Source organism: Juglans regia, chromosome 11 (assembly GCF_001411555.2).
Source record: "Juglans regia cultivar Chandler chromosome 11, Walnut 2.0, whole genome shotgun sequence".
Lineage (NCBI taxonomy): Eukaryota > Viridiplantae > Streptophyta > Magnoliopsida > Fagales > Juglandaceae > Juglans > Juglans regia.
Window position 1 is genome coordinate 11,265,237 of NC_049911.1, and position 71,580 is coordinate 11,336,816.

Consider the following 71,580-nt stretch of genomic DNA (forward strand, 5'->3'; position numbering starts at 1 on the left):
TCTTGTGTTTAAGTAAGAAATTAAAACATACCAAGGTGGTGCTTCGGGAATGGAATAAAAGAGTATTTGGTCACACAATAGGGCGTATTGATGCCCTTGAAAAACAGATTGAGGAGATTGAGTTTCAGCTTCAATCAAATTGGGAGGTTAATTTGGAGAGAGAGCTACATGAAGCAGTCTCTAGTCTAGCTAGATGGAGGTATCGGGAAGAGATGAGATTAGCTCAATTGGCTAAGCTTAAATGGAAGTTGGAGGGAGATAGCAATTCTAAATTTTTTCATGCTTGTCTTATTAATAAAAGAAGGAAGAGAGTGCTGGAGATGAGATCGAATGGTATGACTTATGAGAGTCCGGAAAGTATTCATCAAGGGGCAGTGGAATTTTTTCAAGATGCATTTCGTGGAGAACCGCCCATAGAGCAAGCTAGACTGGAAGGCCTTATTGAGACGGTTATACTAGAGGAGGAGAATGATTCTTTGATTAGGCCGCCTACTTTAGAGGAAGTGTTTGAGGCAGTATCATCCATCCCAAATCAAAGCACTCCGGGTCCTGATGGGTTTGGAGCGGGTTTTTATAAAAATTGTTGGGAAGTGGTTAAGGTTGATGTTTGGAAGGCAGTAGTGGAATTCTTTATGACCAAGGATCTTCCAAGATTCTTCACGGCCTCATATTTGGTCCTTATACCAAAGATGGAGTCACCCACAGGTTTTGATAAGTTTCGTCCTATTAGTCTTTGTTCTGTTTTTTATAAAATTTGCTCTAAGATTATTGTTTCTCGTCTATCTGGTATTTTACCTCGCTTGATTTCTTTGGAGCAAGGAGTCTTTATTCCTGTAAGGAGTATTTTTGAGAACATTAGTCTCACTCAGGAGTTGGTGCAGTCTATAAATAAAAAAATTCATGGGGGGAATATCTTGTTAAAAGTTGATATGGCGAAAGCTTATGATCGGGTGGATTGGGGGTTCTTGATAATGGTTTTGCAAAGGTTTGGTTTCTCTTCTCAATTTTGTGAGTTGATTTATTCATGTATTTCTAGCCCTTGGTATTCAGTCATGATGAATGGAACGGTTAAGGGTTTTTTCCCGGGTGGTCGTGGGCTCCGTCAAGGTGATCCTCTATCTCCTTATTTGTTTATTATCCAACAAGAGGTCCTTTCCCGTTTGATTCATAGGAGTGTGCAAGAGAATCAGTTTGGTTTATTCTCTCAGGCCCGAGGTACTCCTATTATATCTCATTTGATGTATGCTGATGATGTTATGGTTTTTTCTAATGGTAGTCAAAGATTGGTGCAGGTTCTTCAAAAAATTTTGATTCAATATGAGAGGTGGTCAGGACAAAATATTAATGTTCAGAAATCTGCTTTGTATTGTTCTAATAAAATTCCAAACCGGCGTAAGCAATGGATTTTAAGGCAGACGGGCTTTATGGAAGGAACCTTTCCTTTCAAATATCTAGGTGTGCCAATAATTCGAGGGCGTTTGAAACAGGCTCATTTAGAGGAAATGGTGAATAAAGTGAGGCAAAAGATTAGTGGATGGAAGATGAGGCTTCTTTCTTCGGGAGGAAAACTTGTTCTTTTGAGGCATGTCTTATCTAGTATGAATATCCATCTACTTGATGTTTTACAGGTACCTCAAGTTGTTATTGCCAAGATCCATAGATTGATGAGTTCTTTCTTTTGGGGAGAAGCTGATGGAAGGAACAAAAAGAAATGGTTGGCTTGGAATAAGATGTGTAAGCCGGTGGAAGAAGGAGGGATTGGGTCACGAAGCCTTGAGGATGTTCAGAAAGCCTTGCATATGCGCTTCGCTTGGAATCTCATTCAAGGAAATTCTTTATGGGCAAATTTTTTCAAAACCAAATATGTTGGAACCCGGCCATGGTATCTTATAGAAAATAATAAATGATCTCGATTTTGGAGAATGGTTGCGAATTGTATTCCGTTGTTGTTAAATAATTCCAAATGGAAAATTAGAGAGGGTGATCTTTTTTTCTGGTATGACAAATGGAGGGATAATGGTCCATTGATAAATGATATGAATATTATGGGTTCTCCTTTTTTGAAAGTTAAAGATTGTAGGTTGTCGGATAGTTGGGATGTGGAGTTATTGGAGGAGTTAGTAGGGCATGATAAGGTGGAGGAGATAATAACGGATTTAGCTGGATTAAAGAATGGAAAGGATGTTCTAGTTTGGACTCCTACGGATACAGGTATTTTCTCTACAAAATCTGCATGGAACTGTGTTCGTATTAGAGGTAATTCTATGGTTTGGCATGCATGGATTTGGCATAAGAATCTTCCTTTAAAAATGTCGATCCATTTTTGGAGGACTTGGTTTATGGCCTTGAGTGTGGATGACAGATTACGCCGTATTGGTATTCCTTTGGTATCTAAATGTAATTGCTGTAATCATGGTCATATTGAGGATATTAATCATGTGTTTTTTGAGGGAGAATTTCCATTCAGAGTGTGGTCTTTTTTTGGAAATCTTATTGGTATACCTTTTGGTAGAACTTGGAAACAGAATGTTGAGATTTGGTTTAGGAGGGCTAGCTCATCCTCACAGGTGGGCTTTATTGTTGGCATTATTCCCATTATTATTACTTGGCGCCTATGGAGAAGAAGGTGTCTTGCTCGAATGGAAGGTATTGTGGAATCGCATAATTCTGTTGTTCATTCTATATGTGTGTGGTTAGGGTCCATCTCACAGGCGGCTAAGCAAAATAATAATCTGTCTCGTCGAGATAGTATGATTCTGGATGCTTTGCGGATAGTTCCGGTGGTTCCGAAAGTTCAAAGTTGTAAAGTGGTGAGGTGGGATAAACCGTCGCTAGGGTGGTTTAAATTGAATACGGATGGTAGTAGTATGGGTAACCCGGGCTCTTGTGGTATTGGTGGGGTTATTCGGGATGCGTCTGGTGGTATGGTTCAGGCTTATGCTTCTTATATTGGGTTTGGTTCTAATAATAAGGCGGAGCTTATGGCTCTCCTTTATGGGTTGAGAAGATGCAAAACGTTGAATATCTCAAATGTGATAGTTGAAATGGATTCTATGGTAGTTATTTCTTGGTGGAGTAAAGGGAGATGTGGAGTTTGGTATCTTGAGGATTTTTGGGAGGAAATTGTTGAGTTAGCTTGCACGGTTCATTGTCGGTTTCAGCATGTTTATCGTGAAGGTAATAGGGTGGCAGATTGGTTAGCAAAGGCAGGGGCCTTAGGATCTGAGTGGGATTTTTCGAGTAGTTATAATTTGCCTCGGGTTCTTAGAGGCTTGATCCGTTTGGATTCTTTGGGTTTTCCTTCTTTGAGATGTTAGTTTGTACAAGTTGGGGTTATTTTGTAAGCCTTGGTTTTTGGGTTATGGTGGGTTTTGTTTTAATAGTGGTCTTTTACTTTTGTTCTAGTTTGTTCTTGTTTTTGGGTCTGTTTTCCTTGGTCCTTTCTTGTAACCACGGTATTCCTCCGCCATAAGTGAGGGCTTTTTTAATAAAATTTGGGAGGGGTCACTATTGGACATGTGACTTCCTGCTCTTCTTTAAAAAAAAAAAAAAAAACTGCACTTCCGCTTTTGAGAATACAAAAAACATTTCATCATCTTGAAACTTTGGATCACGATGTGGTATGTTAATGTTCGGCAGCAGCTAAGGATTTGATCCCACCACATCAGCAAAACGCCTACGTGAGGCTTCCGTTAAATCCTTCCCCTTCGTATTAGTCACCTGCTGCTCTGTTGAACAAATCTGAACTTCCCTTCTCTCCCAAAACCATCAGGCGGAGGCACAGGGCCGGCGCTCAGCGCCATGCATGAAAGCCTTAGGATGCCTCAAAGTTGAGAGAAAAATTTCGCCTTAGCCACGTCACCCCTATCTCTTGATTTGTTTTCATTTCTTTTATCTGTTTGATGAAGAATCTGATCTGACTATAAGAGAAGGATCACCGTAACAACTTTAGTCTCACTAGTGTCTCTCGATGGCTAGATGCACTCTGATACTACTATTTGTATTACTGTTAAGGTTTGTGTTACAAACATATTGTTAATTGTAGTGTTTTGGGATCTGCTTTAGGATGACACATATATTGTTAATTAGGGCTAAAAGCACTACCATGAGCATACAAATAACCGAATTTTCTCCTAAACTTACAAAGTAGAATGATGTTGAGACAAAGTACATCAAAATACATCACAACACCCAATATACATCAAAATACATCACAGTTTTTCAAAATCCATTAAAAATACAAAACAATACCCAAACTACATCAAAATACATCACAGTCTTTCAAAATCCATAAAAATACAAAACAATACCTAAACTACATCAAAATACATCACAATCTTCCAAAACCCATAAAAATACATCACAATCTTCCAAAATCCATAAAAATACAAAACAATACCCAAACTACATCAAAATACATCACATGCTTCCAAAATCCATAAAAATACAAAACAATACCCAAACAACATCAAAATACATCACAGTTTTCCAATCACAATCTTCCAAAATCTATAAAAATACAAAACAATACCCAAACTACATCAAAATACATCACAGTCTTCCAAAATCCATAAAAATACAAAACAATACCCAAACTATATCAAAATACATTACAAGCTTCCAAAATCCATAAAAATGCATCACAATCTTCCTGGAGCACCTACTCATTGCCCGATGGCGTTAGTTGTGTGACAGTACTGCATTGTGTTAGAACCACAAAATCATCATTGACTGCACTGGATATATGCTCCTAATTTCAAGTAAAAACAATCGCCATTAGAAAGTGGTTATGAATGCAGTGGGAAGCAATATAGAATTAATACACATAAAAATTTATTACCTGAACACTTTCTGGAGCTTCTGACACCTCAAAATCTTCGTTCGTATCATCAAATATTTTTCTGCGTGTCTAAATAAATTTCAAATACAAAAATATACATCCATTAGAAAGAAATATGCATGTATTGGGAAGCAATGCACGTAATAAATACTTGTAAAAAATTTATTACCTATTTCTTCTTTCGCTTGGTCGCAGCTTTCTCAACAGGCGGAACCTTCCTTTTTATTGGCTGCCTCCCTTTCCCTCTGACAATGTGTGAGCTTAATATTTTCTTAACATTATCCGTGACCACATTCTCTATTATCTTGGTTGAACCGGACTCAAGTGTTAATCCTTTAGATTGATTCTTAAACTCATCCAAGTGGTGCATGAATGCAGTAACATGGGCATCACTTGACAATACACGGGTATCTAATTTCACACATCATTTCACCACAAACTCATACCTCTGTGAGTTCGCATTTTACTGCAAGTCATTGTAGCTACTTTTTACCACTATGTATCTCCTCTTTAAGTCCTTCCTCCATCGTTCCAAGAAGTACTTCTCTGGTAGCGCATGAATCTTATTCATCTGACAAATGTTCAATGCATGCCTATAGACAATCCCTCTCATCTCAAACAATGCACATGTGCATTTCACATCATTCTCCTCATCGTTAAAGTAAACTGTGTACTTTATGCTCTTGACATGGTCATCATCTGTCGTTATTTCATCCAAAACATCGTAGGTGGAAATGCAACCCTCCTTACTGATAAGTATGCAGTTACATAAAATATTCCCCAGACCTCTCTTTGGACCTCTTTAAGTTTTGCATTCGTATACCTCGTTTGAAATTGCTTTTCAATGCGGAACGCGGATGAACATGACATGGTTTGGTTGGAGGAATTGAAATTAGTTGTTGTCTCGACCTCCACCTTCTTCCCAAGTGTATTGTCAAATTGATCGACGAATTCTTTCAATGTCATACCAGAATACACAAACCCATCGAAGAAAACATTCATGCTTTCAAAATGTTGTGTTGTGCTTATGCCAGCCCAAAAAAATCGCTTAAGGTAAACTGGTACCCAGAATGACCTCTCATTGTACAACCCTTGCAGCCATGCATTTTCACCTAGCTCATACTTCTGAATAAGTTGCCCCCACTTCTCCTCAAACTCATCACATGTCTGTGAATCATATAGGGCACTCTGAATGGCAGTCTTTAACCCTGCGTTGAAGGCAGCATGAGATCCCAATTTCTCTGGCAGTTTTCTCATTATATGCCATAGACAATATCTATGGTGAGAATCTGGGAATACCAACCCAATAGCAGCCTTTATTGCTCGGTCTTGGTCTGTTACGATTGCTTTTGGAGCCCGACCATCCATGCACTCCAACCATGCTTGAAACAACCACACAAAAGTTCTTGTGCCCTCGCTTGAAATCAAACCAGCCCCTAGGAGTGTAATCGGTCCGGTTTTGGACAAAATCTAGGATCGAACCGGTATGTACCGGTTTTGCATTTTCAAAACCGATTACGCCCCAGTTACTCTCCTAAACCGGTACCTTTGGTTTTACCAGTTTCGATCCGGTCCAATTTTTCAATTTTTTTAAAATGTAAAAAACATATAATAAAGTGTTACTTCTTATGATAAAATGTTATTAAATAATTTAATATATATATTATGTTTAAAGCAAATGATCAATTAAATTTTCATCTTTAAGATTAAACTTTTATTTTATAAATTATAATAACATTATTTTATCTATAATTATATTAATAACATATGATTAAACAAATTACAAATGTTCATATTTAAGATTAACATTTTATGTTATAATTTATAAATTATAATATGAAATTATTTCATATATGATATATAATTATATATTATATATAAAAATATTTTGTATAATATATATATTTTCCAACTGGTTTGGTTCGGTCCGGTCTGGAAAACTACAAAATCGAAACCGGATTCGGATCCGGCTGGTTCTCATAATATAGGAACTGGTTTCGGACCAGACCGGTTCAAAACCGGACCAATCGGTCCGGTTAGGTCTGGTCTGAACCGATTTTCCAGTTTAAATTTACACCTCTACTAACCCCTAACAGCATAGATTGCCCATGATGATTTACACCAACAAATGGAGCAAACGGCATACCGTATCTATTTGTTAGGTATGTTGTATCGAAGGTGATAACATCTCCCAAATACTCATATGCTGCTCTACTACATGCGTAAGCCAAAACACATTTCTCAGTCTCAGCTCCACATCCACATCAATCACATAAACAAAATCATCATTTTGCAACCTTATCCTCTTGAAGTACTCAGTGAGTGCTTCGCCACCACCTTTACCCAACCTTAATTGTCGGGCTTTTTTAATAAAATTTCGATAGTCTTTTTCTTGAAACTGCAGATTTTTGAACCGCTCGCATTAACAACAAGTGTCCTGAAATTCTTTTTCATTCGAATACTTGCTCTGTCGTTCAAATCAAGCAACCTCTAACTGTATTCGTCTAAATACTTGTACGATCTAAATAATCTAGACTTTTATGGCTTGACAGTACTATGATTATAGGCAATCTCAACTGTTGTCACCACCCAAGTACCTCCACCAAGTGAGCATTTATCTTTGTCTTACAATCCGTTTTAATAGTTGGATGTGGCCTCGAGATTTTACTATGGCTAGGATGGTACTTGCCACCACGCACACACACAATTGTCAAATACTTCACCCTTCCATTGGCCTTTCTCTTCGTCCTTTATGTTATAATACCAAAACCTTGTTGCTTGGCATATCGCATGTAATAGGCCATAAACTCATGATTAGTGGCAAACTTCATACCAGGTTGGGGCTCCTCCTCAACTCGGTCATGATCAGAATTTTCTTCATTTATCTCCTTGGCTTCCGTCTCTACTTCTAATGAAGTGCCTCTAACATTATTTTCACTTTCAGATATAAATGGCGCAGTCTCCGCAATCTCCAGATTACTTACGGTCTTTTTAAAGCTTGTCAAGTCCTCTCCGGTACTTGACGGAGTGCATGTCATTTGTTGAAGACGGCCTGAACCCTCTGCATTAGTCGACATGAACGTTGTTGGAAAAGTGGCATTGGTGAGTGCTGCAGTCAGGCACGATGTTAGAATGGGTAACAACGTACGCATCCAAAAAAATAAAAGATTAGAAATGAATCTACCTGGTTCGTTTGTTGAACACGACCCGACTCCTCCGCATTAGTCGATAGAGGGTAGATGAACATTGTTGGAAACGGTGGCATTGGTGGGGCCTGTAATCCAACTTGGTGTTAGAACGGGTAACAATAAAGTTAAGGAAAAAAATTGAAAGGTTAGAAATGAATCTACCTAGATCATTTCTTGATGACGAGCCGATTCCTCCGCATTAGTCAACGGAGGGTAGATAAACGTTGTTGGAAAATGTGGCATTGTTATGTGCTGGAATCAGCGGTGTTAGAACAGGTAACAACGCACACATCCAAAAAAAAAAAAAAAAAGATTAGGAAGGAATCAACTTGGTTTATTTGTTGAACATGGCCCGACTCTTCCGCATTAGTTGACGGAGGGTAGATGAACGTTGTTGGAAACGGTGGCATTGGTGGGGCCTGTAATCCGATTCAGTGTTAGAATGGGTAACAATGCACTAAAAGAAAAAAATTTGAAAGGTTAGAAAGGAATCTACCTAGATCGTTTATTGAAGACGACCCAACTCCTCTGCATTAGTTGACGGATGGTAGATGAACGTTGTTGAAAAATGTGGAGGCTACAATCAGGCACGGTGTTAGAACATGTAACAATGCATTCCAAAAATAAAAGGTTAGAAATGAATCTACTTGGTTCGTTTGTTGAACATGGCCAGAGTCCTTCGCATTAGTCAATGGAGAGTATATGAACGTTGTTGAAAAATGTGGCATTGGTGAGGGCTATACTCTGCCACGATGTTAGAACGAGTAATAATGAACTTAAGGAAAAAAATTGAAAGTTTAAATGGAATGTACCTGGCTACTCCATGCGTATGTATATAAATTTGGATATGCATTTGGATGAATCATAAATGACGGGTAGTAAGTATTTTTTAGACAGAGAGAGACTTACAATACACAAATAAAAATACATTAACTAGTTGGAATCAAGGCACTTTCTTTTTATGAACGACCAATGTATCATACCTGAGTCGGTAGAACTAGTGTAGAAGGCCTGGGTGGCCTTCTATCTTCCTCTTTGTCATCACGTTATTTCAATTGAGTTTTTAGATTGACATTACAAGAAAAAAACCATTAGTCAATTATCAAAATATTAAATCGAAATTGCAAGAAAAAAACCATTAGTCCATGATCCATTTTTCTATCTTATTTGAAGTTTCATGTGATGACTGCATTCATATACTCTATTATTTGAAGTTTCTATTTTATTTGAGCAAATCATATACTTTGTTAAAATATATAGTTGTGTGACTGCATTCATTTAAATGTTGACCTCATTTATTTAAAATGTCCTCAATTAGGTGCATGTGATACAAGGATAAAATCATAAAATTATCGATTCTGAGATTTCTTTGGGCAGATCTAAACCCTCATCTTTTTTGTCTTCTCCCGTGTTTTTTTTTTTCTTTGGGGGAACAATATGTTTTTTGTAGGCAAAGATACAACACTTTTAAATACAACATTTTATTCAACAGTTCAAAAATGTTGTTTGGTGCAACCCCATGGATCAGATTCCCTAAGATATAAGACTAAGAAACATCTTAGCAAATCCAACCAAATAGTATATTAAAGAACACATGGGAATCAGGTCAACCAAAGAGGATTAAACAGTAAAATGGATGACCTTGTAGGAACAACACAATGTAGACAACAGAAGGCAGACGACAAACGACATCGTAGAAGGCAGACGACATGCAGACGACGGCAGAAGAGCGGTAGGAACCGAGCAGGAGGGGCGAGGTTACAGGAACTGAGCGGGAGGGGCGAGGTTGGAGGGAGAGAGAAATTCGAATGCACTGTTTTGGAGGAAAATTGAATATGGGTTTTGAGTAAAATGTCTGCGTTTTACTGTAGCAAATTAAAAAAGAAAGCTACATAGGCAGTGTGTGGTGTTAGTTACTGTAACAGCTTAAGTATAGAAGAACTCTTTATATATTGGAAGTATATATAAACTATTTTTTTCCATACGAAGACTTAAGGGATGTTTGGAGAATGAGATAAGATAGAATTTTGAGAATAGTAGTAAGAAGGTTTGTGAATAGTAGTGATATAGTTTAAGTTAAATATTTATTAGATTTTGAAAAAGGAGAGAGAAAAAGTTTAATAAAAAATATAATAAAATTAAAATATTGTTAGAATATAATTTTTTAATATAATTTTTTTTTGTGATTTGAAAAAGTTGAATTTTTTTTTTATTTGAAAGTTTGAAAAAGTGTTAATAATTAATTTGAAAAATTGTAATGATTAGCTTGAAAATGTTTCTATTTAAATGATATTTGAGAATGAAATGAGATGAAATGAAATAAAATAATATGAGATGGGATGGATGAAAAACTTTTTCAAACATATCCTAGATGCGGCTAGAAGGAAACTTTCATATTTTTAAAAGATTTCAAGAAGTTTTCAAATTTTTTGGGGTCAATATTATTTTAATTTTTTTAGAAATCATTATTTGAGTTTGTGTAATATTTATCTGGGTTACGTTTGGTTATCAAACTCACCTCAACTCATTTCAACTTATCATTATAATTTTTTCAAATTTCAACATAAAATATAATAAACAATTCAACTTTTTCAAATTCTAAAATAATAATAATATTAAAAAATAATATTTTAACAATATTTTATTATCTCAATTCAATTCAACTCAGTTTAACATCCAAACACAGCCTTAATTTTTAGTCTCAAACTTTTTGTTTTTATTTGAATTTGAGTAATTTTACATTAGATTGTTGTAAATTGTAATACAAGTTATGTAATGAAGCATGATCATTGTTATATGAATAATTCTATTTATCATATCCATACTATATATTACACTTATTTTTATTTATTTCTTATTTATTTCTCTTATTAAATACGTGGTATATAGATGATAAGTAGAAGAATTTAATTATTTTTAAAAAAATAAAACTAAAAAAAAATAAAAAAAAAGTTTGGCGTATCATGTGTTGGAATGATTGGTAGCAAAACTTTATATTTCACATTTATGATTAGAGTTTTGTTACTCATCATCTCCATACACCATGTACTAAATTTATTTTTTATTTTGTTTTATTCTTCTTAAACTAATTAAAATTTTCTATTCATCATCCATATATCACACATTTAGTAACAGAAAAAAAAATGTGATGTATAATGTGTAAAGATGATGAATATAATTTTTCTTAAGATGATGTTAACAGGCCGCCCAGCACTTATCGTTTGGTGTATCACTAGTACAAATGTGTAGTTTATTTTTATTATTATTATTTTTAAATATTTTTTAAATATTTTTAATCATTAAAAAAAGAGTAATACTAGAAATCAGCTTATGGTAGCTCATTATCCGTTGCACACCGCTTTAATTTATTTTTATTTTTTTTAAGCAAAACGCACGTTTTGCATCGCGGGTTTTACATTTCTGAAGAAGAGCAATGAAGCCATTCGAATTTTGATTCATATCCCGCGCCCACCCTCCCTCCCATTCTTGCGTCCCCCTCCCTCCCTCTCGCGCCCAGCACCTGCGTCGCCCTCCCTCCACCAGCACCACCGCACAACGCACCGCAATTTCGTCGCCCTCCCTCTCGTCGCCCAGCATCCGCAAGCCTTCCGCTGCACCGTTCAAATCCTTCCCCCTATTTTCTTCTCAGCTCATATTTTGGAAGACTTAAAGCAAAACGAAAGTGCTCCTCTCATTATTTTCTGGGTTTTCTTTAGAGTGAGAAATTGCTCCAAATTTGGTCTTCGTAGCGCCAGCTCTCTTCAACTTCTTTCTGGGTTCTTCCTTGCCTGAAATTTGGAGGTTGTGGAGTTGAGGCGCCCGAACAAGAAGCAGCAGCTTGAAAAGAGGAACCTTGCTTGCAGGCTTGCTTTTTTGGAGTCTCAATCGGCTTCTCTTGCTAAGGTTTCTGAGGTATTATCTGCAACTATTCTTTGGAAGCATTTGGTGGCCTAATGCTTTGTCTGTTTGGTTACTGGGAAAATGTTACATAGGGAGCTTCAGTTGTGATTATTATTATTTTTTTTTTTATATTAGGGATCCAGATATTCTAATCATATTATTTGATTTAGTTATGGTATTATCTTCGTTAGGATTAACGGCCAAGAGATAGATTATTTCTATTTCTTTTAGTGCAACTTATCTATGCCTCCTAGTTTATCTGGGTATAATGCTGTTTATCCTTCTTTAGACGAGTGGTTCATTTTTCATAATTTATCGACAACGAGTACAGAAATGTTATGTAAAGCTGTTCTTCTTCAGTTTTGTTGGAAACAATCATGGGCGTTCTTCCTCGATTTCAGACTACCTCTGCTTCAATTCATTTTCCTCCCAAAGTTTAGGCTTTAAATTGGTCAATTTCTTTCCTAACAGTGTGATTTCTAGTTGACTGACAAAGTGACATTGTTGCAAAAATTAAAGCTGAAGCATCTTTGCTTAAGGCACTTGTGAAGTGACTTGATGATGAACTTTGCTTTCTTGTGAGTACATTGCTATCACTTCGAGAATCACCATTTTAATTTTTCAATTAATTTTTTCCAAATATTGTAAAGAACTTCAATCTTTTTGGCCATTTCTCTTCACATATATTTTATGTATGCAAGTTATAAATGTGAATTCGACAACAAAGATAATAAATTTAATGCAACACAAAAGTTTTTATATGATTGATTTACATGAATTGTTAATTTTTTTTTTTTTTATTCTTTGCTGGGTGCACGTTTCTTTGTGAGCAATAAATTTTGAGTAGTAGCGATGATGTGGAGTGTAGTAAAACTTATGTGATTATTCTTTGTTAGTGGTGATTCCTCTGTTTTTATTAGAATACATCTCCAGCAATTTTATACATGGCCTAAATTATCTTATTTCTTTGGTTGAAGTGGTCAAGGGAAATTATGTGTTATCACTTTTTTAAATGGCAAATGCCTTTCTGTTTATATTCTTTTCCAAATTATTTAAAGTTTCCATTCTTTGGCTCGTTTAATATTAAGCATTTCCTTGCTTAAAGGTACTGTCAAGGCCTATTCTAGTCCTTCCAATTGCAACAGCTTTCTCTGATGAAGCAGAGTGTAGCAGTGGAACCTCAGATGATGTCAGTGATTCTCATACACATTCAGAACTAGGTTCGGAGCTGTCCACTGTACAGTCTAATATGGATACAAGGTATATGAGTAATCAAGATGCTTATAAGTTTGAACTTTAATTTTTTACAGAGGCCTTATATATTTTTGGAGAAACCTAAAATTGAATGTTGATCTTAGACATCAGCCAAATTTGGTTGATTTGTATTGCAAAATTCTAATGATGTTTCCTACAGAAATATTTTTGATATGGTAGCTTGAGTGACAACACACTTTATGCATTATTTTTTACTATGAAGTTGTCTTGCTCACATTGAGAATGGTTTATTCCATTGTCAAGTTGAAATCTCTTGCTCTTGGGAAATTAGGATTTCAATTTTGAATTCAGAAAATTTCAAATTGCGATCCAACTGTAATGTATAGGTTAGGTGTGATTGGAATCAAAGATTGAACCTAGAGCAGGCTGACCTGGTTTGGTTTTTAGATACTACCCTAGTTCCAAGCATTTGGTTCAACTTGGTGATACATTACTTGCTATAGGGTAAGACACATGATTCCATAGAAAGATCTGGAGCATTCTTTCTTTTTTCTTTTAAATAAGAAGTATCCAAACATTTCAAATATAGAAAGATTTGGTCGTGAGCATTGTTCTTGTTTTTTGTCAGATCTAGAAACCATACAAAGCTTGCTGATCATTTTGTTATGGGACCTAACAAGGCAATCTGTTTGGGTCATTTATATCTAAATAACCAATTGGTTTTCTTCACTGATCATGTTCAGTGGCATTGGGTATACCTAGTGTTGAATACTTTTGCATGGATTCCATTTTTTATTCATTTTTATTTGTTTACTTGTGAAATTGTGTTAGTGACTACTCGTTTTGGAAGTATTAGTGACCAGTCTGTACATGATGTATATGTACTCTTCATATTTATTTTTCCAAGTTGCTTACTTTTATAGCTTTCAGTGTGATACCCAGGACTTCTGATGATTCTCCTGAAAGCCTGGCTTCTGAAAACTGGTTGATACAACTGCATAACGAGCTGAAAAGTCAAGGGATTTGTTTGCCAGAAAGGTGATTGAATGATTATTATGTATTTACAATTATCAAGTGACGTGCATAATTTATATATATATATATCAAGCAGCTAAGATCCAATTAATATTGTAGATTTTTTTTTTCTCAAAATATGTTACTTTGTAGTTTGTAGCAATCTCCTGTTATGCTACTCTTATATTTATATATATATATATATATATATATATTAGTTTATTAGCCCAACAACTTTTTAACGTCTTGCATGTTAGTGTGGTTGTTCCTTTTTTGTATTTGCTTCTCTTGCATATTAACTTGTTTTGATACTAGTTTTTAGAGTGATGCACACCATATATAAGAGACCATGATGTAATCCATTCAAGAACTTCTTAACATGATCACCCTATGTGTCATTTTTGCTAGCTGATGCACACATGGAGTTTAGTAACGAGATATGTTAAAATTTTCAACATTCTTATGCGGAGGATATGTTTGATACAAAATAAGCTATATGAGTAACTCAGATTTTTTTAAGCATCTTCAAGCATGTTAAAGGTGTTTTTCTGGTTCCCTTATTCTAGTTTGATTTCATATACTGGGAATCTGATGAGGACCTTGTTCAAATGTGCCATGATGAATTCTTTTCGTATACAGGTTAATAATCCTTGCACAAAATGTAATATTTTATGATATTTTCAGGTGGTTTCAATATTTTGTACAGTGGATGAAAAGCCAGATTGGTGCTAAAAGTATGCACACTGAAGGAAACAAGAAAATGAGACTACTTAGATTAGAATCTTGGATTTTGGAATATTGGATTTTAGAATGAATATTATTAGACTATTTAGGTTGTAATAAGCTGCTTTGTAATATTGTATCCAATTGGAATGAATATTATGATTCAATATTTTACTAAATGACTTAATCCAAGGATGATTATTTAATGTCATTGTGAATGTGTCATAATTTTTTCTATTATTTAGATCAATCATGTTCTAATATTGAGAATTGCCGGTGTGGCTGTGTAAATGTCATACTAAGTTTCATATGTGAAAGTGGTATTTAGAGTCGCAGCTTGAATGGACAAAAGTAGGAAGCTACACGAATGTGGGGTTTAACAAAGGCAATATGTGTCACATGATACCAAAATATATCTTGAAGAGTGCATGCATGTGATACAACGGTACTACTACTGCCGTGGCTAGTAAATGCTAAAACTGAATGCACGGCAAATAATTGTCATGCTAAAACTGCATGCACAGCGCCTAATTATTAAGTTTTGGTCAATAAGATTTAATCGATCTTATAAATCTTGCATCTATAAATTTGCTTATAAAGTACTACTTAATAAGTATTTATTGGCTGGGGATACTGTGCATGCATGGCTGGTTCAGGTCTTGTTTATGTTTTCAGTACCCGACTTATCATTACAAATGAAAATTTAATGAACATATGGATATCCCTTTTGTACATCATAACGAAAACATAGGAGGAATACTATTACAGTTGATCCATTAAAAAATGGAGTACAATACAATATGCTATTTACATACAATTTATTCAAACCAAGCCAAAATTATTACAAATATGACAACCCAATGAAAACACAATAATTTACAGTTTTCCTTTTTCAGAGTTCTCTCTCATACTTTATCTTCCTTTTTACGAACTTCATGCTCGCACAGCAATACGTCATCTCACATCTTCCAAACTTTATTATCTCTTATACGAATGTTCTCCTCTAGCAAGTGAAATATATCCACCCAAATGAAAAATTCACAGCTCATCACTTCTCCCTACACACAATACATACATTTAATTAAAATGATAAAGCGCACCGTGCATTTTCATGTCAATATGCTAATTAACATGATAAATTGCTTTATCGTGTTATAGTTTGGGCACGCCAGGTAGTGTGCAACGTCTTTAGTTTGGCTTTCGAACCACATCAACAACTTGGTGTTTCAAATACAAAATTATCAAGTACAAACGATGATGATTGGGTTGATGCTACGTGTAAAACTAACTACAAGTTCAGATTTTTAAAGAGGCTGAGACACTTTTGGGGCACGAAATGAAACACTAAAAGAGTCCCCCCCCTCCCCGGATTAACGACGACATCAATGTGGTCGATCAACAAGAAGATCATAGTTTAAACTTTAAAAATAGAATGCACTTCCTAAACAGCCAACAAGATGCAATTAATGAAACGTATATCAATCCCATTTCTGTGTAAAAGTCTACATTGGGATAATGTCTAACATATACTACTCCTAAAAAATTCAATGAACCTGCTCAAGCACACCAAAAATCATATCAAACCATAAAACTCAATATAAAGTTGACTATGCTACCCTTGTCTGCAATATATTCCTTTGAAATTTAAACTTCACAAAGTTTTCACATGAACACATGAACCAATATTGAAAGTGGTGAGATATGCATCACCCAGAACTAAATTCCATTAATTTACAGAACCAAATCCAAAACCAAAACCCTAGTTAATTTACAACTAATATACCTAAACCCTAGAGATAAAAATAGAGGAGTAAACACAGGAAAAAAAGAAACGTATTACTAAACCCTAACATCGTAGAGAAACAAGGAGTAAGAAGGGATCGGTTTGAACAAGATTACCTCTCTCGCAGACTTTTGGACGCGATTTCATAGTGTCTGGACTCACACCGTCGTGAGACTGAGATAAAATGTTGCGAGATTGAGATGGGGCAGATCACATTGGGGGGCAAATCACAGTTTAAGCGAATAAAGGTAGGAGAAATCATAGAGATGTTGAGGGAGTGAGTGAATCAAAGAGAAGAATAAGAACTGCGTCTTGAAATCGAGAAGAACCGCATCTATAGAAATCGAGGGTTTTCGCTCCAGCGACACTCACAGAGGGGGAAGAAGAAGGGCTGGGTTTTGTGAGGGGACCGAGGGAGACCTTCACAGTGAAGAAGAAGAAAGGCCACGAAGTGAGGGAGATTGAGGGTTTCGACGTGAAGAAGAAGAAGAAAATTCATGGAGTTGTTGAAGAGGATTTCGAATTTGAGAGGGAGGCTTTGGGATGAGGGGGCTGAGGTCAGAACCGGTTCGTTGTTAGTGAACCCGGTCTAACACGTAAGGAGTGCAACAACTGATGTGTGAACAGAGGCTACTCTCCGGATTTACTCTTAATTAATACTACTCTTATCAACGATTTATATCAATGATTTCTATGGCTGTTGGACTTTTTTTATTTTTTATTATTATTATTATTTACTTAATAATTAAGTAAATATTTTTTAATAATATTGTAAATATTTTTATTATTTTAATAATATTTAAATATATAAAAAAATATAAAAAAAATAAAAATCTCAAAATTATTAACGGAGCGGTGGTTCTAGTGCCTTTAATTTTAGATTTAAAAAACCATATGAGTAACATGACACGTACACGTCAAAGACAAAGACAGCCGATTATGACATGCTCTGTACTACAGACACGTGCTCGATATTTTTGTCAAAAATAAAAAAAACCAGACAGTATCGAAATACGAGAGATCTTTACTCATCTTTGTTTCATTAATGTCCCAGAAAAAGAGAAGAAACAAATACAAGGCAAGAAACGCGGACCCTCTCTCTCTCTCTCCTTTGCTGTTGGATCGGAAATTATGCCCCTCGTTACACTGCTGAAAACCCTGAATCCCTCCCGTTTGAAAACCTTCCTCTTGATCATCTCCTTTCTCCTGATCCTCTACCTTCTCTTCCACCGCCACGCTCCTCTCTCGCATCTCCGAAGCGCGTCCCAGTCTCCACTCACGCGCCGCCACCTTCTCTTCGCTATCGCCTCCTCTTCTCGTTCCTGGCCTCGCCGCAAGTCCTACGTCCGACTCTGGTACTCCCCCAACTCCACGCGCGCACTCGCTTTCCTGGATCGCGTCGCCCCCGATGCGGCCAGTGACGACAGCGTCCCTCCGGTCGTCGTCTCCGGAGACACCTCCAAGTTCCCTTACACGTTCCGGGGGGGCCTCCGATCGGCGATACGCGTGGCGCGCTTGGTGAAGGAGGTCGTCGATCGCGACGAGAAGGACGTTCGGTGGTATGTGTTCGGAGACGACGACACGGTCTTCGTCGTGGACAATCTGGTCAAAACCCTGGCGAAGTACGACCACGAGCGGTGGTTTTACGTAGGTAGCAACTCGGAGAGCTACTATCAGAACGTGAAGAACTCCTTTGAGATGGCATTTGGTGGTGGAGGCTTCGCGATAAGCTATTCGCTCGCAAGAGTTTTGGCCAGGGTTCTCGATTCGTGCTTGGTGAGGTACGCGCACTTGTACGGAAGCGATTCTAGGATATTTTCGTGCTTGGCGGAACTCGGCGTCGGTTTAACCCATGAACGTGGGTTTCATCAGGTAATTACCATTTCTAATCTAGTAATTTCGAGTTAGTCTAGAGTTTAATTTTGGTAACATTATGTGTTAGATATACTAGATTGTCCAAATGTGATGATGTAATTTCGAGTTAATCTCGAGTTTAATCTTGGTAACATCATGTGTTGGATATGATAGATTGTCCTAATGTGATGATGCCAATTCACAACGATGATTTTTAAGTCAAAAACTAAGCTTTTTGTTTTTTAAGGCAAACAAAAATATCGCGGGGGAGATGTTGAATGTTCTGACTTAGCAGTCCGCTGGCTTTGGTATCAGGTAATATCTGCCACAACCTTCTAGGTATAATCCAAGTTGAAGAGCGACTGAGCCAGTTCCCTTTTAAGTGGAGATGTTGAACTCATAGGACGAGTTAATAGGCGTAGGAGTAGAAACTTCTTAAACTTATTAGTGAATAAGAGAGGAGAGAAACCTTAGTTGTGATTCTGCTTGTCGATGTGGCAGATCTAGAAATCGATCGATCTTCCCCCCTGGCTTCTTTAACAAGAGTATTTAATATATTTATCATTAATCATAAAGAAAAATGTAGGAAGGAACGTAAAAAGAAAAGTTATTTATAAAAAAGATCAAGGATATAAAAATAAGAAAAAGCTTGAAGGAGTCCCAAAGAAGAGTAGTGAAATTACCCAAATGTTCCTCTATCGTAACATTAAGATCTACCAATTCACTCAACAAATTGGTTAGTCGTCAATCGTGCAATTATATAATAAGAAAATATTAACATAAAATAAATCAATTACATAATACCAAGATTGGTAACCAAGGGAAATCCTTTAAAGGCCAAACCTAGAAAAGTCAATTTTATTATCTGAAAATCAAGTACAAGTAAGTCTCAATTACAAAATCTTTGTCAATTGAATCTCTTACTTGATACGACGAACGATCTGTTTATCTTTACCGTATTAGCAATCAAAACCTCTGACGATCTTCAAACATTGACTTTTCTCCTGGAACTCTAGTGGCTGAATCACGATCACGTTCTCTCAATCTTAGATCAACGATCATACTCTTTGAGAGAAATAAAATGAAAAATTCTCCAAGAAATTTTCTCATATGTATTGGAAAGAGCTCTAAAAAATTCTTCAGAACTGAATCTCTATAGATACTAACTAGTAGGATAGTTTAAATAGATTTCTAGAAGCATTTTCCAAGTTAAACTCTGCTGACGGATTCTGTTGACGGCATGCTGGCTCCTGATACTTATTTTCTCATTATTGACAGTTTCCCATTCGAACTCTTCTCTGGATAAGATCTTTCTCTTGGAACTCGACTTCTACACTTTTGATTTATCTAAAACACTTCCTAACAACTTCTAGATAAGATCAAAATAACTTTAGATGAACTCAAAGTGTTTTACATTCATTCAAATTACAAAACCTAACATAAGATGAATTCTATTATCTTAGTCACCTAGTTATATCCAAACTTGTTATTTTAGTCACTTAGTCCTAGCCAAACTCTTGCATCTACAAATAGAAAAAAGCTTACAAGTTTAATAAATTACTTTTTTACTGTTAAAAACTTTTAGAGCCAACGGAATTTGAAGTATTTATGAAAAAAATTAAATTTTCATAAGATTTGGGACTTCTAAGTTTTTCTTAGAAATAATAAGATTGTTATAATTTCTTGGATGCTTGAGGATTTTTAAAAAATCCTAAAATGGAAAAATAAATTACTTTATGAATTTTTAAAAGATATAAAAAAAATAACTTTTTTTTTTTTCCAAAACCTTTTGGGGGGGTTCGTGGCCCCCGTCAGTCCTCTGGATCTGCCATTGGATGTAATGTTATATGGATTGGACCAGATTGGGATGTTTATTTTGTTACATCACCATTTGTTACAAAAGCTTAAGCTGACGGAAAGATATGAGTTTATAATCATTTTAATTTATATTCTAGCACTTATCTCACGTGTGGGCTACATTTGCTTGAATACAGGGATCCAATGGGCCCAACAAGGGGACCATTTAAGTTGAATTATCATTTATTCCAAAAGCCCAAACAGTGGTTTAGCATTTTTGTTATAATTGGGTTTAAGGACATCTTTTTTAAACATTTTTGAGACAGCCAGAAAAAATAATAGTCTTTCCATGTGGATCATGAATAGAATTGTCCGTCATTTAGTCAAGGAGTATTTCACTTGAATGTGTTAGTTCTCTGTTTCAAGGCAGATTACAAGTGGAGCGTCAGAGCTTTTAAGTTTTTGGACCTTTATTGAATTCCTTTTCAAAAATGTTCTTGATGGTTCCTTTGTTGTGTTTAATGATGGTGGGAAATGATAGAATCTGCCTGATCTACTCTAGTTACGAGCTCTTTTGAATATGCATATGGTTGGGAAACATACACATTCCACTCAAACTACCATCTGTAATGTCTCCCTACCCCGAACTATGAGTTTTGGCAAAAACTGCCAAGTAATTGAAATGCACCTCATTGTCTTTTAAAAAGGAAAAATTAAGCCTTAAAAATCTAAAAAAAAAAAACTTATCAAATTTGAAAAGAAAAAAAAAAAAAAAGTGAAGAGAAACATAAAACGAAATTTTAAATTTTGCATAGATTCTCTTCATAAAAATTATAAAAAGATGAAAAATTAAAAAAGAAAAAAAAATCTAGAAAAAACTAAAATCCCAAAATTAAAAGACTTTTAAATAAAAATCCACCCAGGTGGTACTTGGGCTAGTCGACCCAGGCGGTGCCTAGGTCCACCCACCCACACACATTGTGTGTGTGTGTATTTTTTTCTTAAATTGCGTTTTTCTATATTATTATTTTCTTATTTAGTTTTTTATTTGATAGTTTATAAAAATTGGTTGGGTTTTGGGCATCAAACAATAAGTAATTTTTTTCCCGCAGAGAAATTTGCTTATCTGCCTGATTTTGTTCCCGGTGTCCAGTGCCAATAACAATAATTAAAAAAAGAACTTGCTTATCTGGCTGATATGGATTGGCTGAATAACTTGATTATGTGATAATCCTATTGTTTTTATCTGGGCAATTCTCATATTAGTTCGACAAAGAATTGAGCTGATCTCCTCATCAAGTATTGTAATTTTTTTGAGTCAAGTGACTGGTTTGTAAAAGCAGTTCATGATTTAGTTTTATCTTTATCAGGTTGATATGAGGGGGAATTTGTTCGGTTTGCTGTCTTCACATCCATTAGCACCTTTGGTATCCCTTCATCATTTGGATGCTGTGGACCCAATCTTCCCTAACATGAGCAGGACTCTAGCAATGGGACATCTTTTTGAAGCCGTGAATGTTGATCCTGGCAGGATATTGCAGCAAACGGTCTGCTATGACCCTTCAAATTCGTTGACTGTTTCAGTTGCATGGGGTTATACTGTCCAGGTGTTCGAGGGTAATGAATATCTCCCAGATCTCCTTTCACCGCAGAGAACTTTTATGCCATGGAAGAGGAGTGCCTCTATTGATGCAAGTCGTTACATGTTTAAGACAAGAGAATATTCGAAAGATCCATGTAAAAGACCTGTTATCTTCTTTCTGGAAAGTGTAATACCCGATAAAGGTGGTGTCTGGAGCTACTACACTGGGCACATGGTTGAAGAGTGTGACAAACCTAATGCAATAAAGAATTTGACACGTGTCACAGTGTTTTCTAAGACGCTTGAGCTTGATATGGAACAGGTATTGCTGAACTGGTTCGAATTTGCTTTTCAGTTCATAATTTCATGTGATGGTTTGTTCACATTTTAGTCCATTGGAGTTGGCTAGGCCTTACAAATTTTCTTTTCTTTGTTCCAGATGAAGGCTCCTTGTCGTCATTGCTGTGACATTTTGCCCTCTTTTAATGAATCTATGGTCATTAAACTTAGACAATGCGGAGTTGATGAACTAATTTCCATGCATGTCTAGCATTTTATGGGAAGAGAACTTTTTGAAGTACATGCACAGAGGTTAGAAAGTTCTGAAGCAGTTTCGGGTCTCGTTATTTAACTTTGGGCATGCGAACTGCGAGGTAATTTCTCATTGCTCAAGGCTTTGCTTAGAAAATTATCCGGAAGTAATATAATCTTTTTTTTTTTTTTTTTTGGTTGGGGAGGCGCTGGATATGGGAGATTGGTGCCTTCCCGATGCTGGATTTCAGATCTGATGCCGGGAAGGTGCAGCACCAGGGAAGCCAGTCCAATGCTGGAATGCCTGGTGGCCGGATCCAGCTGAGTATGGCAATGCCGGTGTTGAAAAATCTTTCGATCACCGGAAACCTGTCTGTCGATGATTTTTCCAGACATAAAGAAAGAACGTCATATGCCAAAGATGATGGATGACAAATAAGTGAAATGAAATGTAATGTGCAAGATCTGTCATCGATTGGTGTAATAGTGATTACTCCCAATCAGACTCCGCCCTACAGAAACATGTGATGATGTATCCTTTAAAAGTTTTCCTTTGTGAAAGATTAGTGTCCATTCATGCGAGTGTAGTATGTTAAGCAAGCATTCGGAAGAATTTTTCTCAAGTTTTTGCTTTCGATTTGCCCTGCATTTTATGAGTGTGCATGAAAATATGATTGAAAAAGGACCCTTTTAAATCTGTCAGAGATTTAAATAAAATAAGAGAAATGATATTTGTAATTATGAAGGACATAGGTGTTTTTTAATCTTTTCGAAAAAATTGAATAATTATAGAATTCTAGTGAAAAAAATTAATTTTTAATAATAAATTTTATTATTTTTTAAAATGATTCATAAAATAATTTGTATGTATCTTGATAGTTGTGCAAGCCACATGAAATACGCCTCCATTGATAAACATAAGCTCATAAGATTTGAGATTATTGAGCCCAAATCTGACAAAACAACCATGTTCCAACCATTTAGTTATATCAAGCTCGCCTTGATTTCCGCAACCTTGGAACTTTAGGAAACGCTTCCAAGTTCAATTTTTCATTTTGCAACACCAAACAGATGTTTTCTGTCACCCCTGTTCACTTTATTGATTCCTTGACCCAATATAGACTCTTTCAAAGCCAAGACGACATGTGGCCACCTATAAGTATCAATCTTTGCGACCAAACTCATCAAGTTGGATGACTTTTGACTTGATTCCAATTAACCTACTATTTGGACGGCTCTGATTGGGCAGAGCATGGACTCTTGCTCTTCAAGACCTACCACGTACATGTTCATATGGAGAAATAACTAACTTGAGATTTCAAAATTTGTGTCTTTGCTTTCGCCGTAGGCTGCGGTAATCAATCAATAAAAGTTTTATTTCTCAACCTTGTTTAGTTACTATTTAAAAGGCTTTTTTGCAGGTAGCAACCCAACACCACCAAAACCTTTTTTTATTTTCCTTTCTTCTCTCCCAAACATGCACTTGGTTCATTCACCATCCAAAAACCAATCCTCTCGGTTGATTAACATAATCGTTACCTCATGTTCTGTATGTCTACTCTATCTTCTTGTGTCAATATTCCTCGCAGGTTCTTCAAAGATCGTACCTACATATTCCCCATCTGGTGATATTTATGCACCGACCTCTCTTGAGCATATTGTGTTTGGAATTGCTTCTAGCAAGAAATCCTGGCCAAAGAGGAAAGAGTATGTTCGGCTTTGGTGGAAACCTCTTCAAATGAGAGGATGTGTGTTCATTGAAAGCCCTCAACCGGATGATGATGATAAAAATGTCAGCAGGAAGGATAGTGCTTCGCTTCCTCCTGTATGCATCTCCCAGGACACTTCAAAATTTCGCTACACCTGCAAGAATGGTCTGAGGTCAGCAATCCGTGTGGCGCGCGTTGTTTCCGAGACGGTGGCTCTGAATCATTCTGATGTGCGTTGGTATGTCTTTGGGGATGATGACACGGTTTTCTTCCCAGAGAATTTGGTAAAGACTCTTTCAAAGTATGATCATGGGCTCTGGTACTACATTGGGACTCAGTCAGAGAGTTTGCTGCAGAACAGGGCTTTTGGCTTTAGGATGGCTTTTGGTGGGGCAGGTTTTGCTATAAGTTACCCTCTAGCAAGAGTTTTGGCGAAGGTTTTCGATTCGTGTATAGAAAGATATCCACATCTCTATGGAAGTGATTCGAGAATCTACTCTTGCTTGGCAGAGCTTGGAGTAGGTTTGACACATGAACCCGGTTTCCATCAGGTATGAATTTGTAACCTCAAAAACAAAGTTCATAATTTGGAAAATCTTGTGACATTATCAGAAATATAATTTAACATGCCAGTCTTTCTGCATTTCTTTCTCTGGTTTGTGAAATTCAAGGTCGATATCAGAGGCGATATGTTTGGTCTGTTGGCTGCACATCCAGTAACACCCTTGGTATCCCTGCATCACCTGGATCACATGCGCCCAATCTTCCCAAACATGACAACCACTGAAGCTATAACACATTTATTTGAAGCAGCAAATGTTGATTCCCATAGGATCTTACAACAAACAATCTGTTATGATAAATGGTTTTCATGGACCATTTCTGTATCATGGGGTTATGCTGTTCAAATATTCCCAAACCATATGTTTTTGCCAGATGTTCTCCATGTGCAAGAGACATTCTGGAAGTGGAAAAATGGAAATGTTCCGGGAGGAGTCTATATGTTTAATACAAGAGAACTCCATCCCGACCCTTGTCGAAGACCTACCATTTTCTTTCTAGATACTATATCTTCCAATTGGGATGGAATCAACAGCATTTACAAGAAGTTGTTTGTAAATTGCTCAAATGACATGGGCTCTCCAAGGAAACTGCAGGAAATCAGAGTATTCTCACATAAGCTAGACCTTCTTGCTAAACGGGTATTTCTGACATACTGAATTTAATCAATTATGGGCACTTAGAATACCTTGAAATCATTGCTATTACTGGTTCCTGATCCCTATTCTCTTCTATTTTAGTTGCAGGCTCCAAGAAGGCATTGTTGTGATGTTTTGGGCTCTTCAACAAGTGAAGTGATGGAAGTTGGAATCAGAGAATGCGAAGAAGAGGAATTAATTCACATGCGTTAACATCACCTTGCAGATTAGTCCCATGATCTGTTCGAAAATCCTGATCATCACACACTGATCAGCGAGTTTCTCGTTCAATTCACAAGACCAGTAAAGCAAAAACCCCATATCATGATTATGCATGAGAGATCCAAGGAGAACTTTGCGAGCTGTGTCGGAAATATCCCATCTTTGGTTACTTTGACAAGATCCAACAACGACGCAACTCTTGCCTAATCTTACGTATACCTGGTTTTGTCAACATTATGTAGTGCTGTACCAAAACTTATAAATTACTTTACGTAAAATCCTAATTTATCATTAATGTAAAGAATACTACAGAAAGAAAGAATGTCCTTTCGCGTTCGAAAGGTTCTTTCACTAAGTTCAGTTTATAAGTTAGGAGTAAATAGTCAAACATATCCATTTAGGAGCATATGGTTCCCCATGTAACCCCAGGTTACTCTGAAAACAAGGCTATGCAATTACAAGCTAGATCTAAGGGAAGCTCTGAAATTTTCTATGAAAAGCAAAAAAATAACTACAGCTTGTTTTAGCATGAAGGATGGAAAGTGAGCTGTTGGAGCAACTATTTCAGATAAAACTGAGAAATCCTCCAAAACCGGCTCACGGAGGAGCTAGGCTTCTCCCTCTGCTTTCCTCGTCCTCCACCGTGTATTTTTTTGGGTTGTTTTTAGCTCGGAATTGCTCAATTTACTCCTTATACTAGCTTACAAATTGTATGCATGGTTCCCCTAGCTGACAATCCCTTTGGCTTTCATAAGAAATGCCACTCAACGACCGACACTTGAGACTCACTGCATGTAGCGTAGTCCATGCACGTGTGATACCAGAAGAATCAGTGGCCTCGAATTTTCAAGATTTTACTTATCCCTCCCTCATTGGGCATCATTTGGCGTCGAAGCCTGCCATTGCCCTGAGCTATAGCTTCTAGTCTATGCCATGGCAGGCTAAATCAGTTTTGCCATGGAGAGAAGTTCCCCTCAGGAAGAGAGAATAATTATAGCTAAGTGATCCATGCAACTTTAAATTATATCAACTAATATCGTTCTTCATTTTAATCAGGGCCGGCTCAATAGGTTATAGGGCCTAGGGCAAAAATTTGGAGTGAGGCCTTTTTAATTTTAGAAAGTAAAATTCAATAAATTTTATTTTAATTTTAATTTTTGCGTTGCATTTTTATTTAAAAATCATTCTTATTGTTTTGCAAAGCAAAATTATTAATGATGAAGATTTTATACTGCATTCTCAATTAATAACCGACTTAATCTTTATTAAAAAATGACAGGTTTAGATTAGAGAATTTTATCAAATTTAGTTTTACAAAATGTGTTTTAGATTCTTAAAATTAATTATAATCATTATTGTTAATATAGTTTTAATAAACAACCCACGCATTTGGAAAAAAGTGGGCCCTTGTCGCTTCAAAGAATTATACAAAAATGCTGAAAAGTAGATTTTACTATTTATAATTTTCATACCGTATAATGACAAAAGGCAAGTGCTCCCTTAGAATGAGATTATGTGAAATATTTATTATGTGAAGATAGGCCGATGAGTATTTATAGCAAAATTTTCATCATCATCAAGTAAACTCAAACATAATAGAATTCTAAAAAAGTAAATTCCAAAATTAACATATATATTTAGAAATATAATCATAAAGAATACTCATGCAAAAAAAAAAAAAAGAAAAAAAAGAAAGAAGAACTTATGCCAATTAGTACGTTTTCGGTAATTAGGAGCATTACTAACATCTTTATAAATTAATGACTTTGGATATTGAGTTGAGATGAGATGATTTTAGATGAGTTGAATAAAATATTATTAGAATATTATTTTTTAATATTATTATTATTTTAAGATTTAAAAAAGTTGAATTGTTTATTTTGTGTGAGAATTTGAGAAAGTTGTAATGATAATATGAGATGAATTGAAATTACTTCTTAATTCAAACGGGACCTTAATATGAAAACAAAAGTTTTGATGGTGAGCTAAAATATTAAAAAAAAAAAAAACCTATAAACCAAGAAAAGTTCAATAAAAGTTTAGTTTTAAGAAGAAAATAAAAATATGATAATTCAAAGAAAAACCAATTAGATAAAATCTATTTGATTCTTTTGATATTTTCTCATTGACTTATTCAATTTTTTCTAATTACGACTTTTTTTTTTTTTATAGGATTCTAATTGATATTTTTTTGGGGCCTTTCTTCCACAGAGGCCTTAGGCAATGGCCCAAGCCGCCTAATGGAAGAGCCGGCCTTTGCGTTTTAATTTTGATTATCTTTGATTCTATTTATTAATGCGAGACATGATTTTTTAGTGACTAGTGCTCGCTTATATATTATGTGATTAGAAATGATAAAATTTATAATAAAGTGTAAATTAATATTGCTCTTCAAATTAATGAAAATGATGTATATATATTTAATTCTTAATTCCTTTTTTAACTTTTTGTTTATGTATCTCCTGTTGAGAAGCATATATATGTTTGACATATTCTTTGAACTAACGCAAGGCTTTTGACCAAGCATGCATGTGCTAGCTAGCTAGCATGCAGCTGGTTCTGGCCGTCTCTAGCTGTGTATATAATGTTCCGAATTATATATTGTCCCTAATGGTTGTAACCGTTATAATGGTGTTTAAGATTCTTATTATATAAGAAAAATGTTAAATGTACTTAAGAAAAACTTATAAAAAATTTATTTATCTACATGTCAGTTATTGATACGTTAAAAATTGTGAAATTAGAAATTCAAATTTTGAATTTTAAAAGAAAACTAACAAAATAAATTTTATAAATAAAAGTGTAAGTAAATATACCACTACTCATTATATAAATGGGCTTTGTCGACAGTTTCAATTAATTAAGGCAACTTTTTTTAGGTTAATTGTTCATGCAATTAGTGGCTATTATTGTAACGCCCCGAACCCGAGGGTCCGAAGAGTTAACTCATGTCACTAACAAACCTGTCTCTCCAAGCACTAAAAACTCCAAGGACTTCATGATTAGCACACAATTTATATTTTTCCAAATAACCATAATAACACTCCATAAGTTATCATTACAAAACATAAACCAAAAAGGGGTCCACAATCTCCCAATAACCTCAAAAATATAACAATACATCTTTAGGTCTCAATAGGTCCAAACAACGTAAAGTACTTCAAATACTCAAGTTAAATCCATCTACTAACAATGGTACTCTAAGTACCCAATCCTTCCATTCATATCTAGCCAGCTTCAATTCTATTCCTGACCCCCAGCTGGAAAGTCAATATCATCTGAAAATATATGAAGATAAGGGGGGTGAGTTATCAACAACTCAGTAAGCAGAGGACATATACTAGCATGTAAACATGAGCCTTTTCAGAAAGTTCAATATGCAGAAACAAAACATTTTATTTTTTATATGCAGATCTCAGAAAACGTGTTATCAGAAAATCAGAGCGACTTTTCAAACATTTCATACTCAAGTCAACAATTCATATTTGAGGATCCATTTCATATTCAAAAACACTTTGGCATAACATAACTGAACATCTCCATCTTATCATGTCTATCATATACCATGTTTAACCCCCGTGGTAGGGTTGTGCTATTCCCGGTGGCCAAACCAGGCAGTATCATGTGGTGAACTTCCCCTTTTTCAATCTCGGAGCCCCGAGTGTGCACACAGGAAAGAACACGTAAAAAGACCACTTTGTTTCCAAAGTGGGTGCACTCATATCATATCATGGTGGTACCAACCATATCACGTGAACAGTATCATCATATCAGAACCATATTCAGAACAGATAAGTATGCCAAAGTTTTATCATATCCATATCATATCAAAACACGTGCGAAACATATTCATATCATTTCTATTTGATCAAAAACAGATCCATATCATTTCATATCACATGCATAAAAATTTCAATGATATCATATTCGCTCTTTTGCATATTTCAGAAACATGTCAAATATTGCTCATGTCTACACATTTCATGTCAAAAACATTTCTTTTCTCTTTCATATGTATCTCATGAGGGAATGCAAAACATATACTGAGGTTGTTTTTCACTTCTTCTTTTTAAAACAACATGCACATTTTTTTACAAACCAACCTCAGTTCATTTCTTTTTATGCAAATCCAGCATAGGAACCCCGCTTACCTGGATTCTTTAATCTTTCAAAATTCCTCAACGAAGCCGAATAAATATTAATCGTCACCTATAAAAAAATCACGCAAATTCTGTAAATTTTCAATCAATCATGTATTTCGATATTTGAACCTAAGAACCTATTTTAAATCCTCAAAACCTAAAATTCTAATAATTCCTATAATACCACCATTATCTAAAACCACTAATATCCACTTAGTCGAATTCGTACCGAATAAGAGATTTAATCGAACAAATATCTAGGCATTTGCCGAACTCAATAAAGAGTAATCTTCAACAATATCTAAAGTACCAACAATGTATTATAAATTAATAGAATATTTAGACTACTTTAAAAAGTCTTATAAAATACGCCATGCAAAACTCCTCAAAAGAAATTAGAGTTTTTGTTAACAATATTGTTAAAATATTTTCTACACAAAAATAATGTTTTATGAGACTTAAACCTAAAACTCATTTTAACATAACAACAAAAATAAATAAATAGATAAATACCCTTCATCCGAAACACATTTCAGTAAAAAAAAAATACCAACTTAGTTGATGATTTAAACAAAAGGGCGAAACGGTAAAAAAAAAAAACATTTTTCTCCTACCTGTTACTCGAGAAAACCACACTTTCCTTATTAAGTAACTGTTATTAACAGCAAAACTAAAATCAGAAGAGGCAAAAAAGCAAGTGACGGTGGAGACATACTCACGAGAAAGAAACTCGAGGCAGCAGCACCGTGGGAGTGCGACAGACGCTGGACAGAGGTGGTGAAGACCTTCCTCGACGGCGTCGCACGGGAAGAGAGGGAGAGAGAGCTGAAACCGAGAGAGAGAGAGAGCTGAAACCGAGCAGTAAAAAAAATGAGAGAAGAGGTGGAGTGGAAGATATGGGGAGGGAGTGTCCGTGGCTTACCGAGGGGCAGAGGTGGCGCGCGGAGGACTGATGGTGGTGCGACGATGGCTGGCGGTGAGGATTGCCAAGTAGGCAGCACACGGATGGAGGGAGAATTCCTCTGTTTTTAGGCGTGAAAACAGGGGAGGGGCTCTTAATCCAGTGGCTGAGAAACCGGACGTGGAACCCGGAGGGACGGTGGCGCACGGCTGGGGGAGGGACTCCGAGTGCATGAGCTACTGGCGAGACTGTGTGTGGAGGAGTTGCTGCACGGAAGTGACTCTGCGGGTGGCCGATTGATGTTGCAGACCGAGGCTTCGGTTTGGTGTTTTGCAGAGAACCCGTGGTCTTCTGTGAAGAGGGAACCGAGCGGCACTTAGCCTAGGGTTGTAGTTGCTTCATATATATATATAGACCAAAATAGAAAGCAGATCAAACCTAAATAAAAGGGAAGAAAAACATGCACGAAAATGGAAACGAACCGTGCGATGCGTGGCATGGCGTGAACCCGTGAAACTATTTCTGAACATGTGAACCCCGTGCATGGGTCCAGTAATGTTGGGTCTTACAATTATAGCTATAGCTTATTTGATAAATATTGTAGGAAATTGGAACGCAAGAATTTCTATTTTCTTGAAAGTGAGCAGCAATATTGTTAATGATTTTTTTTTTATCTGTGATTCACCGTAAGAAAAATGCTTATTTGTAGTCAGTTATTAGTTTTATACTAAAATTATTATTTTCTGTCAAAATGAATATATTCTCACTACAAGTAGTCATTCTGTCGCAAATAATTCTATCTTCATAAATGTTTGTTTTTCTTATAGAGATTATATAACACTAATCCATCGATCCCATCAACGTTAATTTGTAGTTAAGCGTAGTTAGACAAAGAAATATATATTACGATAGGTGACTTTCTAGAGAGTCGATCTTCCGATGGCAAGAAAAGAAAAAGGAAAAATAGCATTGTTAACGACTTCAAACAATATACTGTGATTTTGACATGGCTAGGGTGATTTTGCGTTTTAGTTGTCTTTCTTCACAAGTACATTCACGTGTACTTTTCAAAAAACTTTTGAAAGGTCTCCATGCTAGAGCTATTGTAACATCGAGACCCAATCTTGATCCAAGCCGCGGAGAGTCCAACCAGCCTGTAAAACGATGTCGTTTTAGTAAGTGAGTTTCACTTCTCCTATCCCCTGCCGGTTTCTCAGTTTTATACTCCCAATATTTTTCTCATTCCCGTCATTTTTCTTCTCACCATTTCATCTCCTTCTCACGCCATTTCGGTTTATCCATCATCCAAATTGCTATTATTATTTCATCATCCTATGATGTGGCATTAAGTGATTGTAAATTATTTATTACATTTCACTTATAAACCTATAATTTAATGCCACATCATAAGATGATAGGATGATGATAAAAATTAGGATGATGAATAAATTCTTTCTTCTAAAAAACCTCTCTTCTCTTTACTCTCTCCCACACAGATTTTTTTTTGCACCTAATATGTAGACGTCTCTCTCTCTCTCTTTTTTTGTGAGTTTTGCAGCCCAAGCCCTACCCCAGCCATTGCCTCTCTCTTTCGTCACTGTCTCCCACCTTTGTCTTGCACCTCGTGCCAACCAACAGCTTCCCAACACCTTGCATTGCCATGCACGATTGCTTCACAGACACCCCCCCCATGAAAGACGTAAACACGCGTTGCCCTCGGTCTCACAGGCCCTGCACCTACAAAATTGCCACCCAAATTGTTGCCGGAAGCAGCCACCCTACACCATTAGAGCCACCGTAGACCGAGAGTCATGGAAGCCACTGATAGCCTCCGTTTTACTCCATGCAAAAATAGAGCAAGCAACCCACCAGATCCACCATAAACCACAGCTCCTCGTGTTCAGCACGATCCCTCTACAAGCTGCCAGCCACTTGCCGATCATGCATCGTAGCCCAGCCTTGAACCACTGTATAGGAATAGCCAACAAGCCATGCAAGCCTCTACGTTCCCCTATTTCCTGCACCTATAAACATGACATTTGCTTTCTCTCTATGAACCACAAAGCCGCAGCCACCCTCACCACCAGTGCACAATGGAAACAACTTAGATCCACCTTTAACTTTGACTGACAACAGTATAGTAAGTCACCCACGTACTCTTCCTCACGAAGTTTGGATTGAGAAACACTCTCCACCCATCTCATCTCATCATTATAATTTTTACAAATTCTCATATAAAATACAATAAAAAATTCAACTTTTTCAAATATCAAAACAATCATAATATTAAAAAATAATATTCTAATAATATTTTATTCAACTTTTAACTTTATTCTCAACTCATTTCATTTCAATTCACTATCCAAACATAACCAGCTATCTATTATCTATCTCTCCTTTTATATCTCACAGTTTTAACCACCCTACTTGGCTGTTAGCCACTGGTGACACCCACAACCAAGTCGTAGAACCACCAATGTGCACCGTGAACCATTCAATACACACACGCAACATTGTACATGAGACCCTCTCTAGCTCTCGGTTCCACCCCTCCCTCCATGTAAAATCCCTCTCGATGAGTATCCCTATCTCTCAAGCTCTATAAATATTGGTTTTGTGTTTAAGTTAGCTAGTCCAATGGTCTCAAATGCAAATTTTAGACACGTGAAGTTTGAGACTTTAAATTACATTACATATATGCCCCTGTTCTTTAACCACTTATGGGCTTATTATCTTTATGGTGTTATGTTAAGAGATTATTAAGTTAGGCATGTATTTTAAGTCGGGCTTGGTGTTATATTATTTTTTTAAAATTATATATCTTAAGTTGGCCGATTTTATGATGGTTTAGATTTTTAAGTTGGATTGATTTTTTTTTTTTTTAATTTGTACCAGAACACCACTATAATATTTTGTAGTGGGCTAGGCTGGGAAGAAAATTTTAGGTTTCGGATATATGGGTTATTTAAACATTTCAGGTTTTTAATTGTAAAGTACATGCTTAATTAGAGAATCACGCATGATTGAAAATTGATGCAAGTTATGTGCCTATTTATAGGTGACGATTTATATTCACTTGACACTATTGTGAGAAAATTTAGAGAAGTTTAAAAATTTAGGTAAGCGGGGTTCTTATACTAGACTTTGCATAAAACAAATTGACTCAGGTTGATTTTATGAAAAATATACATGTTTTTTTATGAAAAGAAAACTTGATCAGTTATTTTATCTGCATTTTCATGAAATCAGTTTATGAAAAGAAAAATAGTTTCTGTCATGATTGGTATAAACATGAGTTATTTTTGGCATTCTGTTTCCGAATTGTGCAAAAAGAGCGAATATGAAAATTTGTGCATGATTATATGATGATGATTTAATATGTTGTGCATTGTTATGATATGATGTGACCTCTGAAAATTTCTGGCATGACATTCTATTTCTGTTCTGTTCCAACTTTACCACGGGTGTAAAACCGTGGCCTCTGTTTGGGTTGGTACCAACTTTTCTGTTTTTGGTGTACCCACTTTAGAAATAAAGTGGGTTTCTGTATGGTCTTTCCTGTGTACACACTTGAGATTCCGAGAATAATAATTGAAAGATTTTTCGTTCTGTTTCTGTTTGATTGGCTGCCGAGATTAGCACAAAACTACAATTGGGGTTAAACATGAAATTCTGTTATGATGTGATATTTTTGTTATGCTATGCTAAAGGACGTTTGAATAATAATATTTTTGAACTATTGCTTTGATATTTTTGATATATCTTAAGTGAACCGATTTTATGATGGGTTAGATTTTTTAAGTTGGATTGATTTTTTTTTTTTAATTTGTACTAGTGCACCACTATAATATTTTGTAGTGGGCTAGGCTGGAAAGAAAATTTTATGTTTCGAACATATGGGTTATTTAAGCATTTCAGGTTTTTAATTGTAAAATACATGCTTAATTAGAGAGTCACACATGATTGGAAATTGATGCAAGTTATGTGCCTAATTATAGGTAACGATTTATATTCACTTGGCACTATTGTGAGAAAATTTAGAGAAGTTTAAAAGTCTAGGTAAGCGGGATTCTTATACTAGATTTTGCATAAAACAAATGGACTCAAGTTGATTTTATGAAAAATATGCATGTTTTGTTATGAAAAGAAAACTTGATCAGTTATTTTATCTTCATTTTCATGAAATCCGTTTATGAAAAGAAAAATAGTTTCTGTTATTACTGGCACAAACATGAGTTATTTTTGGCATTCTGTTTCCGAATTGTACAAAAAGAGTGACTATGAAAACTTGTGCATAATTATATGATGATGATTTAATATGTTATGCTTTTTTATGATATGATGTGACATCTGAAAATCTCTGGCATGACATTTTGTTCCTGTTCTGTTCTGACTTTACCATGTGTGTAAAACTATGGTCTCTGTTTAGGTTGGTACCAACTTTCTTGTTTTTGGTGTACTCATTTTGTAAATAAAATAGTTTTCTGTGTGGTCTTTCCTGTGTGCACACTTGGGACTCTGAGAAAAATAAGAGGTATATTTTTCACTCTATTTTTGCATGATTGGCTGCCGGGGTTTGCACAATCCTACCATGGGGGTTAAACATGGAATTCTGTTATGATGTGATATTTTTGTTATGCTATCACTACAAGAAAACAACTTATTTGTGACTAGTTAATTCCAGCGAAATGACTATTTATAACTAAAATTGGTTGCGAATAGTCTTTTAGTCACAATAAATTAATCACAAAAATCTGTTTTTCTTGTTGTGCATGCCAAAGGACGTTTGAATAAGAATATTTTTGAATTGTCGTTTTGATATTTTTGATAACAAGTTCTGATTTTGCATTCTGTTACTGCTCATGTTTACACACTAGTACATGTTTTCTGCTTACTGAGTTGTTGATAACTCACCCATTTATCTCAACAATATTTTCAAATAATTTAATTTGATAGTTCAGCTAGAAATCAAAAGTAGGAAGCATTAGCAATATTAGATTATCGTAAAGGATTAAGTGCCAAAAGCTACACGTAATTATTGAAGAGTCATATTCAGTAAATTTATTATTTTATGTTGATTTGAGTATTTTGAGACGTGCGTATTTTCAAGTCTTTATGGAGATTTTAGTTTGTTATTGAAAAAACAGTGGTTCTATCCCAAACAACACCTAGAGGGGAGTGAATAGGTGTAGTTCAAATTTTGTGGACAAATAAAGAATAATGGCAAGAAGCAATTAAAAGATGACACAAATCATACAAATAATCAACACAGAGATTTGGTCACTAAGTGAAAACTCATTTGAAGAACGTTTTCAAATTCTAAAACCACTCCGGACGTAAGCCACCACCTAAAATCCACTATAGAAAGAGTTTGTTACAACCAATATAGAGACACTTACAAAACCTTTGTAGTTCCTAAACTTGGCTTGCAACATCACGAGTGACCCACTCGATCTCTACACGCATGTAGTGTCAGAACTCTGACCTTTCTATAACATCTCACGAGAACCTCTCGATCTCTGCATCACAGTAGCTCCGGAAACCTTCCGGCCAACAAAATGTCCACTTCAATGAACTTTGAATGAGATTTGATATTGAGTGTGGTGTGGTGGATTTGTGTTTGTCCAAGAGAGATTCATAAGGTGGGGAAAATGTTTTTCTCTTTGGCTCTTGAAACACTTAGGGTTTTGCTCTGTTTTTCCACACCAAAGAACAGAAATAAGCTGTTCTATTTATAGTCCGAGCAAGTCACGGTGCTAAAAAACATGAATTTTAGGTTGTCTTGAACATTGGCTTGAGCAAGGTGTCGAGTGAAGGTCGAGCGCATGTTGTCTTCTGAAACCGCTCGAGCGAGACGTCGAGCGCATCTCGAGCGAACCTCTCTGGATGAGTTCTGCTCCAGCGCAATGTCGAGCGCACATCGAGCGAACCTCTTTGGATGAGTTTAGCTCGAGCGCCACGTCGAGCGCACATCGAGCGAACTTCTCTGGATGAGTTCAACTCGAGCGCCACGTCGAGCACAAATCGAGCGAACTTCTCTGGATGGGTTCAGTTCGAGCGCCACGTCGAGCACACATTGAGTGAACCTCTCTGGATGGGTTCTGCTCGAGCGCCACGTCGAGTTCACCTCGAGTGAACCTCTCTGTTTGGGTTACGCTCGAGCGCTGAGTCGAGCGCAGATCAAGCAAACCACTCTGTTTGGGTTCTGCTCGAGCGCTACGTCAAGTGCACATCTAGCGAATCTCTCTGGAAGGTTCCGCTCGAGCGCCAGTTGAGCCATGTTGAGCACACTTCAATCTTTTTCATGTAACACTGCATCAACACTTATTACAACTCATCCTTACACAGGTTTTCACAAGAATATGCCAATTAACTAATTTTTCACTCAACAGTGATGTTGAAGCCTAATTTCTTTGGTGTCTTTGTGGAGGGACATATATATTTGATTTGAACAAGTAAATTAATTTATATTTTATGGATTCATATATATAATTGTGTTATGAGAGATGATTTTAAGTGAAAGGAACTAACTCCATGAGCCTCGGGGTACGGGCATTACAGCTATTGTACTCTCTATTTTGTTTACTCCATTGGATTTTTGACGTACTTTTGGCTTTATTTTATGTCACAACCGTTTCACAGCTAGAAAAAATGTAGATTGATAACCAAATGCATGCACGCGCGTCTTGAACATTCGAGCCCTATCTAATTTTCCATTTCAGAAGCAACTTTTTGTTTGCTTTACCCACTTCAGATTCAACTCAATACTCTTTGAATTATCATGATCAGCTCGATCGAATTGAACGGTCATATATATATATATAACGTCTATCAAACGTCGCCCAGCTTGGTCTTCTCTTTATTTCAAGCCTTGTTGCTTTCAAATTGCTCCATTAATTCAACATCAGATACAGACTTTAATTGGTGTTTTGAACTTTTGACCAGTACGTATAAACCAGGTTAGTTATTGGTACATATATATATATATATTACATTGTCTAATTTATTTGGCCGGCCTAACAGTGATTCTATGGCTGTCTCTAACGTCACAGGTTTGTATTTTTTATTGCGATGTTGAAGATTTCCTAGTCTTTGCTCATACAATTTAAATCGGTTGCTAGCTTGTTTTACCCGAATGGACGTACTTCAGTCCTAGCATGCATGCATGCATCATCAAATTTGTCTAGTTTGAAAAAAATTCATCTCTTTCAGACAATCTAAAACCGCGTAATCTGTTGATCACACACACACACACACACACATATTATATATATATATGTATATATATGTATGTGAGTTAACGAGTCTTCAATTATTTTATATATATTAATGGTGCCAAACTGTTGAGAATAGAAATCATTCGATCAGCTTCTTCCTCTGCAAAAGCTCCTCTGCTTTCCCAAATCTCCTTCCCAATTCATACCATGCAGCATTTTGCAGTCGATGCTGTTCTTTTGCTTTTATTCTCATGTCTTCTTTACTTACTTTCCAGCAGTGCAGCTCAAGTTGAGAGGATTTATGTCGACTGTAATAGTACTGCCAGTAATTACACTTCTGGGAGTGTCTTTGAAGAAAACCTGAATCGTACAATTGCATCCCTTGTTTCCAGTTCTTCTCTAAGTTCTGGGTTCAATATCACTAGCGTCGGCCAAAACCTTGATGTGGTTTATGGCCTCGTATACTGCATAGCCGAGCAATCTGACAGGGATTGCCAAGCTTGTGCAAATATTGCAGCAATGGAGATCAGGAGCCGCTGTCCTAACCAGAAAGAAGCTTACATGTTTTATAATAATTGTTCGATAAGGTATTCAGACTGGCGTTTCTTCTCGACTGCAGATAGTGCTGTAATAGCCACGATATACAATGTGAATATAGCAACAGACGGGGTCCTTTTCAATCGTCAGTTGCGAAACCTGCTCAAAAATATTTCATCTCAGGCTGCATCCAGTCCTTCAAAATATTATCTTGGGATCACTTCCCACACAGAAAATGTCAATATATATGCTATGATGCAGTGCACCAAGGACTTGACGGAAAACAGCTGCCTTACTTGCCTGCAAGGGCTTATTAGTTATCTTCCTACTGATTTAAGTAATGTAGGAGCTCGTTTTTTCTCTATGAGCTGTAATCTGCGTTACGAGACGTATTCGTTCTTTCTCTCACCATTACCACCTTCTCTGGTGCCTGAGAAGAATGGTACTAGCACTACCCCAACTGCAAAGACAAGTGGTCAGGCTGGTAATGTTTGGTGCTCTTTGAATTCACGACTAATGCAATATCATTTCAATGAAAGGCAGAAATATTCCTCGAAATAACTCCTAGAATTTTGTAAGTAAAATCCCTTGTTGACTGAATGATTAATAACTATTTCATATATATTCTTATGCGTGAGCAGGAAAGAACAACACATCAGAAATTGTTTTGTTTGTGGTCATCCCAGCAGCTATTGCATTGGTTGTGATAATATGTGGTTGCTGCTTGTGGAGAATCACTAGAAGAAAAAGAGTAGGCAATTCAGGTTATGTATCACAGCTGATCAATTTGTTTAAGCTTTAGGACTTCTCATGTAATTATCTTCAACCTAGGAGATGAAACAAAATTGCATGCTCAATGACCTTCCATGACCTGCCATGCACAAAACAGTTTCTAAAACTAAGCTTTCTGCTATCTGAACTCGATTATTTTTACTCAATAACAGAGGATGCCCATGAAGATAGAGAGAAGAGCGTGGAATCACTTTTAATGAATCTGAGTACACTTCAAGTTGCAACAAAAAATTTCTCTGATTCATATAAACTTGGACAAGGTGGTTTTGGCCCTGTTTACAAGGTAATCCTTTGCTCATTATCTATGACGCATGCTATTCTCCCCTCCCCATATATGTCATATATTGAATGCGCAGTCTATATACATGACCTCTAGGGTAAACTCCTCGATGGACGAGAAATAGCTGTTAAAAGGCTGGCAAGGAGCTCAGGGCAAGGTCTGGAAGAGCTTAAAACAGAAGTAGTGTTGGTTGCAAAATTGTTGCATCGGAACCTGATAAGGCTGTTAGGCTTCTGCTTAGAAGATGGAGAGAAGCTACTTGTCTATGAATACCTACCCAACGGGAGCTTGGACAGAGTTTTGTTCGGTAGGATATTGCATGATTTTATATACATTTCATTTTTTTTCCTCTTCATCATTTGAGAACTAGTACTCTCTCTTTCTCTCTCTGTATAACTGTATATAAATATATATATATATATATATATATAACACTGTATTGAACTTAAGCTTGGGTGATGCAGATCAGACCAAACGGTTTCCTTTAGAATGGGAAAGACGGTACAAAATAATTGTTGGAATTGCTCGAGGACTACTTTATCTGCATGAAGATTCTCAGCTTAGGATTATTCACAGGGATTTGAAAGCTAGTAACATCCTGTTAGATGAGAACATGAATCCCAAAATCTCTGATTTTGGTTTGGCTAGACTATTTGGTGGAAGCCAAACACAAGGCAATACTAATCGGATTGCTGGTACCTAGTAAGTAGTTCTCAAATCAGACAGTTTTAGTTTCTTTGCAAGCATCATTTTTTCCTAGTACTTCTAGGTTCTTGCCTTGGCAGAAGACTTACAAACCATTTTTCTTGTTTGTTGATGCCATGAAGTGGATACTTAGCACCGGAGTATGCTAAGAAAGGGAACTTTTCAACTAAATCCGATGTCTATAGCTTTGGTGTCTTGGTACTAGAAATTGTGGCCGGTCGAAAAAACTCAAGCTTCAGCAATGGGATGAATCTTCCAAGCTATGTAAGTATGCTGTACTCAAGAGTATTCCTGTTAAAATCATCATCATCATCATCATCATCAATGCATGGACGATTGACTATATGCTAATTTTATGATTCATCTAATTTACACAGGCATGGCAACATTGGGCCAAAGGAACAGGTTTGGATTTGATTGATCCAACCTTGGGTGATCAGTGGACAAGACATGAAGTTCTGAAATGCATTCACATCGGTTTACTATGCGTTCAAGAAGCTCCTGCAGATAGACCTATGATGTCAGCGATTGCAACGATGCTCAGTGGGTACACTGCAAGCAGCTTCCCAGCACCCTCGCAACCTGCATTTTTTGTCACTAATAGTACTGTCGAAAATCCAGAATTAGGATTGATTAAAAATGATCCTGGAGCATCATCTCCATTAATATATGCTGAAGCTAAACCAGAATCATCAAAGAAATCTCTGAATGACGTTACTATATCTGATATAGGTCCTCGCTAGCTATCTAGTAATTACAATTTAAGATCAATACATTTCAGACTTTTCATGTACTACTGCTGCTAAGAATATGATTGAAAATGTTGGAGCTTGGCCTATTCTTTCTAATGTAAATCTAGATCAGTCTCAGAGATTGTTGCAATGATTAGCAATATGTAATGACTGACCAGCCTTAGCTTTGATCTTGTTCGAAGGAAAACACTGGAATACAATTGGTGAGTGAAGATTTATGACCGTTGATAATTCTTTATTTTTTTTTGGTATAAATCTAGTATTTTTCTTGGGACAATTTAAAATTGCAACCATTGCAATGAACAATGCCACTGATCTAACAGCATACCCTTATCTTTTCATACAACTTTACAAAAGCATAATGATCAGCCTAATTTGGAACTTTCATATTTATGCATGTACAGTGTATATATTTATATATGATTTTCTGGGCTATATTCGAGTGTTGATGATGAGGTATGCCTTCCAATTATCAAATACTAATTTTCAATCTCAGCCACATAAGACAGCTTCTGGTCACTATGAGAACTGAAAAAGTCTGCAAGTATTTGAAGGGGCAGGAAAAAATTTTCTGTCCCCAAGATTTTTTTCTCACCAGCCAAGTAATAGAACGACGGTCCAAACCATGGTCCAATGATTTGAATGTATTATTACAATGACTTTTGGAGACTTTCAAATCATGTTTATGTTTCTTGAATCTTAACAAAGTTTTATTATATTGTTATACTTATGACGGTATTAATTAGTAGTTAATGAATTGTAAGACACTTTTTTTGGGTGCTAAATTAATGGTGTTTGGGTACTAAATATCTCACTACTATTTATTATTTTATTATTATTTTTTACATACTTTTTAGAGCCCTGCTACGGGTCCCGAATTCGGGACCCAAAACATGTCCCGAAAAGACAAATTTTTTTTCTTTTTTTTTTTCATGTATTTTTTTAATCATTATAAATATTTTTTAAAAAAATAAAAAATTTACAATATCATTAAAAAATATTTTTTATCATTCGGAAAAAATCCATTCGAATGTTTTGGTCCCGGACCCAAAGTATTTCTCTACTTTTTATTACTATTCACTATTCTATAATTACTTTTACGTTACTTTTTCACTATTCTTTATAAAATACCTCACGCAATCTTTTCTTGGAGTTACTTCATTAATAAGAGTCATGACTTGTTCCAAGAATTAGGAGTGTAAAAGAAGCTGAGTTCCAACGAGTAGGGAATGGTCAAGTCCTGTTCGTTGATTTTTTTTGTTTTTTTTCCTTCTTCAAGTATAAGTTTAACTCGAGATTATTACAGAGTTACATTTTCTGTTCAGGGGTAGCTCTTTTATTTTTTAAACAAATTTGTGCTTGTTCATGAGTTAATTATTTTGTACAAAAACATATTATTTATATTGTACTTCGTAGTTTTATCTAAAAATTTTGATGAATAAACTTTCTCTCTCATTTTCCAAAATCTCATAAAAATCTTAACTTAAATCATTTTATTACTATTTACAAATTATCTCATTATTATTTATAGATTTCTCATTTGATTTCATCTCATCTATGTAATCAAATGAGGCCTAAATCATGATGATATTTTTTTTTTTTTAATAACCTTGGGTGTCCAGACCAGCTTGCGCGCACCTCGACTAATCCCATGAGACCCTAAAGTTAACGATCAGGTAAACCTCTAGTTACCGTAAAGAGACTCGAACTGGTGACCATTGGGAAGCAAACCTAAGGCCGGACGAGCTGAGCTATCCCTAGGGTTCTAAATCATGATGATATTATGCAAAATTTGAATAAAGGTGTTGGTTGCCTAAGTCAATGAGGATGCTCTAATTAAGGGTGATGATGAGCATAAAATGACGGGTTGTCCTCTTTTTCTAAAAATGGATTTTTTTTTTTTTTTTAAACTTAATGTGAATATGTTTGTTTTTGATAAATCCAGAAACAATTGATTTAGCCATGACAATGTACAGCAGAAGATTAAAAACCGAATGTGAAAGAATGTATATTACTAATGAAACCAAATGATGGATACAGACATGAAAACAGGCTCATAGATTTAGATACTTTATTCGTCAAGTTAATTAGTATGAAGGTAACCATTTCATTGAAATAATCCACCTAATATACAAATAAAGCAGTTGAGGTAGGAAAGGAAACACAGTATTGAAATCCCTGAGAAACGACCTGTCATCGCCACATCTTCGTAACATTTGCACCAACTCCAAAGACCAAAAACTTAAAACAACCATATCTTCATTCTGATTGGGTTCTCTCTTCTCTATAAATACTTCCTAACTCAAACACATATCTACCCACCTGATCCTTTCTCTGATTTTCTTCTACTTTCATTCCATCATTCTCCTCGGTTTTCTACTGCTCTCAGCAAGAAATGGCGAAGACAAGAACATTGATCAGCCTGACTATTTCAGCCATACTCATCAAATTAGCTATGGCAGCAAATTACACAGTTGGAGGCCAAACCGGTGGGTGGGATACGACCACCAACCTGCAATCATGGGCATCATCTCAATCATTTTTAGTTGGAGATAACTTGAGTAAGTTAAATATATACTTCTTCAAACAAGTCACTTTATCTATATTATCAACGATCTGTTTATCTACGTGCTTTTCATCTTGCATGCATGTTGTAAATCAGACATAATTTGGCTTGTGAATATTTGAAATAAATTCATGCTAAAAGAGTTTGTGTTCACAGTTTTCCAGTACGCACCAAACCATGATTTGGTTGAGGTTTCGAAGACAGACTATGACTCCTGCCAGGCAAGTAATCCGATTCAGTCTTACTCTGGTGGCACCACAACCATCCCACTCTCTTCTCCAGGCAAGAAATACTTCATCTGTGGAACACTAGGACATTGCAGCCAAGGAATGAAAGTCGAAATAGACACTCTTGCAGGATCGGCCTCAGCCAACCCTCCGGCCTCTGACACTCCAGCTCCAGAAAGCTCCATCTCCTCAGCAACACCCGCATCAGAAACCACTTCCCCGATGCTGCTTGCTCCATCACCATCTGACTCTCCAGTGGGTAATTCTGCATCATCCTTTATCATTCCTTCAACTCAGTCCACGCGATCATTTTGGAGTGGGTCTTCAACTGAACCACCTTCCTCATCAGCTGACAAAGACAGTTTCCTTGTGAACATCATTGTCGGATTTAGCATTGTAATGATGATGCTTCAGGCGTACTAAGCATCAGATAAGTTTTTGGTGATGGATGTTAAATGAGTTATTTGTGTAAGCAATTACCTGATGCATCATGCATTGGGGAAACAGTTTCATGACAAAAGCATTCAATATTATGTAGACATGGATAAATTTCAGTTGCAAAAAACATAAACCGACCTCCAAATATGCATAAGACAAATCAAACCAAATTAGCTCTTTCATTTTCGTTCATCATAAAGAAATGGAAACAGAGAGGGGGACAGGGAAAAAAAATACAAAAAGAGAGAACTTCACTAATCTCGTTTCTGCAGTGCCCTCTACAAATACACTTAGAGCCTCCGTTTGGATGTTGAGCTGAGGTAAGTTCTTTATGAATAATAGTAAGTTGAGTAGTGGATGGAGTTATGTGAAGTCTATCTAAACTGAGTTTAAAGTGTATTTGAATATTAAGATGAATTTAATACTTTTTATGAGAAGTTGAAAAAGGTTGTGGGTCTCCCGTATTAGGAGATTTTAAGTTGAGATGAATTTAGTAATTTAAAAATTAGATGTTTGAATGTTAGATTCAACTTAAAATTAGACTGAACTCAACTGAGTTTTGCTACCCGATGCAGCCTAATCAGCCTGAACCTTTTGTAAATCCTGTGGGTCGGAATATATACAATTGCACATTACAGGTGGCATGGGTAACTCATTAATGAAAATATTTCACACTACTGGGAATATAGAAAGGCCTACATTGGAAACCAACCGTACACCAAACCTCAACAGAAAGGCCTAAAAAAACAAGCAAACCACACTACCATTTTTTTTAACTAACAACCTGTCTGACTTACAGAAATTAAACCACAGGAAACTTGGGAATGCAAACGAAACCACTCCATAATAATTTCTTAAGGAGAAAAACTCGGCTTACCAAATCCCACCTAGCACCTGGTTGTCTCTCCCAGCTAGTACTTATGGGAACACAGACGCTTATGGTTTCTTCTAGAGCTCAGAAATCATGAATCAATTCATGGAAAGCAATATCTGTGTAACTCAAGCACAAGGATCGGGGCAGTCGTGAGGTCATGCAGTGGCTGTTACTTCATATTCCAGGCAATAGGCATTCCTACCTAGTTGATGGACTAGAGAGGAGGCCAGCAACCCTACAAGGCTACATGAGCGCCCTCCAGATTAAAGTTTCCAGTTATGGTGAAAACATAAATGCGTCATTATATAATTAATCTTCAAGAGGAGATTTTCAGTCCTAAACATGACAATGTAATCTAGAAATTCTGAAATTAAATGCAATATTAAGGTTGACATGTTTCATCCATTGCACACATTCCATTTCTGTGTGGTGTTCGTTAATCCCTTTTACTGCCTACGGAAACGAGGGAGAAGCACTGCAAACCAAATCTACCGCTGCACTTACCGAGATCCAGGGTGACCATGCGAAACTGATTCCTAGATTATGAATTAATTAATTATTTGTTACATAGACGGACCAACCTTCGTTCAAGTACTTCGTAAACCTCAAAGCATTTGCTTATTTTATTGTACACAAATCAGTACAATTGCTAATAACCATACAAAAGAAATTGCTAATAACCATACATAAGTACTCCACCTATGTAACTCTCTGACTTTAAGAAACCAACATAACCTTAGAGGTAATGAACCAAACCATGGATGTCATCAGATTTAAGCAACTGGAAGACGTAGTACATGATCCTGTGATTTGTCAACTACAGCAGGTGGCATGAATTTACACATGGCAATACTGGGGTAACCAATGAAAGTGAAATGCCCCGGTCCCGGCTAGGTTGGAGAGATACTTCTTGTCACTTAAAATCGTATCTCACAGTACATATATAAACTTAGATTTTCTCAATTACACATAGATCTCATTGTTTTAAACTAACTACTCCAAAATAATTAACTAAGAACACCGCAAAGCCTCAAAATAAATATCAACATTCCAAAATACCAAGTAGCAAAACGAAACTATTGAATAAAATTTTCCAATAACCAAAGTACCCTCTTTGTACTTAATCCATTATGCTCACGTAGTCTTACTCATACTTCCTATTTTTGAACTTCAACTAAACTATCAAAATTATCTAAAAATATTGTGGAGATAAGGGGTGAGTTATCAATAATGTCTCAATAAGTAGATAACATATACCAATATGTAAACATGAACATTTACAGAGTACAGAATGCAAAATAAAATATTTTCAATGTTAGCATGTAGAACAAAACATGTTTTCAAAGTTAACAAAGCGATGGTTCAAAATATTTATATTCCAAAGTCTTTTGACATAGTATAAACTGAGCATCATCATCATATCACATCAAAGCATGACATCACAACGGAGGCCATGTTTAATCCTCGTGGTAGGATTGTGCTATCCCCGGTGGCTAAACTGGATCTTCCCCTTATCATTCTGAGAGCTCAGAGTGTGCACACAGGAAAGGCAATGCAAAAACTACTTTGTTTCCAAAGTGGGTGTGCTCAGAGACAGAGAAGTTGGTATCAACCCAAACAGATGCCACAGTTTTACACCAGTAGTAAGGTCAGAGCAGAGCAAAAATAGAATCAGACACATAATCAGGATGTCATACTAAAGGTTTTCAGATGCTTCATCATGTCAAGAAAAAGTACAAAACAGATTTTGATATTTTCACATATCCAAAAATAGACTCAGAGCATCTTCATATAAATATGCACAAATATCAAAATTCATAATCGCTCTTTTATATATAAGAAAGCTTAATGCCAAAAGTTGCTAATATTTACATTAGTCATGACAAAAACACTCTCTTTTGTACAAGTTTCATAAGTAATACAGAACACATAATTGGGTTTTATGTTTCTTTTCAAAAACAAGACATGCATATTTTTCACAAATCAACCTCAGTCCATATCTTTTTATACAAAGTCTAGTATAGGAATCCCGCTTACCTGATGCTTGCAGAGATTTTCTTAAACCTTGATCTCGAGTTCTAGCCATCTCACAACCTAAACTAGAAAATTTTCACTAACATGTTAATAATCTACTCAAGCACATCCTCAATCTAACTAATATAAAATCTGCAATTCCGAGGATAGGATAATATGAGCTCAAAAATAGATAAACCCACAAGAGATGTGGCTTTCCTTAACTACTGAGCTTCTCTACTCGGCTTGTCTAAGTTTAGGTCTGGGTGTTACAGAAAGGCTTTAGCTTGTTGCCATAACTGGTCCTTCAGCAGCAAGTGAAGAATGAAGCCTATCATTGTATATGGATGGGGCAAGAAGCCTAGTTATGCACTTATTGCTCTAATTTGCTGCTCCAGCTTGTCTTTGTGAGCCTCTGATCTTCATAATGTAGCTCATTCTTCTTAACCTGCACAAAAGAAGGATAAGAATATGCTACACTTATGCGCTCAGTTAACCCATAAAATGAATAAGTGATTTCTAAAAATTAAGTATATCCTACAAATAGATAAATAGAGATCTTACTCCGAAATAACCCCACCTTTATTTTTGACTCTAGAAATCCTAGCTAAGTTGGTCTTCTCCACCTTATTTAGAATTAGCAAAAGACAACTAATTTCCATAGGTTCGATGAGGGGGAAATAGACAAGTAGGTTTACAACAGGTTACATATACATGATGATCAGTAAAAATATAACATCACAAGATGTCATAAAATAAAGCCTGTATAGGAAAACTGTTCTCTTTTCTAGGAACTCTTTCAGAAGATGTTGGAGGAGAGAAACTGATATTCTATTCTAGAGGGAAGAGAGGAGACTATTTCTGAAATTTCTCTAAGTGAATTACTTCTCAAGTGGCTTGCTTTGTGCCAATGCCTACATGGGTATTTATAGGCTTGTAGACTCATTTAGCATTTACTCTAATACATAAACTTCCCTAGTACACGAACACCTAAGTACATGAATACCCCAAATACATGAATTACTTCTTTCAAGATGAGCCTTCATTCTAGTTCATGAATCTATCAAAAGTCAACTCTATTTACTAAATCAAGTTTATTATTTAACACCCGCCTTTAAACTTAATTCTTGGTAACTCTGAGCAACATCCCCAACTTTTTAAATGTATCATACTTGAGAGGTTTCATAAAAATATCTGCAACTTGATCATGGGTCTTCACAAATTTGACTTGTACTTCATTCTTACAATGCATTCTCGAAAAAAAAGAAAGCTTGTGTCAATATGCTTGCTTCTATCATGAAAGACCAGCTTTTTCGCCAATGCAAGTGCCGACTTGTTATCAACAAAAATCTCTGTGGCTTCCTCTTGTGGCATGAGTAGCTCCTTCAATAACCTTCTCAGCCAAATTGCATGACAAACACAAGATGTCGCAGCAATATATTCAGCTTCTCATGTGGAAAGCGTTACAATTGGTTGCTTCTTAGAACTCCAAGTAAATGCCATATTTCCCAAGTAAAACACAAAACCGGTAGTGCTCTTCCTGTCATCCAAGTCTCCGGCTCAATCACTATCACTATACCCCACAAGCTTAAATTCATTAGGAAATGAATAAAGAATGCCGTAATCAATAGTACCTTTCAGATAACGTAAAATTCTCTTAGCTGTTTTGAAATGCATTGTGTTTGGTGACTCCATATATCGGCTAATAAGTCCAACTCCATAAAGTATATCAGGTCTTGTGCAGGTCAAGTTTCTCATACTTCCAACAAGACTCTTGAACATTGTGGGGTCTACCTTCTCTCTGTCTTCATGCTTGGACAATTTCTCTCCATATTCAACCGGGGTGCTCACGGATTGACAATCTTCCATCTTCAATCTTTTGAGAATTTCCCTTGCAAAACCTTATTGAGAGATAAAAATTCCATACTCCATTTGTTTGACCTCTGTTAATGTAAAAATTTGTTGGTTAGGATTAGATGACTTGGACCTATTTGAATTATTGGATGAATGTAATTTGTCTTTATCTTTATCTATGAATATTTAAATTCAAAGATAAATAGATTAATAGATAAAGGTTCAAAAGACTTTTGATTAAAATTGAATGTTTGAAAAGAAATGAGATATCAAGTGATCTGGATAGAAGATTCAAAAAGAAGATATCAAGCAGAAAGAATTTTGAACTATCAAGAAGTTATCCAGAACAAAAGCTGAACAGAAATCAGATACTGCAGAAAAGAGTTATCGTGACATGTCAGCAATCCATCAGGAGACGTCTTCACGACAAATTCTATCCGTAAGCAGAATCCTACTGAAACTGGAACTCTTTCTAGATAGTTTATTTAAGGGATTCTACTGGATAAGATCGTTAGTGATTTAGATCTACATATTTTTTAGAGCACTTTCTAGTGCATTGTTTGGTGAAAAAATTTCTTAGTGAGTTTTCATATTTGTGATCTCTCTTTGAGTGTGATCGTACTTCGAGTGTGGAGGATCGTGTGATTGGACTTCAGCCCCCAGAGTTCTAGGAGGAAAGGTAATATTTGAAGATCACCAGACGTTCTGGCTGCTACTGCAGTAGAAGACAAATGGGTAGTTTTTCTGGGCAAGTAAGAGAGTCAAGTTGCAAAGGTTTTGTAATTGATGAGTACTTGTAATTGATTTTCAAACAATAAGATTGAATTTTCTAGGTTTGGCTGCCTTGTAGGGTTTTACCTTTAAAGAGTTCTTTAAAGGGTTTCCTTTCGATACCAATCTTTGTGTTATGCAATTTATTTATTTTATGTTATTGTTTAATTATTAAATTAATTGCATGCTTGAATACTAACCAATTTGTTGAGTGAATTGGTAGATATTTCCGCTGCATTACATGGGTACTTAGGTAATTTCAACCTCAATGCCAAGATAAAAAGACATGAGACCAATATCGGTCATTTCAAATTCTCTCGTCATAGCTTTCTTAAATTCTCCAAACATGTTTGAATTGCTTCCTGTAAAAATTAAATCATCAACATATATGCAAACACACAAAATATCTCTATTTCACGCACCTTTGCATTGAGAGCATATTCATGCGGGCACTTGGTGAATCCATTCTCCTGAAAATATTTGTCAATTCGACTGTTCCATGCCCTTGGCGCTTGTGATGGGAACCAAAGTGGGCCTAGACTTAAAGAGCATTTGCAAGTTCCAGATAAGCCAATTACAAGATCAAGAGCTAAGAAGATCAAGCAAGCAATGCAAGGATTGATGCAATTCACTTGGGACAAGTCTAGCAAGAGCTGAATATTCAATATGGGTTTGAGAGAAGGAGATCCAATGATCATCCACGTGATACAAGCTATGGAACAGTGCAACATAAATTAGGGCCTATTATTATGATTATGTGACTGAAGGCCATTGACTTGTTTAATTCATTAAAGGGGCTTATTTTATTAGTTATATGAATTAGTCTAGAATAATTGAGTTTGAGGATGCTTGGCCCACATATGTCTTATTTCTTATGAATTAAGATTTTTGGAAAGACCTTGTATTTTGGCTATGAGTTTATTTGGAAAGTTACTTTTTTGCAACTAGGGTTTAATGAGGTACTGTAGTGAGTTACTATAACTGCGGTACTGTAGCTGTAATACTATTCATCTATGGGTAGTTTTGGAAGAAAGGGCTTTATTTTGGTTAGGGTTTTAATTAGGTTTAGCTTTAAATATTCTTTGTAACCACATGTTAAGAAGTTTATGAAATTTGATGAATTTATTTATTTTGAGTTGAGTTTTACTCCTCTTGTTCTTGATTGAACTTTTCAATTTATCAAAGATAAATCACAACCTTTGTGGCATTGCTCTTTGTAATCTAGGTTCTTGAGACAGGTTCTTCAACGGGTCTAGATTTTAATATAATCTAGGTTCTTGAAACGAGTTCTCATCGGATCTAGATTCTCCATCCATTGACTTGATTTTGGCTTTATTGTGTGAGTTTACAAATTGACTGTAGGTTCAAGGGATTCCATTCCTAGGGGTTCATATTAGCTTGTTTTAAGCTGTACAAGGCTTTCTTTAATTTCAACACTTTATCTTCTTGCACTTTGACCACATAACCCATAGGTTGCTTTACATAAACTTCTTCCTCAAGGATTCCATTCAGAAAAGCCAATTTGACATCCATTTGATAAATCCTCCACTTCTTTTGAGCTGTAAGAGAAATAATCATCCAGATCGTCTCTAATCATACAATGGGGTCAAAGACTTCTCCATAATCAATACCAAAACATTGGCTATATCCCTTGGCCACCAATCTCGCCTTGAATATTTCTACTTTTCCCTTGGCATTCTTCTTTACTTTGAAAATCCACATCACACCAATGGGCTTTGTCCCTTTGGTAAAGTCACCAATTCCCAAGTATCATTCTTCTTGATTGATTTGATCTCCTCATCCATGGTAATTCTCCACCTTTTCTCTTATACCGCTTCTTCAAAATCTATTGGTTCACAATCGGCAAAGTGACAAAAAATAGTTAGATCATCATTTAAATTCTCCGTTACCTCATAAAGATCTTGGAGACTTCTCATTCGGGATTGCCTTTGGAAAGAAATCATATCTTTCATTTTCTTGATCACTTCAATCTCACAAACTTTCTTCGTCAAATTTCACAGCTCTACTAGCGATCATCTTCTTAGTGCTTGGATTATAAAGCTTGTAACCTTTGGATCTTTGATCATAGCCGATGAAGATGTGCTTCTTGCTTTTATCATCAAGCTTGGATCTTTCTTGATCGGGCACATGCACATAACCAATACTTCCGAAAACTCTCAAATGTGAAACACTTGGCTTTCTTCCACTCCATGATTCTTGGGGAGTTGAGTTCTCTACACTTCTTGTAAGACAACGGTTTGATAAGTAAATATCACAATCAACTGCTTCCGCCCAAAACTCTTTAGGCATTATCTTTGTCTTCAACATGCTTCGAGCCATATTGAAAATCATTACATTCTTTCTTTCAACCACCCCATTTTGTTGAGGTCAGAACCGTCAAATCCCGATGAATCCCATGTGCTTCACAAAACTCATTAAATTCATTAGATGTAAAGTCACCCCCTCTATCTGATCTCAAAGTCTTAATCTCATAGCCACTTTGTTTTTCAACAAGTGCTTTGAATTTTTTAAAAGCACTAAACACTTCATATTTTTCTTTCAAAATATACCCATGTTTTTCTACTAAAGTTATCAATAAAGAGGAGGAAGTATCGATTTTTACCAAATGAAGAAGGCTAGATTGGTCCATAAACATCGGTATGAACAAGTCGGAGCACCTCACTTGCTCTTGCAAATGATTCTTTTGGAAAGCTCTTCCGGAATTGCTTGCCAACAAGACCTTCGCAAAGTTGATCGGATTGATCAATAGGCGGCAAACCTTTCACCATCTCCTTTTGAGCCAACAACTTCAATCCACCAAAATTCACATGCCCAAGCCTCAAATGCCAAAGCCAAGACTTATCTTTCACACAAGCTTTGAGGTACTTAGCCACATTAGTTTGAATATCAAGCAAAAACTTCTTGCTGCTTGTCATGGACACTTTAGCAATCAAATTCTTCTTCTCGTCTCTTAGAAAGAGACTACGATTTTTCATTTCAATCTCATAATATTTTTCCAAGAGTTGCCTCAAACTCAAAATGTTGTTTTTCATACTTGGAACATAATAAACATTTGAGATAAAATTGATGGCCCCCATTTTTTAACCAAGTTAGAATCGTATCTTTCCCTTTGATGGGAACTTTTGACAAATCTCCAAAAGTTACATTCCCGCTCACCAATTCATCAAGCTCCATGAACTTACTTTTGTCTCTGCACATATGATTGCTTGTAGCATTATCAAGATACCATAAATTCGATTTGCTAGTTTTTTCTCCTTTGTAGGCTAGTAGCAAAGTGGGTTCCGCTTCCTCATTTTCAACGTGATTCGCCTTCTCTTTAGCATTGTTAGGAGAACTCCAGCACTTCGAAGCATAGTGGCCATACTTTTGACAAGTATAGCATTTGATTTTAGACTTGTCATATTGTCGCCCATTCTGCCATGAGTAATTTCCTCTGCCACGACCTCTTGAGGATTGACCTCTCTCTTCATGGTTGGCGTTTTGATTGCTTTGTCCTCCTCTTCTTTAGGGGTGTAAACCGGTCGGTCCGGTAGTTATCGGTCCGGTCGGTCCGGCATACTTTTTTTTTTTAAATCAATTAATAAAAAAAATTTATTTAAAATACTAAATTAAATTAAGTGACTTATTAATGTGGATTATGTAACAAACTCAATAAAAAAATATTTTATATGGTCAATGATAATAAATTAAATGAAAATTACATTATTAATTTATATAATTACTATATAATTAACTAATTGATATTATATATTAGTTAATTCATAGAATATTAACAAGTGTTAATAACATATTTAAAATTTTATATTATTAATAATGATAGGTTAGAAGAAGATATATATAAAATATTGTTAATTTATAGATATTAACAAGTATTAATAACATCTTTAAAATTTTATGTTGTTAATTATACAATTATTATGTAAATAATATATATAATATTTTATTTAGTTTTATTTTTTATTCTGTCAGTTTGGTCCGAGAAAGCTCCACCCCGGGATCGGACCGAAGACCGAAATTTCTTTATTTACTGGACCGAAACCGACCATACATTTGGTCGGTCCGGTCCGGTCCGGACCTAACCGTTCGGTTCGGTCGGTTTCTCTGGTCCGGACCGACCGGTTTACACCCCTACTCTTCCTCGTCCTTGTCCTCTTCTTCCTCTTCCTTGTCCATGTCCGCGTCCTCTTTCTGGTTGACTTTTATCATGCACTCCTCCATTCTCTTTTACAGATAGCTTTGTGGCGAGAACCTGCTCAATAGGTTCTTCCTTCTTCTTCTTGAGTCTTTCTTCATGGGTTTGGAGAGATCCCATGAGTTGATAAATCGTCATCGTCTCCAAGTCTTTTGACTCTTCGATAGCCACTATAATATAATTGAACTTTGAATGCAATGAGCTGTGCAGCCTTATGGGAAAATACGAGGAAATGGCGAAGAGATTAGGGGGATCATCCTCTATGGACCAATTGCTTAACAGCACAGACCTACCTTACAACGTTGAAGTGATGGTCGTCCCAGTTCTGCCCAAGTTCAGAGCTCCTCAAATAGAGATGTACGATGAGTCTAAAGACCCAGTTGAAATTTAGAAACATTTAAGACCCACATAACATTGCACGACTTCCTTGGGGAAATTGCGTGCTGGGGATTCCCCTGATGCTGAAAAGCTTCGCTCGAGCATGGTTCAAAGCCTTGAGGCTAAGTGCCATGCACAACTTTGAGGAGTTAGGCCAACAATTCTTAATGTAGTTCATGGCCAGTCGAAAGAGAAGGCGACCAACCGCTTACCTCCTCATGATAAAACAACGGGAAGAAGAAAGTTTAAAGTCACACTTATACTAGTTCAAAAAAGAGCGAATGATCACAGATGACCAAGATGAGAAGATCATGCTGGTAGCACTCTTAGCTGGCATCTGGTCCCGAAGCTCTTTCATGGCAGAAATAGCGCGAAAGACCCTAAAAACCTTGTGGGATTTTATGGACCGAGCCGATGACTTCCTCAACGCCAAACATACCCTCAGAGCCTTGACTGCCTCAAGATGCACGAATGCGGAGCAACCAGTGAGTGAATCCAAGCGGAATGCAAAGACCCATGAGAAGGAAGCCAAGACGAAGAAGGGGCAAAATAAAAGGAGAAACGACGACGGCGCCACCCCCCAGAAAGTGCACACGAACATGCATGTACAAACTCAGAATGAGGAACGCCCAAGGGAAGGCCACGACCGGGACTAGAGAGCTCACAGGTACTGCACCTACCACAATGAAGAGGGACACTGGACTGAAGATTGCCAAATCTTGTGGAGGAAGATAATGGCGGAGATCTGAGAAGAGGTTCGAGAAGAAGTCCAAGGAGAAGTGCTTGGAAGTCTGAGTGCCCACTGCCTATCATCCCTAGGCGAGCAGTTGGAGGAAGGTAGGAGCTAAGATGGGAAGATCTTCGAAGCAAAAGCCCGATGAGGAGGAGGAACGTGAGGAGAAGGGAAGAAAGTCCTCTGCGACAAAACTAGAAAAGCGTCTCGTTGGGAGAGATCCACATCATAGCAGGGGGACTTGCCAGTGGAGGCGGCAGCTTAGAAGCCCTAACGGGAAGTTGACAGAATGTGTAAAAGTGGAATGTGTTGCGACGAAATGAATTTAAGATGGGTAGCTGAAACGTGTGGAAAAATCCCTCTGCCACGTGAGAGTGGCAGAAATTGGTAGGATAAGTGGAAAGGGATTTCCACGTCTAGCAGGACTGGCTCGGGCAACTTCACCAAAGCTTGTTACCCATCGTGGCAGGTCTGGGAATGAAAGGGGGAAAGCCCAGGCCGGCCCAAGAAGGAAGAAGCAAGTGGCACTCTCTCAAATTCGATGCATTAATAAGGGAAAGACCGATTGGGATCTTGTCTCCGACAGAATCAGTCGCATTAAATGCGACGTTGAACGGCTAGCACCAGGGTCGAGTTCCTATCATTAACAATAACGGTCGTATTAAATGCAATGCTATGCTATCAAGAGAGTAGAAGGTGATCATTATAGAGACAGAGGAGTCAGAGATCCCTCAAGGGACTAGGTATAAATGAGATAGAGCAGGCAAAGAGAGGAGGTTAATCACTCTGAGCACATTGTTAGCTCTTTCTCTCTTTTCTCCAGCAAAGATACATTCTAACTTTGACATCGAAGGGTCACAGACACACTCGACCACAACATTCTCCTCTTTGACAAGCACTTAGTGCGGTTTGGAGCTAGTAGTTACAAAACATGCCTTAACAACTTGACTTTCCATTGTTACATGTGATGGGTGCTCTCAATTATTTTCTAAAAAGAGAAAATCAATATTTTCTTGGAAAATTTCTTATTCCTATTATAGAGTCTGATCTTGGGAATTCATTTTATTAATATTATTATTTTTGTAAAATAATACAAAACTCCTTGATTTTTAAAGGGCCTTAAGCAGTAACCTAAGGGCTTGAGCTGGCACTGATGACCCCACAAAACAATTTCAAGAAGCACAACCTAGTAGATAGTGGTGGCTAGGCGAGAGCTGGCTAGGTGAGAGCTGCCTAGGTGGAGAAAGTATAGAGCTATGCTATGGTAGTCCAGATCTAGGCTACTGTGTGGCCAAATAATGGGTGTGGGGGGACCTTTCCAGCTGCCCCGTCCTACCCAGAGGCGGAACTTGGTGGCCTAGGGTGCATTGCCCCCCTAACTATTTATATATATACTTGAAAAGAAATTACTTTTTATATGTTTTTAATATATATGTAATTGAAAAGGTAAGCTATTATCTTCTACCCTTATTTCATGAATTAAGTTTGTAAAGAGTAAGTTTTGGAAATCAAAATTAAGTTATTTATCCATATATATATATATGGTGAGTTCATTATGTCCTATTTTATGTCATAGATCACTTCGCTGATGGTTTAAAAGTGTATAGTTAAATGATTAAAGAAAAGATAGTGCATCTGATCAATAAAATCATTTACAGGAAAATTGAAAATCACTATCGAGTCATTGACTCAAATGCATGGACTGTCAAAAGACCCAAAACTGGTGCAGGGGATTATGGCTATTTCATATTTGAATTTATTTTGGTGCTATAAATTTAAATTTATTGCGATTTGTAGTTTTAAATTTAGTTTTATCGTTTGCGATTTGTAGTTTGATTTAGTCATTGTATTTCAATTTTAGCTTTTCAACTTATTTTTTATAGTATTTTAGATTTTTTTATTTTTTTAAAATATTTTTAAATAGGGGTGGGCCAATCTGAATTTTAGATTGGGCCTTGGATATTGGGACCACTACCTAGGCCCAATCTGAGTAGGGCAACTGGGACCCAGTAGCTGGGAAGCCCACTTCACTACAATCGGAGTCGGAGTCAGAGTCGAAGTAGCTTTTGACCTCCGACTTGGGTCGGAGTCGGAGGTCGAAGGTAGGCACTCCGACTTCATCTAAGTCAGAGCCCACCCCTACCTAAATGTGTCCCTCAGTTTGCCCCCACATTTAGGATATGTTTTCACTTTTTATTAAAATAATGGCAAGGCTATGTCATAGGAGTAAACTCGAGGACACATTTAGGGGACAACCTCGAGGGGTCATCCCACAGTGTGTCTATCGCAGTCATCCACAATTAGTCTGGATTCACAGTTAGGTTTACAAAAGCATATGAATTATGAACTAAATAATGAAAACATTAAAATTATGTAAAAAAATCTTTGAAAATCATAAAGTTACCTGATTCAAGCCTATAGCTCTTGGCATCAACAATATCTACTCTAATAGACGTTGAACTTAACTAGTTCTATCTGCAAACGAGGGCCTTGATGGTGGTCGGAGACAATGAACTCCAATAAGCATCCAAGACATGACCTCCGATGCTAAATTTCGACTCAGAGGCAACCGTAGTTATAGGAATGGCTAGTACATCCTTGACTATTCGGAAAAGGACTGGAAACTTGCCAGACTTCACCTTCCACCAAGTTAATATATGGAATGTATCATTAGGTGCCTCGACATCTTCCATAAAGTAATGCTCAATCTCAAACTTACACTGCATAATATTCCTCGGTGCACGATTTTGATGATATCATTACAGTCGCAATAAATTTGAATTTTGTGCATGTGTGTCAGGAAGATGTCGAGCCGGTCGGAGTGAGGAGCTGCCTCATTCGGTTGAAGATTGATCATTGTTGTTGTAATGGTTAAATAAATAATCAATATCACATTTAAACAATCTAATAAATTGATAAGCATCCTCATCATCGAGGATGTCGCTAATCTAATATTCTATAATTGCCAACTTATATCGGGGGTCAAGGATCCAAGCCATAAATAATAATTTATTTATCTTCTCCACATCCCCTAATATTTATTATATTTGTATATTATCCTCATTGTCATTGCATTCAATAAATCTACACCGTCAACATAACTTTCTTGCAAGTGGTCATAAAGCCTCGAGAGCTCCTCGAAATACATGTTCATTATAGGAAATTTTGTCTCAGATATCCGCATAGTTATGCAACAAAAAAACTTCAAAAATTGAACAAAATACCTGACATTGGCCCAATCAACTCTGTTTGGCGCACCGAGCCCCCTTCTCCCCCCAACTGACTCTAGCAAAGCATATCTCATGCCCCCATCCTCGACCTCCATCCATTCAAACGTTATTTGATACTTATGCGCTATATCCAACATCATATATGTAGATTTCCATCAAGTCGAAATATCCAGTTGCAACATACTTGAAGATGGGATCTCATGTTGTTCGGATATTGCCTTAAACTAGCAGAGCCGTTGGGGGGAAGCCCTCACATATCTCACAAGGTTTCAGACTTTAATAATGGAATCATCAACCTCCTTGAATCCTTTAGAAATTATGAGGTTGATGATATGGGCACAACATCGAACATGAATAAACTGGTTCTCATGAATGATATCCTCATTTACCGTCGTATTCTGCCTTAACCAATCAATGTCAATGTCATTCGCACCTGCATTGTCAACCGTGATACAAAACACTTTTTTGATCCCTAATCCTTTATACAGTCATCCATCTCCTTGCCAATGGATGAACTCTTGTGATCAACAATTTCTTTGAAACCAATAATCCACTTTGCAATGTCCACTCACTATCAATAAAGTGTATTGTGATACACATGTAGCCCACATTCTGTATGGAGGTCCATGTGTCAAACGTAAATGATACTCTTTGGCCAATGGGGACAAACGTTTCCTTCATCGCTGCCTTCTCCTTGACATGCATCTTCAAACAATCGCGCATCATAGTATACCGTGAAGGCATGGAAAATCGTGGTTATAAAGTGTGCACAAATTTTTAGATACCTGCCTTGTCAACCATGGTAAAAGGCATCTCATTAGTAATGGTAATCTCCGCAAGAACATCCCTCAACATCTTCTCACTGTATTGAGAGATTGATAGCTTCTTAATTTGGGTGCCATCAGTGGCAGTAGAAGTCTCGTAACTCAACTTCGTCTGATCAGTTGCTACCAGCTCTTTGTGTATCTTATACCGCTGGCAACCCGTAAGATGTGCTATTAATATTGACTTGCCTTACTTCTTCAAATGAAACAACATAGTTGCCCACAGAAGTGGCATCAAGCCTGCGGGTTCTCACGATCAACGAGATCTTTGGTGAAATATTCTCATGTCCACAACCTTTTTTTACTAGGTCATGCTGGTGGATCGGCCTCAACATTCATCAACTCTTCCTCCTTTTTAAGCATATTAACATTTTTTAGATCTACTAGGACTCGACTACTAGCATAGGAGGTAGCTACTCTAGATGGGGGTGTACGACCTAAAGTACCTGTCAATGACGCCAACGGCTGTGCGTCGTCCTCCTGTGGAGAATCGTGGAGAGGTGGTGTAACATCCATAATTTGAGCAAATAATCTGAAAAAAAATTAACAAACAACCGTTATTTAACATGTTATGAAAATTATCTATAAATTAGAAACACATTGAAAAGGAAAAACATATGTGTCTAGTCGTGTTTGTCATTTAAAAAAAAAAAAATGAACGTCCGCTCTAGCCACACTCGAGATTGAACAATCTGTATGATGTTCTCTCGAGCCATGCTCGAGCGAATGCTCGATCGAACAATCTGTGTGATTTTGCTTAAGCGACACTTGAGCTAACGTCACCTAGAACAAAAGCACCCGATTTTTCCAAAACTTAAATCCCTCAATTCTTAAATTTAACAGCCTAAAAACTAAAATCATTGAAATGCAAACCACAAATACAACAAATTATACACATATCACGAAGGGAGGAGGAGGAACAACAAATCACATTTCACATTTTTATAATTTGAGGAGGAACAAAAAATCTATTGGAGGGGGAACAACAAATCATTCTTACAAATTGTGATGAACTCTGGAGGGTGGCTCGCAATGGCCTTAGGTGACGGCAGACGAAAGGGGAGGTGAACTTGTGTGGAGACAAAGGGACTGTTGTGTGAAGGTGAGGGGTGAAGATCCGAAGAAGGGGGTCCTACATTTTGGACTCCCTTCTTCATGGAACGATGTCGTTCTGCTTCATAGAACGACGTCGTTTAGTTACACTTACCTGACCAAAACGTCCCTTGTTGAGTGAAACGACGTCGTTCCTCTTGAAGTGCAACAACATCGTTTTGATCACGTGTCTTTTTTAAAAAAATTCAGAATTCAAAGTCGGAGTTCGGTGCCCACATAGGCTCTGACTACGACTCCTACTCCAAGTCCAAACTCTGACTGTTGGAGTCGAAGTGACTCCGACTCTGAATTCTGCCAACTCCAACTCCGACGTCAAAGTCGGAGCCTTGTCGGAATTCAGCCGGAGTCTTAATCTCGAAAATTTTGCCCACCCCTACATTTAGGAAGCATCCTAACATTTTCCATATATGTATTCATTCATGTATATATAAATTTCATACAGGTTAATCATTGAAAGTTCAATAACCCACTAACATGGAGTTAACATTAGAAGAAAGCTCTTCTTAGAAGCCTTAGGCATAAAAACTTAAGGCATGCTATCCCCGAGAATCAATTAAAAACCCTCTATAATGATAAATGATTTAATCATCTTGAATCTTGAATGTTCAAGTTTCGTGCTAGATGAGGACTTGTCTACTAAAAAACTTGTCAACTTTCTGTAAGTGTCAGCCGCATTATAATTCGATTAAGTACGGCCAAAGCATACCGTCTAAATAAAAATTTAAGATTAAATTTACTTCTTCACCTCAAATTTTAAAGATTTAACCAAGAAAGAAGACTAATCTCTTTGAAAAATCATGGGGCAAGCATGGATGCCAAGCAGGGAGATAGAAGTACTAACGTACATAGACGCATTGTGATTGTCTGTCTACGTAGATATTAAAAAAGAAAAAGCCATTTGGAGAGGCTCGTACCATAAAGGTATTCGCACATTAGCGGTGGAAGAGCATGGGGTCATAATAAATTAAAGATGTGCTGTGGGTCAATTTATATGTGCTATGCACGTTCTTGAACATGTGTTGCACCAAACGCAAAATGGATAGGGCTGCATCTACGTCACTACATGCAGGCTTTAATGTAAAGCTATAACATATATCGCAATTATTTTCCTTATTATCTTTTCTTTATCTTTTAACATTATACATGTACGCTGGAAATTGACAATGCAGAGTCAGCAGTACTAACGGCCTGTTCCTATACTGATTCGGGGAATGTTCAGAAAACAACGATACCCTCCACTCACAAAAAACTTTCGTAGCTCCTCTAAAGAGAATTAATCTGGTAGCGGTCACTATTTGAGAGCAGCCATTTTGCACACTCTACGTGGTATCATCCAAACTACATATATCTCAAATTTGAAATTACTACCGAACTGAGAAAGAGCTGATGGATGAGAGGTGGAGAGCGAGAGAGAGGTGGAGGGCGAGACGAAGAGACTGAGAGAGAGGTGGAGGGCTTGGTTGGCTTGGAGGTGCTCGGGGAGGAATCACAGTAGTTAGGGGAGGTGCTTGGTGGGGCTAGAACCGACGCACGGTGGCGATAGGGCCGTCAGTGGCCCTAAGCTCGTGTGAAACCCATTTTATGAGTAGTTTGCATGTGTGAGACGGAGAGAGAGATGGATGTTCGTAGTGGCTGGTTCTGCGAGAGTTGGTCACCGGTGTGAGTTGGTGGAGGTGCGGTGGTCTGGGTGGCAGCATACGGCGGCACAAGTGGAGAGAAATGAGTGAAATCCATTTTGGTTGGGTTATCGCAGGGGAGAGAGAGTTGCGCGTGGGGGAGATCGGTGGTGGCTGGTTTGGTCGCTGGCATGAAGGAGAGTCTCCGATGGTGGTGGTGAGGCTGGGCGGCGCCGGGCTGGGCTGAAGGAGAATCCAGTGAAAGGAGAGAGAGAGAGAGAGAGAGAGAGAGAGAGAGGAAAGAGACTTGTGTGCACAACTACAGTGGCTACTCTGTAGCACTACTCCCTCTAAAAAAGCAGACATCCAAATGTCAACCTATTAGCTTAGTCCTTTTGACTCCATCCATTAGTGATAAATCAAAAAGGGTAATTTATTCACAATTTTTATTATAATTATATAATATAATAGTATTTTTCTAAAATTTATTTTCATTTTTACTTTTTAATTTGATGGGTTTCAATTGTTTTTAATAAAATCCATTATTTTATTTTAAAATGGTGAATGGATTGTAAATGTATTGTATCTTGGAAAATGCTAATTGTCCTGATAAATGGGTCCCTACAATCTTTTTTTATTATTTTTACTTAGTGATTAAATAAATATTTTTAAATGATATTGTGATTTTTTTTTAGATGTGTAAGGGTATAAAAAAAATGAATGAAAAAATAAAAATAAAATAAAAAGGCCAAATGGCCTTATTGGGACTCATAATCGGGCTACACCCTTAGGACTCTTGTATCTTTACTCTATTCCATTCATATTTCCAGAGTCATACTACTCATTGACAGAGATGTCGGAAAGAAATAAGGAAAAGACAAACTTTTTTACTGTGGCTTTCAGGCATCTCTTTCTATATTTCTTTTACTTTTGTTGCCAAAATGGTAAAACTGTCCTTTACTATGATTCTTGAGAATCGCTAGGCATTGTTTGTGACTCAAGAATAGTCAAGCAGAGAGTTTACTAAATGTTCACACAACAGGTTGCTCAAACGAAGCTAGGGCAGAGTGTTCACCTATCAAGCAAACATCAGACAGACAGTCTGCTCGAGTCTGTCTCGAGCAAATAACCCAAAAATCATGAAATTAGAGTTTTCGTCATACAACCCTACAAATATGTACTTAATGAATAGTATGATTGTCTAGAACAGTGCATTTTGCCCCAAAATATATTTTGTCATTCCTTAAGATAATAAAATTTTCTACAGCTCTGTGGACATAGGCATGTTGCCGAATCGCGTAAGTTTTGTATCGTGGGATTGATTTTTCTTGTTTGTTTTGCTTTTACTTTTCTCTCATTGTTTTCACAACAACTGGTATCAAAAGTCAAGGTTTGGGTCATGGGAGAACAATGGCAGGAGACGAAGTTAAGGTTAGAATCAAGAAGTTGAGGACATAGACTTTGGGTACTGGATGATGCAGATAGAGGGCTACCTCTATGGGAAAGTACTCTATCTTCCACTATTGGGGAAGAAGTTGAAAATCATGGATGATGTTGACTAGATCCTGTTATATTGACAGGTCCTGGGGATTATATGGCTCACACTATCAAGATCGGTTGCACACAACATTATCAAGGAAAAGACCACAGAGGATCTCATGATGACTTTGTCTGGTATGTATGAAAAGCCATCGGCAAATAACAAAGTGCATCTGATGCAAAAACTGTTCAATTTGAAGATGGTAGAAGGTACGTCAGTTGCCCAACATCTAAATGAGTTTAGCACTAAAAAAAAATCAATTGTTGTCTATCGAGATTGAGTTTGATGATGAGATTCGAGCGATGATCCTGTAGGCGTCATTGTCGAATAGTTGGGAGGCAATGAGAATGGTTGTGAGTAATTCTGTCGAGAAGACCGAGATCTAATTCTTGCTAAGGAGATACGCATAAGAGATTCTGGTGAGATCTCGGGTTCAAGGTCTGTCCTAAACTTTGACACTCAGGGCAAGGGACATGATAGGTCAAAGTCCTAGATTAAGGGTAGGAGAAAGTCAAGATCTGGACAGCAGATCACTTGCTGGGACTATGCCAAGATGAGCCACATCGAAACAGACTATAGGAACCCAAAGAAGATTGAGGAAGACACTATGAATGCGGTGACTGAACAAATACAAGATGCTCTATTTCTTGTAGTGCACAATCCAGTTGACAATTGGGTGTTGGATTCAGGGATTTCATTCCATGCCACTTCAAACAGAGAGACCATGCAAAACTACGTTGCTGGTGATTTTGGTAAGGTGCACATAGCTGATGGAGAAGCACTGAATGTAATGGGAGTGGGAGATGTGCACATCATACTCCTAAATAGGAATGTGCACTTTGTAGAAAGTCAGATACATTTTTGAGTTGAAGAAAAACCTAATCTCTGTGGGACAACTTGGCGATAGCATTCAGTAGTATTTTCAATAAGTCGAATGTCACGAAGGGTGTGATGGTCTTGGCTTGTGGTTAGAGAATAGATACTTTGTATTTGACATCCAGATCCAGTGATATGACTGATAATATAGAGTTGCAACAAAGTAGGTTTGGTCATGTGAATGTAAGGACAGGGAAGCAAAAGGGAGTCAGCTTTGCAATTCTTCATGAATCAAAATCTATAAGCTTGGGAAAATTTTCTAAGACCACAGTGTGGAGCAAAGGTGTGAGAGACAAGGACAAAGCGTCTGGTGATCCAGGATTGTCTATACCTACAATTGCTGTTAGTAGGTCTGGTAGGACGACCAGACATCTACAGTGGTATTTAGTTACTTTGAACTATATCCTGCTGACTGAAGGTGGTGAATCAAGGAACTACAGGAAAAATCTTGCGAGATGGGAGTTCGAGCAAGTGGGAGCTAGCTGCGAAGAAGCTCACTAGAATTTTAGGGAGGAAGCAAACACTGCACAAGAGTTGGGCATGTTAGCTGAAGACTAAGCAGGATGATAGCAGAAAGGATTAGTCGCCCAGGTTAGAGAAGGAGGCTTTAGCTGTTGGTTCTCTAATGCATGCCAGGGTCTATATGAGACCATATATTCCTAATGCAATGGGAGTTGAGATTTTCCGTGCAGATGTGTTGACTGATGGCGCTACACGTGAGAAATTGAAATTGTGTGCAACTTCAGTTTGGTCTTCTAGCTTGAAGACAGGGCCTATGAGTTGCAAATGTGGAGGATTACAAGTTTGGGAGATGATGGTGTGAAGTGTTGGTTGTACTAGTCTCCAAGTGGGAGATTGTTGGGTTTGTGGAGTATGGTTTATAATTGTGGCAGCCCGATTTGATGACCTAACCCAACAAGGATGCGCTACGATTTTTTGGTAGATTTTCAATGAAGATTGGGGCATAGAGCAAATAAACTAGAAATCATGAAATTAGGGTTTTCGTCGCACAACCTTATAAATATGAACAATATGACTGTCTGGAACAGTGTATTTCGTCCCAAAGTGTATTTTTTTCATTCCTTAATATAATAAGATCCTCTACAATTCTATGGACATAGGCATGTTGCCGAATCACATAAATCATGATGTTCGGCTTGTTTGTTCGCTTTATTTTTCTGTCAATTCTTTCACAACATAATCTGGTCATTTACTTGACTTCTATCTTTAGCTTGAAATTTTGAGGGCTTTTAGCCACTAGGGCTTGGTAGCCTCAACATCCTATTTAATATTTATTTTAGGATTTATTACTAAGCGTGATAATTTAAAAGTTCTTGATTTATTCCCAAATAGTTTGACATGTACTAAGAATATGAATTCACCTTAGACGAGTTATATTAGCCACCGAATGATTCATTGAATTTCTTATTTGAACTGGGGCCAAATATGAATTCACCTTAGACGGGTTGTTGTTGATGGATCGTATAGAATGCCAATATTGCAATGTAAGTGAGACTAGTGTTGAAGTTCTGTTTCGCAGCCTAAGCAGTACCGCAATAACCAAGCTCAAGCCACCTACAACTAAGAGGGAGAAGAGGCTCTAGTTATGTCCGGGGTCACATTGATGCCAAAGTCAGTGAATAATCTTCTAATGACAAGAAAAGCTCAGAAGATTAGAGAGAATAGTAAAGGGTTTCCAAAGAGCCCTCTCGTAGAAGGGATGACTGTTATTTATAGCTGATTCCAGCTCCACTGCTGAGGGAGATCATAGCGTGTCAGGTCGTACCTAAGTCAGACCTGCTACCACTCCGCCCCTGTTGCAACAGTGTGTCAGTCCGTGGCCTAGGTGGCCAGAGATAGTGGCATGTTGGGCCATGCTTGGTCAGACCTTCTGCCACCTTTCTGCCAGGGTTGGGTGTCAGGTCGTTGCCGAGCCATCCTACGTACTCTGTTGGTTCTGACACATGCATTGAATGTGACGTGCCTTGAGTCTGACGAGGCCACTATTGGGCATGCCTAGCCATCCACGTACAGTAGGGTGTCCTGCACGGTGCCATATCGTATGGTTCGGTAGGTTGTTGAGTTCCATGACACTCTCCTTGGAGTATCCGAGCTTGGTGCTGAAAGGCCTTCCCGGGTAGGTTTGTGGTTATGGGCTCGGCACGCGGTCCTTTGGCCCGGGCTTTTAGCCCACGACAGGGTTTCGTCTAAGGGCCTAGGGTTCCGTAACTTGACCTCTTTGGGCCTGGGCCCTTCTGGGATGGGCCCCTCCCTCACAGTACCCCGTGAATTCCTATCACAGGCACGTGGTGGAAATTCATAACACCTTTAATTATGGTGCTGCCCGTTTTACTTCTGTCACTTCAAGTTCCCTAGGCCATTCGCCCGTTCAATGGGCATTTCTCTTCCTCTCCAGAGGTTGTCTCGTCTCCCGACAATCGATTGGACGTGCTGACCGCCCTTTCCTTCGTGTCCTGGGACCTCATTGGTCCGTGCCCCCACTCTCTTGGCACAATGGCTGCCATTCCTGCCGCCGCTTCAGATGCCATGTGTCGTGTGGTGCTTGCTGATGTTGCTGCTGTCAGGGTCACTTCGTTTCCCGTGCGCTTCCATCCTTCCTCCATTATATAAAGCCACTTCCCTTTCTTCTTCACCCATTTTCTCCATCTTCCGTCCATCGTGTTCTTGCCATTTCTCCCATTCTCTCTTCAGCTGTCACGCTTTTCTCCCATTTCTTTCTCTAGCCATCGTGTTTCAAGTTGTCACGTTTGCCACCCCTTATTCTTCTTTCCTCATTGCGACCTTTTTCCCATTCTTACTTTCCTGTCGCTTCCTACCACTGTCATGGCACCCAAGGCCAATCTCGTTCCTCCATTTTTTGGGGGGAAATGCTAGGTTTCGTTCATCTCCAGCGGCGACCTCAGGGCGTTCCATTCAAGTACATAATTCCTCCTTCCGTTGTTCTGGAGATTCCTCGAGGGAGCGAGCATGCGGTGAATCCTTACGGCACGATGACGAGGGTGGCTCTTTTCTAGTTAATTTCTGCCAATGGTCTCTACCTCCCATTCTGTCGTCTGATACGTGAGGTTCTAAATTATCATGTGTTGGCTCTGACGTAGCTCCATCCTAATGCATGGTGGCTCCTGATATCTAGTTGTATCATCTTTCAGATCGTACTTTGCAAGACCGTTGAAGAATATCCCAATTTGACAGCTCGAGAGTTCTTGTATGTATACTGCCTCAACTACCGGCCGAGAAGCATTTGCAGTTTCCAAGCCCGGTCTTCGTGTTGGAAGATCGCCTCGCTCGAGCAGCACCACTCAAGCATAAATGAGTGGTCCTAGAAATTTTTCTTCATGTCAGGCTTGGACTGGGAGTACCACGAGGGAGAGGCCACCCATAAGGAGTATCCCATTCATGCGTGTTGGGGATTTCCCCCTTTCACGAAGAGCCTGGGACTTACTCTCAATCTGGGGGAAAAGGCTCGCTAGGAGTTGGTGACAGCTTGGTTGCGGGCCCATCCTAACGAGTCATAGACCGATTTGGTCCTTTCAGATGAGAACATTCGCAATTACTTGTCCACTCCCGATCACTCACATGCTATCAGGAGAAAGCTTTTGGGTGGTATCCCTATCTCCGGGCATGGAAGCGTGCCGCGAGTTCTTCTAGTTGTTGGGCAAAACGATCGAAGGTACGTCACAATTTGCCCCAGGAGAAGCAAAGTAGTGAGGCTAGGGGTTCTTTGTTTTCCTACAGTCGTGCCAGGGAACTGGGAAGCCGTGCTGGGGCCTCCCATGGTCAGGACACCCACAAGCAGGGGTGGCAGGAACCCGTGTGCCTTGAGATTCTGGTTCCTCCGATGTGGGGAACCACGTCGTTTAAGGGCAGTTCGCATTCATTCGTCGGGCCTTCCACTATGACATGTCGCCAGCCTGCTCCTTCTGCATCCCTCCCCAACCCCCTGCTACCTTTGGAGGAAGAACTGGACGAGTGTGACCTCTAAGCACACTTTTTCAGCTCCTTTGTATGCCCCCTCCTTGCAGACCCAGCACATTCGAGCCAATCACGGCCTTTGAAGATGCTCTATTGGGGGGCTCATGATGCTCCCGAATCGTTCATAGAAAATGGTCGCCTGGAGGGGTAGCAGAGTCTTGAAGCCGAACCCTGGGAAGAGGAGCAGAGTCCCTCCAAGGCCGCAAGCGAGGAGGAAGAAAGAAGATGGGAGGAAGAAGAAGCGAGACATCCCAACTTCTGCATCTAAGATGACGTCGAAGAGGAAGAAGGACCAAGAAGATGAGGGGGAAAGAGAAGTGAGGGTGGAACATGGAGATGTTCCCCCCTCCAAGGTCGAAAACCCAGAGGGGGATCGTCGGGTCTGCTTCCCCCCTCGCCGATGCCACTCCCCCCTGTCTTCTGAGTGGCCAAGTATGGCCGATCCTGTGGGGGGTTCCTTGGATCCTCTCATCATTGACTTAAGTGAAGATGATGATTCAGGGCCTTCATCTCCCATCGGCCCTGGCTCATGCATCAAGAGTTGGGGTCGCTGCCAAAATTTTCCTGGCAGCTTGCAGTTGCCGACCCCTCCTCTTCTGGCAAGGATGTCTGGAGCTGGGTTCCTTCTTCGAGCTTGGATGAAGCCAGGGCTGCTACCACCATGCGGACAGGACAGATGCTACATCCCCTTTTCGCCCAAGTAAAATTTCCTTCCTCCCACTTACTTTGCCAAATCGTCTTCTTATTATTATTTTTTTTTAACATTTGCCTTGACGTTTCTCAGCATCCCCTTTGTAGCAGGTCGTGGATTAGCTAGCCGCGAAGATTGGGGGGAGCTAGAGGAGGCCAACCGAGCACTCGGGACGCTAAGCCGCTTTGGGTACTACAAGATGAAGCAAGCAGCCTGGAGGATCAAGGGCCTTAAGGTCGAGCGCAAAGAGTTTATCAACGAGGTGGTACTCCTGAAGGAGCATAACCAAGAGTTGGAGTCCATCATCAAGAGGCGTCGGCAAAGGAAGAAGATCCTTAAAGGTCTGCTGCACCATGCTGAGGAAGATATCTATCGGTGGCTGTCCCTGAATCAACGCATTGAACAGGCCGTGTTGCGGCTGAACGAAACCTCGTTGCTTGGGAGGCAGAACTGGAGTTGGCCCGGGAGAAATTGAAGGAGTTCGAGCAAGGTCGGGCCTTGGCCACTGGAAAATGTTCCAAGCGACCCGTTTTCTTGCGAGTGTGAGGACTCAACTTAGTTGGACGGGGGGTCGGTACCAAGTCTAGGAACTTGGGACCTTACCCTGCAACGAGTCTAGGGACCCGTCTTCGCGCGAGTGTAAGGACTCGGCTTAGCGAGTCAAGAGACCTGTTTTCTTAGGAGTGTAAGGACTCGGCTTAGTTGGACGGGGGGTCGGTACCAAGTCAGGGGACTTGAGATCTTACCCCACAGCGAGTCGAGGGACTCATCTTCTTGAAGTGTAAAGACTTGACTTAGTTGGATGGGGAGTCGGTACCAAGTTCGGGGACTTGGGACCTTACCCCACAGCGAGTCTAAGGACCCGTCTTCTTGCGAGTGTAAGGACTCACTTAGTTGGACGGGGGGTCGGTATCAAGTCCGGGGACTTGGGACCTTACCCTGCAGCGAGTTGAGGGACCCGTCTTTTTGTGAGTGTAAGGATTCAGTTTAGTTGGACGGGGGGTCGGTATCAAGTCTGGGGACTTGGGACCTTACACTGCAGTGAGTCTAGGGACTCGTCTTAGCGATTCAATGGACCCGTTCAGTTTTTAGACAATAAGAGATTTGAGGTGAACATCCAGGTGTTCTCATTTGATGTTAGCTCCCCCGCCGACTAATGCGAAATCAGCCCGTGCTCTTGATATTTCTGGCATTTCTTGGCAAATTCTTCCACATCTTTGAGGGAACGAGGCCAATAGTATCCGACCGGGTTACTCTTGCAGCCAACGCCCTTCCTCCAAAGTGGCTTCCACAAATTCTTTCGTGAATCTCTGCTAGCACATATTGGGCTTCGTCCGATGAGAGGCATATGAGGAGCGGCTTGGAGAAACCTCTTTTGTACATAACTCCTTTCAATAAGGTGAACTAGGTTGCCTTGTTCCTGACCTTTCATGGTTTTTCCAGGTCATTGGGTAGCTACCCTTCCTGCAGGAATTTCTAGATGTCTGTTGCCCAGGGGGTGTTGGATCGTAGTAGACTCTTCCTCCCCGATGGATGGGGCATCAACTGTTTTGACCACAGTGTGTTTTGGAAGGGGGAGTTCTTCGTGCCTCGATGCAGCCCTTGCCAAACGGTCTGCCTTCTGATTTTCTTCTCTTAGCACCTGTTGAATGCTGAAGTAGCGGAAGCGGTCGAGTTCATTTCAGACTAGTTGGAGATACTTTTTCAGCTTTTCTCCTTTTGTGGCGAACTGCCCTAGTACTTGGCTAACTATCACTGGGGAATCAGCCCTCCCTTCTATTTCTTCAGCTCCTAGTAATCGTGCGACTGACATTCCAACTAAGAGTGTTTCATACTTAGCTTTATTGTTGGTCGCTTTGAAGGCCAGCTTGACTGCATAGTTTTTCTCCTCTCCCTACTCGGTGATAATGTGCACTCTCGCTCCCCCACTAGCCCGGCAGGACGAGCCATCTACGTAGACTTGCTAGAACTTTCCTTGGGGTGCACTCGGGACTTCCTCCAAGAAGTTGGTGAACTCAGCAATAAAATCTGCCAACACTTGTCTTTTGGTTGTAGCTTGAGGTTGGTACTCCATATCGAGTTTGTTGAGCTTGATCGCCCATTTGGTGAGCCGTCTAGAGGTGTCTGGCTTCTACAACACTTTCTTGAAGGAGATATCGGTGAGCACTTTCATCGAGTGGGCCTAGAAATACCACCTTAATCTTCTGGCATCGATGATTAGAGCGAATTTTAACATTTTCTTCTAGGGGTACCTTGCCTTTACTTAGTGGAAGGCTCGTCTCATGTAGTAGATGGAGCGCTGCCCTTCTTCCATTTCTCGGACAAGTACGGCTGATACGACATGTGGGGACACTGCTAGGTACACACTCAGGGTCTCCCTAGGTCTTCCCTGGCTTCTAGAAGATCTGCCAAATGCTGTCTGGGCTCTTTGCTCTTCACCAACAGGTTGATTACATATACTTCCATATTTCGGCCAATCTATTGTTTGAACATTCGGTTGACTAGCCATTGGTAGGTGGCCCCTGCATTTTTTAGGCCGAATGACATTGCTTTGTAGCAGTAAAGGCCTCAGTCCATTACAAACGCTGTCTTTTCTTCGTCATCCGAGTTCATCCTGATCTGGCTGTACCTAGAATGGGAGTCCATAAAAATAAGAAGGGGATGCCCCGCTGTCGAATCCTCGATCAGGTCGATGCGTGGTAAGGAGAAGCTGTCTTTCGGGCTGGCTTTATTCAGGTCGGTGTAGT

The 71,580-nt window shown here is 38.0% G+C and overlaps 5 protein-coding genes and 1 long non-coding RNA gene across 8 annotated transcripts; 5 read left to right on the forward strand and 1 right to left on the reverse strand.

Moving 5' to 3' along the window:
* Positions 1-4,660: 4,660 nt before the first annotated feature.
* Positions 4,661-6,208, reverse strand: LOC108984385 (protein FAR1-RELATED SEQUENCE 6-like). The gene is made up of 4 exons (XM_018956319.1): positions 5,664-6,208; positions 5,334-5,589; positions 4,841-4,909; positions 4,661-4,750 (listed from the first exon to the last, which is right to left on the reverse strand). Exons 1-4 carry the CDS (start codon positions 6,206-6,208, stop codon positions 4,661-4,663), a joined length of 960 nt encoding a protein of 319 aa, XP_018811864.1.
* Positions 6,209-11,523: 5,315 nt separating this feature from the next.
* On the forward strand, positions 11,524-15,061 carry LOC108984389. The gene is made up of 4 exons (XR_001995003.2): positions 11,524-11,940; positions 13,034-13,188; positions 14,074-14,181; positions 14,842-15,061. It is a non-coding gene; the product is annotated as an uncharacterized LOC108984389 (long non-coding RNA).
* A 2,621-nt stretch (positions 15,062-17,682) lies between these two features.
* LOC108984391 lies at positions 17,683-23,050 on the forward strand. 2 transcript variants are annotated; one of them, XR_001995005.2, is made up of 4 exons: positions 17,683-18,535; positions 21,685-22,218; positions 22,336-22,549; positions 22,634-23,050. XR_001995005.2 is itself a non-coding variant. In XM_018956326.2 (3 exons), the coding sequence occupies exons 1-3, from the start codon at positions 17,795-17,797 to the stop codon at positions 22,444-22,446; spliced, it is 1,386 nt and encodes a 461-aa protein (XP_018811871.1). In that variant the 5' UTR covers positions 17,683-17,794; the 3' UTR covers positions 22,447-23,050. The 2 variants fall into 2 exon arrangements, 1 of the variants encoding a protein (XP_018811871.1); XM_018956326.2 differs by having other exon boundaries at positions 22,336-23,050.
* Positions 23,051-23,282: 232 nt separating this feature from the next.
* LOC108984390 lies at positions 23,283-25,908 on the forward strand. 2 transcript variants are annotated; one of them, XM_018956324.2, is made up of 3 exons: positions 23,283-24,687; positions 24,808-25,338; positions 25,438-25,908. In XM_018956324.2, the coding sequence occupies exons 1-3, from the start codon at positions 23,905-23,907 to the stop codon at positions 25,546-25,548; spliced, it is 1,425 nt and encodes a 474-aa protein (XP_018811869.1). In that variant the 5' UTR covers positions 23,283-23,904; the 3' UTR covers positions 25,549-25,908. The 2 variants fall into 2 exon arrangements, with proteins under 2 accessions (XP_018811869.1, XP_018811870.1); XM_018956325.2 differs by having other exon boundaries at positions 25,444-25,908.
* A 12,116-nt stretch (positions 25,909-38,024) lies between these two features.
* LOC108984386 (putative receptor-like protein kinase At4g00960) lies at positions 38,025-40,874 on the forward strand. Its single transcript, XM_018956320.1, has 7 exons — positions 38,025-38,838; positions 38,996-39,118; positions 39,299-39,429; positions 39,523-39,733; positions 39,891-40,128; positions 40,254-40,395; positions 40,509-40,874. Exons 1-7 carry the CDS (start codon positions 38,025-38,027, stop codon positions 40,872-40,874), a joined length of 2,025 nt encoding a protein of 674 aa, XP_018811865.1.
* A 2,363-nt stretch (positions 40,875-43,237) lies between these two features.
* Positions 43,238-44,111, forward strand: LOC108984387 (uclacyanin 1-like). The gene is made up of 2 exons (XM_018956321.2): positions 43,238-43,444; positions 43,606-44,111. The coding sequence occupies exons 1-2, from the start codon at positions 43,279-43,281 to the stop codon at positions 44,097-44,099; spliced, it is 660 nt and encodes a 219-aa protein (XP_018811866.1). The 5' UTR covers positions 43,238-43,278; the 3' UTR covers positions 44,100-44,111.
* Positions 44,112-71,580: the final 27,469 nt, after the last annotated feature.

Bases quoted from the DNA above. Each gene is read 5' to 3' on its own strand.
- LOC108984390 (XM_018956324.2), top strand. From the start codon at position 23,905: ATGCACTTGGTTCATTCACCATCCAAAAACCAATCCTCTCGGTTGATT. The intron at 24,688-24,807 runs GTATGAATTTGT...GTGAAATTCAAG, and splicing joins ATGAACCCGGTTTCCATCAG to GTCGATATCAGAGGCGATAT. The intron at 25,339-25,437 runs GTATTTCTGACA...CTTCTATTTTAG, and splicing joins TAGACCTTCTTGCTAAACGG to TTGCAGGCTCCAAGAAGGCA.
- LOC108984391 (XM_018956326.2), top strand. From the start codon at position 17,795: ATGCCCCTCGTTACACTGCTGAAAACCCTGAATCCCTCCCGTTTGAAA. The intron at 18,536-21,684 runs GTAATTACCATT...TATCTTTATCAG, and splicing joins ATGAACGTGGGTTTCATCAG to GTTGATATGAGGGGGAATTT. The intron at 22,219-22,335 runs GTATTGCTGAAC...TCTTTGTTCCAG, and splicing joins TTGAGCTTGATATGGAACAG to ATGAAGGCTCCTTGTCGTCA.
- LOC108984386 (XM_018956320.1), top strand. From the start codon at position 38,025: ATGCAGCATTTTGCAGTCGATGCTGTTCTTTTGCTTTTATTCTCATGT. The intron at 38,839-38,995 runs GTAATGTTTGGT...ATGCGTGAGCAG, and splicing joins AAAGACAAGTGGTCAGGCTG to GAAAGAACAACACATCAGAA. The intron at 40,129-40,253 runs GTAAGTAGTTCT...GATGCCATGAAG, and splicing joins AATCGGATTGCTGGTACCTA to TGGATACTTAGCACCGGAGT.
- LOC108984387 (XM_018956321.2), top strand. From the start codon at position 43,279: ATGGCGAAGACAAGAACATTGATCAGCCTGACTATTTCAGCCATACTC. The intron at 43,445-43,605 runs GTAAGTTAAATA...TTGTGTTCACAG, and splicing joins TTTAGTTGGAGATAACTTGA to TTTTCCAGTACGCACCAAAC.
- LOC108984385 (XM_018956319.1), bottom strand. From the start codon at position 6,208: ATGGATGGTCGGGCTCCAAAAGCAATCGTAACAGACCAAGACCGAGCA. The intron at 4,910-5,333 runs GTAAAAAGTAGC...AAATTTATTTAG, and splicing joins TAAAGAGGAGATACATAGTG to ACACGCAGAAAAATATTTGA. The intron at 4,751-4,840 runs GTAATAAATTTT...ACTTGAAATTAG, and splicing joins AAGCTCCAGAAAGTGTTCAG to GAGCATATATCCAGTGCAGT.